The 72,089-nt window shown below is 37.3% G+C and overlaps 1 long non-coding RNA gene across 1 annotated transcript; it reads left to right on the forward strand.

The window, feature by feature from the left end:
• The first annotated feature begins 15,440 nt into the window (after nt 1–15,440).
• On the forward strand, nt 15,441–54,199 carry LOC308658131. Its single transcript, XR_014024145.1, has 8 exons — nt 15,441–15,601; nt 19,008–19,076; nt 19,406–19,478; nt 20,670–20,873; nt 25,443–25,591; nt 43,656–43,813; nt 45,168–45,891; nt 53,215–54,199. It is a non-coding gene; the product is annotated as an uncharacterized lncRNA (long non-coding RNA).
• The last annotated feature ends 17,890 nt before the right edge of the window (nt 54,200–72,089 follow it).

The raw sequence follows: 72,089 nt of genomic DNA on the forward strand, positions 1-72,089 counted from the left end.
ATGAAATAGTAATATGAAGAATACTGTATTTTACTTGTGGACAGGGCATTCCCAGGTATCTATTTTGGCCATTAATTCTTTGTGGCTGGTGACACTGAGTTGCCTGGGCTGACTCCAGAGAATGAGTTCATGTTTGTCCTTTACTGATTGGGGAATATTTAATTTTTTACTCTCATGTAAAGAAACTACAAAGTAAAAAACCTTACATGTCTTGTTTTATGGTTCTTAATGACTGCCAGTCAAAGTGCCCACCAACTTTTGGACTTTGGTTGTCTGAGTGTGGGATATAGTATCTCCAATTTTAATAAAGAAATTGTACCACAGAATGGGAATAGGTGCTCTTGGTTTGTCTTTTGTAATCATTGAAGTGTGATTATTTTGTAATCATGTGAAGTGAGTAAAATCTGGAATTGGCTATTTCCTGGTATTGCCAGAATAAAAAATGAGAATTGTATCAAAGAGGCAGGTCTTGTTGGAAATTGTACTAAATAAAACATTTGTCTTGATATAGTTTTTGTGATGCTTTTCACCAAGTTAAGCTTCAAATAAGGGTACTTCCTCTCTGTTTAAAATTAACTTCATGAGCTCTGACATGGGATATTCAGGGGAAATTTTCTCATGAGGGACTGGCCCTCTTGTCAAATATGATTTTAATTTCTTCTGGGGATAGGAAATATTAAAATCAAATCTGTTTCCAAAACCAGAGATCATTCTTGTTCTGTAGGATGTTTGTACATCCATACAGAGGCAGGAGAGTTTGTAGTAGTTTTCTTGGCTTTTTGTACTCCTCTGCTTCATCTGGTTGGGCAGATCTGTGTCTTTGTTCAAGGATATTCCTGGAGTTTTCAAGGTCTAATGGATGAACTTTTGTGGATATTTTACCAAAATCTCAAAACTCTGTCCCTTTAGAGATTTAGAAAAAGAAGGGACCAGGATTCTCCTCCAATTACTCCCTATAGTGATGCTCAGAATTCCTGCTAGTTTAGCTGCTGCTTCTGTGGTAGCCAGGATAATGCTCCCAAATCCTAGTAGTTGTCTACTCCCTAATCTCTGGAACCTGTGAATAAATTACGTGGCCAATGGGCTTTACAGACGAAGGTATACAAAAGATCCTGAAATAGGTAGATTATCCCAGATTATTCTGGTAAACTCAATATCATCACAAAGGTCCTTATAAGTTAAAAAGGGAGACAAGAAAGTGGGAGAAGTTGGGCCAGAGCCCTGGCACACGCCTGTAATCTCAGCAGCTCGGGAGGCTGAGGCAGGAGGATCGCGAGTTCAAAGCCAGCCTCAGCAACAGCAAGGTGCTAAGCAACTCAGTGAGACTCTGTCTCTAAATAAAATACAAAATAGAGCTGGGGATGTGGATCAGTGGTCAAGTGTCCCTGAGTTCAGTCCTCAGTACTAAAAAAAAAAAAAAAAAGTGGGAGCAGTTGGGATAACAGAAGCTGAGGTTGTACTGATGAGAGAGCTTTAGGGAGTCATGAGCCAAGGAATGCAGGCCTCCTTGACAAGCTGGAAAGGCAAAGGAAAGAATCTCCCTGGAGCCCCAGAAGCAATCACTTTGATTTCAGCCCAGTGAGACCCATTTTTCACTTCTGGCTCATAAACATAATAAATTTGTCTTCCTTTTTTTTGCCACCAAGTTTGTGTGATTTGTTATAATAGCAATAGGAAAGTAATAGAGCTATAAAAACCCTCCCTGTTTCACCTGCACTGGTGTGGAACTCGGAAGTTCTGGAATACTTTAACGTTTTCCTGTTTCAGGCACAGTTCTCAAGGCAGTTAAGTATGGTCATGTTGGTTCGGTAGTGAGGCTGGAGTTATATCTCAGTGGTAGAGTGACTGCCTCACACATGTGAGGCACTGGGTTCGAGTCTCAGCACTGCATATAAATAAGTAAATAAAATAAAGGTCCATGAACAACTAAAAAATATTTTTAAAAAGTATGGTTGGCGGGCTGGGGATATGGCTCAAGCGGTAGCGCGCTTGCCTGGCATGTGCAGGGCTCTGGGTTCAATCCTCAGCACTGCATAAAAATAAAATACAGATGTTGTGTCCACCAAAAACTAAAAAGAAAAAAAAATTAAAAAAATTCTCTCTCTCTTTTAAAAAAAAAGTATGGTTGGGTAGCAAAGTAGCAAGAAAATAAAGTGCATCTGAAAACCTGTAACTGATTTCTGTTTCTTTAGCCCTGTGATTTCCATTCCTTTGCAAGTAGAAAAACCAAAGTTCACGGTGATTAGAGAAGAATGTTTCCCCTAATCCTGGGCAGACAAGGGTTCAACTGTCCTTACTAACAGAAGCACCATATCTCCCCTTTGCTCACCATCCCACTTCAGTTGTCCAGGAATCCCAGAGGCCGGTCAGTGCAGAGAAGGGGAGGCCATGGTCCACGAGTCTGATGGTAGCAAAGACATAGAAATGGAGACTGGGATCAGCTGGCTCCCTGTTGATTTGCTACTGCCCGCTCCTCGCTGGCTGGCTAAAGACTGGTCTGCACAGGTGAGCTGAGCTTTCCCACATCTTGACTGTGCCTCTGTTGGCCTGTGTTTTGCACAGGTCATTTGGGTGTGTCACACTTGGATGTCCAGGTGGTTGCAAATCTGTTTACTAATTATTGTTCAAACATAACCGTCCGATAAACTGGAATGATTATTCTACAGACTGAGGGGATTTCAGACTCAGCTGTACATTGGGCCACCACGAGTCCTTTCCCACCGACACTTGTTCCCATGTACTCAGCCTACAGCAATGAACAGCTCTCTCTTGTTCTGACGAGTTCTCCTTTTGACATTCAGGTCACCCTCATCCTCACTTACAAGGCTTCCCTGATTTCAAAATCCTGGGATCCACAAGCTTTCTTTCCTAGAGAACCTTGGACTTCTTGTGAAATCCCAGTAGAATCGATCTATTTCCTTCCACAGATATGGTTCAGTGGTTGTGTTGAGAGAACAGTTAGGGCAGCAGGTGCCCACTTTGCTGACATTCACTTTTGGGAGCCCACTCAGTTGATTCCTGTCAGGACCAAGGTGACTCTGACTTCCTTTATGGCAGGGAAGCATCATCTTACTCAAGCATTAATCACTACCTTTAATCTCTGCATTAACAGGAACCTCTTATATTTATATTCTTTTGAATTCTGACTCACAGTAACTTCTTTTCACTAATTTCCATTTTGCATTTTAAAGCTCCCTGGACGATAGGAGGAATGATAGTGAATTTTCATCACCCACTCACCGTGGAAGTCTTCACTTCTCAAACACAGTGTTCATCATTCTTTAATCTGTGCTATGACAAGATCTGACTTTTTCCTCCCTGAGGTCAGCACCCCCCCTGGGCAAGTGCCTGAGTGACTTAGTCCACACAGAGTTAAACATGATCACGCTCTTCCTTCTCCCAAACTTCATGTGCTGCTTCTGTTCATGCAGCTCAGGGATGAGTTCATTCTTTTAGCAGCAACTTCTCATTGTTAATTTCTTGAGCTCATAGCTAAGAAGTAATTCTCCTTAAGGTAACTGTGTTGTTGTGTGGCCTGTGTCTGAGAGCTCATTTTATCCCTATTACCTTTCTTTATATTACATTCAGCTTAAATTCCAGTTTCTTCAACAATATATTAGCTATTTTAAAATTTATTTTCAGACTTAATTGTAATGCTTCTTTATTGTCATTCATTTTTTTTTAAGTTCAAGAGGCCAAAGGCATATCAATTACTTCTTCAGCTTGCCATCCTTCTTTTAGCTAGCATCTTGTGGAAGACTGTACAAAGATACCCTTTGTTGACAGGAATATTAGTTTAAGGATCAGAAAATCTTAGGGAAAAATCCTTACTTTGCTGTTAACTTTCATGCTATTAGTTTTTGTTCAAATTGTCTTGCCCCATTTTTTCCCCCTGTGTCATGGGGAATAGATTATTGTTCATATTATTTTCTGACATGTTGTGTGCATAGAAGTAAATATGTAAATGTGTGTACATGTGTTTAGGCATTACATGTATGTATGGTTTTTTATGTGTATGTCTGTTTATATTACATGTGTAGGCATGTGCACAATGCTCATATGTATCACACTTATGTATGTATTTGCATGTGTGCACATATGTATAGATATATGTTTTGGGGGGCATATTAGTATATGATAGGTGTGTGTTTGTATGATCGTATATATATGGTTGTGGACATTTATGTATGTGTTCGTATATGTATTCTTGAACATAATAGATTGGAAATGCACAAATTCATTATAATTAACTAATCAAATCATTTATGACTACTGCCATCACACATGATATTCTACTGTATCAGAATAATGCTTCAAACATTTCCTGGTATGATGAATATTTCCTTTATCTCCTCTGTTAAATGTAGGTGAAAAAGAAATGATATAATCCTGGCATGATTTGAACTTTATGAACATGTATTGATACCCAGCGATCAATTCTTTACTTCCCCAATGTTTACTAGCCTTTTATACTCTAAAGTTTTGTTAGGGATATATCCAGTCTCTTTGGCATACAGTTTAAAGGATTGAACTGCTTTCACCTTTTTGAAAATGGAAACATTTATTTGCCCTTTCCCCACCTGCCAGCAAGACTTCTGTTCTCCATAGTTCTACAAAGATGACTATTTATGGTTCACTGATGTCATTTGAGCCTTCTTTTGGTCTTATGGAACAGAGCCTTCTTTGGTCTTCAAAGTTCTTTGAAATTTTTTTCAACTTCCTTACCTAGCTTGGACTTTAATATATTCTTCCTGATATTTCCTTTCTCCTTTCTAATCCAACAATTAACCTTCTTAACTAATGAATTAATCAAGCTTTGTCAATCAAAAATGCTCAGAATCTAATCAGAATCTAATTTAAGGTATTGAGGTAAAAAAGGAATGCTTTGGTTAAGGGGTAAGATTTGTTTCAATCAAGGCTGAATTTAGGGACTCAGAGGATGTCGTTGGTAACCCAGTTATATATATATATTTTTTTTCCTAATGCCAAATTTGAACTCTGGTTCCTTCTGTAGGCGGCTTTCCACATGGAAGGGAAAATAACTACTGGATTTGATTTAAATCCAAAATGAAGGGAGGTTTTTTCTCTCTCTGCACTGATTTATCAAATCTCATGTTGGGCATGGGTTAGGCTCTGAGAGTGTCTTCTAGCCATGGCCAGGGAAGCCTCGCCATGTGTGCAACACTACCTCCTGAGAAGTGGGCAGGGTGGTGAAACAGGAAGTTCCATGAAACACTCATCTGCAACAGAAAAAAGAAGACCTGAGAAGTTTGCTTCCTGCCTGTCTTCTGCAGAATTTATACCGTTGTCCCCAAATCTTTCTGTTGTTCCTTGTATACTTTAGAAAACCTATTTTCATCTTTCTTGACAGTTTTCATAAACTATATTTTATTTCCTTAGTATTAATTTATATTTGTTGTGGTTGCATTTTGTCCCTTTAATTCTTTAGAAATGACATCTTTACAATGTTTCTGTTTATGTAAGAACTGGCTGAGCACTAAGCTGGTTTCTTAGCTGCCCCTCCTTCATCCATGATTAGACTATCAGGATTCTGTGTTTGAAAACCTAAAGTTCTTTGCTTCTCCAGTGTCTGGCCAATAGATCATGCCCATCTTCTCCTTGAGTTTCTGAAAAGCTGTCTGTTGTCTGGGGCATTTTACATCTAGCTTTATTTAGGGTTCAGAGCTTTGGTTATCACTGACTGTAAGACGCTACGACACATCCCCTCTCTGCCCTAAGGATTCTGTCATTTCAACTTGGTCAATAAATATGCTTTGCTGGTCAAAATTAGATCCTAAGCAGTAACTCCCTTCATTATTTTTTCTTCCTTCTGAAAGAATATAGAAAACATGCTTCCAATGCTATGCTCTTAGCTGACTGTAGCTTCCTGGAGATGTCTAGATAAGCACAACCCTTTATCACTTTTGTATCTTGCTTCTGCTCTGAGCCAGATTTGTGATCGATGTCAGGATGTAATAGTCTACTTTCTTTTTGCCTGGAATGGCTGTTTTACCAATTGTCCCCACCCTTTCCTGCTGCCAACAGCAATATTATTTTGAGGCTCTTTTTTTTTTTTATCTCTGCCTACAGCTCTTTATCATTCTGCCATTTTTGATTTTGGAGTTTTCACAAAGATATACATCTTCTTGACAGAGAGTACTGTTACCTTTGCACAATATGGTATCATTCAATGTGAATCCTATTTTACCAAGATGCATAAATAGCTATGAGTGGTGTTGATTTTTTTTGTGTGTGTGTATGTGTGTGTGTACCTATCAAATTTGTGTGTACATCAAATTATATGTTTGTTATGTTGGTATTCAAGTAACTAAGAACCCAAGTGCTATATTCTACTGCATCCTGATTAATTTACTGCTATGAATTACTAGGTACGCTCTACACTGGTTTTGGACTTACAGTTTTACCTGGGCATTCTCCCATCTATTTTTACCTTCAATTCGTTCAACTTACAATCTTCTGGAACAAACTGATAAATACCCTAATGAACAAATTCTTCTCTTTAGCAAAATAAGCTCATTCTTGTGACAATAAACACTAAAGAAAAAATTCTCATTTTTCTCATGTTGTACCCATGCTATCAAATAATACTTAAACTTAGTAGGCTCATAGATTGGGTTTGCAAATTTCCTTTTCTAAAAATAGTGATCCTCATAATGGAGAACCAGTTTGAGTCATGAGTGGTAGTTTTTGACTTGATTCAAAACAGTATGTGCAGAGCTGCCCATCTACAGAACGTAACGCATGTGGCGTTTTTAGAGACCCTCCTATCTGCTAGGGCTGAAACAATACAACTTGAGATGTGAAAAATGGCACAGAGTACTAAGAACAGTACAGCACAGGCAGGACCTGCAATACCTTCAGGCTCATAGATAGGGAAGTGAAGGAACCCTGGAGGGAAGGCCTCCAATTCTGCCTTCTCTTGCTTCTGTCCCTTATTTGCTTCTTCCTCTAATCTGCCTCACCTCTACTTCTACATCAATACTTTGTTACCCTTGTCCTATTTCTACCCTTTGCTCTGAATCTTGGTCCTACTTTGGTTTAGGCCTGTGTTGGCTCTGCCCCAGCCTCTTCCTATCTGAGTGTCTTCCTTCTCCCTGAAGTCACGGGTCCTGGGGACATTGACTCCAAGCATGTAGGAGTTTTGCTTCAGGACAGTCAGTCTTTATTCTCAGTTCCTGAGGTGGAGATAAGAAAGGACAGAGGGATAGCAATGCCACCATGGATTGTTAAAATGATTAGGGACCTCAAGCTCTTTTATTTGACCTTATCTCCTGAAGGACAGATAAAATCAATTTCAAGGATCTGACAAGCCATCAAGATGAAAGTTCCATAAGAGAGGAACTAGGATTTGCAATGATTAGGACTTAGCCCAAGACTTGGGCAAGTTGCCTAACCTTGGGTCTGATCTTTATCTTTTTGAGTCTTTGTTTCCTTACCTGTTAGATGAGATGAGAATGGTTATTGTGCCACCTGGAGTCTCTGGCAAGTAGACCTTTAGAGGAAGTTAGTGTGCAGGATTATTACAGAAGGGTCTTGGGATCCGCGCCTATGCAAATTAGGGTTACAAAGTCCAAACTGGGTAAAGGGAAAAGTAAAGCTAAGTTTTGTTCTGCATTCATTCGAAATGCCCAGGACTTTTCTTACCTATTAAACAGTGTTCCATTAGAGAAATTATTTTTCAGCTACAAAATTAATTATAAGTATTAATTAATTTTATAATCAATAGTGTGATCATTCAACATTTATTAAGGTCAACTCTAAGATGGTTCCTTGATATGAATAAAAACATTGAACTTGAATTATCTTCTGCTGAATAAGTTATTTCTTCTTTCGAAGCTGCTCTCCTTCTTGACCCATGACAGAGGTCTTCCATCAACCATTCAGGTTACATAAGAGTATACTCTGGATGTTAATTATTGTGCAGGACTGTTATGGTTTTGATGTGAGGTCCCCCGAAAGCTCATGTGTAAAGCACTGCAAGAAAGTGTAGAGGTAAAATGATTGAGCTATGAGGTTTTTAACCTAATGAATGTGTTAATCCCCTGGTAGGGATTAACTGAGTGGTAACTGTAAACAGGTAGGGTGTGGCTGGAGGAGGTGGGTCACTGGGGACATGCCTTTGGGATATATATTTTGTGAGCTGAGCTTGGTGCCTCTGCTTCCCTGTGCCATGTGCCCAGGTACTTTCCTCTGCCACACTCTTCTGCCATGATGTTCCGCCACCTCTCAGGTCCTAAGGAATGGAATCACCCATCAATGGATTCAGACTGAAACTCTGACCTCTAAAATAAACTTTTCCTCCTTTAATTGTTCTTGTCAGCTCTTTTGGTTGCAGCAGTGAAAAAGCTGACTAAATCAAGGACTTTGAATCTTTTCTGCCATAAGGTTATTCCTTGGCATTTTTAATACCATAAGTGCAGAGTACTTCTGGACATTGTTGAGCAAGGTAATTGCTAATGTATCATTTTTAATATACTATGACATAAGTATAATAATAGAATGTACATAATTTTAGTACTTGTTGAAGAATGAAATTAAAAATATTTAAGCAAAATCCCTCTCTTAAAAAATACATAAATAGTATGAGGAAAAAAAATAAAGGGAATGCCATTTGAATGCCATTTTTATTATCAGCTGGGGAGCCAAAAGCAAGTCATACGCAATGGAATTTCATTGTATGGCAGTGGAATTTCTCCCAGAGTTTTATTAAAAGCTATAGCATAGTTTGAACTCTTTAGTGAAGTAAATGGCTTGTCCAAGATCTGAGTCAGCATTTTAAGTAAATATGTTAATTTCTGAGCTCAATAAAGAAAAATACTACTTTGAGTGCTTTTTTGATTTAAAACGATTTTTTTTACTGTTACTTAGAAACCCTTTGATAGAACAGAAATGAACATTTTGATTAGCTATATTTAAATTTGCATTTCCTCTACAGTCTCAGAGGAGTCTACTTGTTGCCTGATCAGAGTAAGATTAAATTATTGGTACATGAATTAATAAATGATGCCGTAGATGTTGATGCAAAGGTTAGTATGAATTATAATAGTGATCATTTTGCATTTGTATTATGTTTTACATTTTCAAAAAGTTAGAGCACATACCTCCTGGTTGTTTTATGAAAAATTCTACACATATCCATACATACAAATAAAAATGGAGAATGAAGACATAAATTCAGAAAATCTATTTTTATACTTCCCTGACTTTTATCACCTCTATAGAAACCCTGCAGGTATAAGATAAAATTCTATCATCTTACCTCTGAAAGTGTGACTCTTAAACCAGGATTGGCATGCCTTCTTGCTTATTAGAAATACCAGGTTTCAGGCCAGGTGAAACCTCAAATCTGTTGAATAGAAATCTGCATTTTTAGCAAAATCCCCATGTGATTGGTTGCATATTAAAGTTTGAGAAACATTATTGAACAAATCTTTTGGCCTCCAATAAAGTTAAAAATCCCATTTTCTTTCTCAAAGTTTCCAAACGACTGATTTCTACCTTCAGTTTTAGGAATAAAAAATATAAAGTATTCTTAGATATAAAACTCATCTCAGAAATGAGTTGCTGAATTTAATTTCTGCTTTACATGACAAGTTTATGAAGGAATAGGGTGGAGTTAGGAAGCTTCATTTGCTGGGGAGGTAGGGTTGAAAGATATTTATTTTTCTTCATCATTTAATTAAATTTATTTCAACAGATAATACATTCACATTGTTTGAACTATAAAAGGAACAAAATGATGAAATATGAAGCCAAACTGTCCTTTCCCACCTGCCTTACTCATCTAGTCTCAGAAGCATGCAGTTAGGTTTTAGATATTAGTCCAGAGACATTGTATAAAAGTGTAAACATACACATGAAAAGGAGCTTCTTTTTGAATATAAATGATCAAATTAACCAGTTGCCAAATGTGAAATAAGCCTAGTCTTATTTTTTTTGCATATGTTTGGCCCTTCCATTAGAATGGTTTCTTGGAATACAAGCAGAGAACACAGTTCCCATCAAATAACATTATTTGACCATTACTTACACAGAACAATCACCTTATGAACTATTTTCTTGTCTCTTCACATTGGTGAAATTTTGGAACAATGCTTTCTGTACTCACTCGATACCCAGCAGGTAGCATAAGAGGATTTGCAATCCTGCTCGGTTTATGATTCTCATATTATTGACTTTATTCTGCAGAGAGATGAAATAGGGCCTCAAATGCAGAGGATGTTAAGGTTAAAGCCCTTCTTATGTCATTTAGAGATTGTTTTAGATTAAGGATCATTTGACCTTGAGTTACAGTGGTTGCTTTATTATCAGATCCCAGAGCCTCCGGTAAGAGATTGTCCAATGCTTTCAGCACATTACCCGCCTATGTCATTCTAAAGCTTCTTGCTTCAGAAGATCTCTCAGCAGGGTTAGAGCAAGGTAAAGAGCTTAAATAAGCATGCTATATTTATCAGCAATAAACAGCAGTCCCTGGAAATGCTCTATGCAGCAAATTAATCTATAAAGCAATGCCCTAAAATATATAAGAATAGAACTGAGTTATAGTTAAAAATTATTTATTAGTATTATTATGAGCAGATAATCCTCTACTGCTGACAAGAATAGGGGCTTCTATGGCAGTAGCATTGCGGTCTATATAAATAGGCCAGAAAAGATGATGGTATTTTACACTAAAATGATTTAACCAGACAACAACTCCACATGGTATATTCTGAAGTGGGAATATCACAGAAGAAGGAATGCGTCTAACAGCTTGAATAAGATTTTATGGATATTGTTACATATAACTTAAAGCTAAAATAAAGAAAGTTGTGCCAGGCAGGGTGCATGCCTATAATCTCTGGGGCTCAGGAGGCTGAGGCAGGAGGATCACGAATTCAAAGCCAGCCTCAGAAAATGTGAGGCCCTAAGCAACTCAATGAGACCATGTCTCTAAATGAAGTCCAGAATAGGACTGGGGACGTGGCTCAGTGGTCAATTCCCCTTGAGTTAAATCCTGGTATCAGAAAAAAGAAAAGAAGTAATTTTGTTCAGGCTGAGAGGTCCTCAAGAATTTAGGTGGCTCAATTTCAGCCCCAAGTAATGCAATATGCAATCTAGGAGATCAAGATTGGTGGCTGGTGATATGGAGGGAAAAATGGACTGGAGAAGTTTCTTTGTAGATCTAATTATTTGAAGGGTGGGCTGGCATTTACATTACACAGTAGCAATTAACCTTAAAATCTGGGTTGCAAATGGAGGTTTTGCTTTATTTTTCCTGAGGATTCTCGGTACCTCATTGCTGCTCTTCCCAACAGTGTGTTATATGCCATAGATGATTATTACACATGTGTTAATGAGAATAAAATTTGGAGAACATATTAGGAAGTGACAACCATAACATGACCTCAGATGGGGGCATATTAATGGAGGCAACAAGGCTGTGTTAAGTAAGTTCTGAGATAAATAAAGCAATATCACATCTTTGATTGTACCACTCAATAATGTTTACAGATCACAGATTCTGTCTCTCTGTCTTTTTTTCTCTCTCAGACACAACTAAGAAATGCTTACAGCTGTGGCAAATAGACATAAGCCAAATGTAGACTGAAGAAACATCTAGGTATTGTATTTTTTTAGACTCTGATATGAAGTAGGTGCTCATAACAGAGAGCAATTGTCTTAGAGAAAATTATCATATATATATTATAAAATATGCATATTTGATAGTATTTATATTATATCTATGAATGTATCAAATATATATATATTTGGCCATCATTTAAAAACAATAGTTTTAGATATTTTCCATACCACTCAAGGACTTCTATTCTCAACAACAGTGGGTGGTAATGGACTTAGACAATGGGATTCAAATTATTATAAGAGAGTTATACCAGATTCATCTGGGCTATGAAAGTAAAGATGTAAAAATAGACTGGTTGTAATGTATGACTCACCCTCAGGAGGGCATGTGCTTTTCCAGTACCAGTAATGGGTCAGACGGGATCCATTTCTACTCTCATGCCCAGCAGTATTCTCTGATAGCCTTCATGTTCATTGGGGTTTGCCACAGGCAGTGAATGACTGATTTACAGGCTGTACTTAGGGAGGCAAGAAGGACATGGCTTATTTTTACAGGTATGGAATGACCGAATAGATTACGATGATAGAGGAAAATCTGAAATGCACATGTTATGTTTATTAAAACAGAGGGGATGTGAGTGGACATCAGTAGGGTAACCATTCTGTAAATCATTATGCCATTGCAGAATTATGGAAACCAAGCCAATGGCTTGTCTGTTAGCCATATATTATAGGCTATTCAAAAATTTAGTTAAGTATGGCAACTAACCTAGGTGACATGTGAATCTGCCATGAAAGAGGCAGAAAATAGCCGAGTCTTCCGTGCAAACAATGGTGAGGAGGAGGAGCAATACATAAAAGGAACAAATGTTTTGCTGATTAAAATATAAAGATGAGAGGAAGAGGATAAGATGTAAATGGGCAATGGAAAGAATCTAATTTAAACTTGATATTTACCTAACATAAAACTAGGTCAACTAATTACTTAGAAGTCATTTGTTTATTTTCCAAGTAAAAACACTCTGACAGTTCATTCAGAGTTTATGGCAAAAGAAGAGATAAAACAGAAGTCGTGCTATGTTTCTCAGATGAGGTTCTGAGTGGAAATCAAGACATTTTGTCCTGTTCAACATTAATTGAACACCTTCTTTGTTGTATTGTAACTCTGGCTAGGGGAGGAATTTTATAAAAATCTGAGAAATTGTTCCTGCTATGACAATCAAAGTGGGGCCTGAAAGCACCTATAAAAATTCTGTGTACAAAACATTGTTATCTATAGAATATTCCCCTTGGATTTATTCATTTTTTTTTTGAAATCAAATAACCAGAAGGTTAAGCTTACCTTGGAGAATAGATTAAGGTGATCAACTTTCTTGAGTAAACATGGCAGGACATATGTCAGAATGGACCTGTTTGATTCCAGAAAAGTCCACTTAACTTTTTATATTTATATAATATTCCTTTCTCCAACAACATTGTTTGTCTGCTTATGTTTTTCTCACCAAGCCTCATATTTAGCCTTAGTAACTTACAAAGCTTTCCAAACCTCTGCTACTGACTGTTGGGTTTGACTTCTTGTCTAATTTTATCAACTCTTGATTTTCAGGTTTTAAGTAAATTCACAAACATGAAAATTCTCGAAATCAAGGATCTTTGATATGTTATGCCAACAAGCTTCTCTCCAGTTTGTCTTGGCCCATCATCTCCAATTCCCCCATTTGAATTTATTGCTGTACCCTCCTCATTTCTCTCTCTTAGCTCATAAGGATTGCTTCCCATTTTTTTTTCCTTGTTACATGGTTGCACTAAGATTCTCACTTCTCTTTTGGGGCAGGTGCTTATCTGTGTGATGATTTTCTTCATGTAAAGATTCTTGAAGCTTCAACTGTGGGAATATTTAGACTGTCTAAAATGTTCCAATGCCTTTTTACCTTGAACTTTTTCTCCTTTTTTAATCTGCCAACTATATAGGTTAACAGTTTTAGCAAAGACACCGTTAAAATAGGCAAAAGATAAAATGATAATGGAATCAGAAAGATCCGAATTGTGTTTTGTAAAGTGCTTTTAAACTCCTTAGTGGAAAAAAAAAATGACTGAGAACCAAATATTTTTCCTGGACTGGCTATTGGGGCAGGATCCCATTTGCAGTGTGAATTAATTTGTTTAAAACCGGGGATCTGTTTACCCAATGATCAATTTTTAGGGTTGACATTTTTTATTTCTCAGATTATAAAATAACAGAACCTATGTAAAAAATGGAAAAACAGGAAAAGAACAATAAAGAATATACAGAAAAACACATGTATGGTCCAATAGACCAAAGATCCATTTACATTTCAATGAGACTTTTTCCTCTATTATGTGTGAGTGAATACTTTTGTGGTTTGTTTTAATTTTATTTTAAATTAGTGACCTATAGAGTGACACTGTAAAATGAAAATAATAATTAAAAAAAACATGCAAAACAGAAAGTCTACCTGACTTTGCACAGCCATGGAACACTGCCCAGATCAAACACTATTCCAAATTTTAAGTGTAGACTTTCAGATCTGTCTTTTTGCATTTAGGTATTAAGATAATTTGTCTGTGTATATATAAATTTTCAAATATTTTATATCCTTAGGATATATATTTTACATGTGTCCATAATATGGTATATACATACATATGTTTCTTACTTAATTTTATATTGAGAAAATATTCCTTGAAATGAAGAAACACTCAATAAAACACATATTTCATCATATAATTATTTGATAAATCACTAAATCATGACATATGGACAGTGCAATTTGTTTAGCTATTTTAAAATTTAATTAACTTAACTATGAATATCTTTGTACATGTCTCTTCACACTTTTGATTATCTCTTTAAAACATATTTGTAAATTAAAATAGAAAGATCAAAGTGTATAAACCATTAATGTAAATATTTCCATCTATTTTAATAAATGCATTTCCCAAATAAATAATATTTATTATTTATCACATTTATTTTTTAATATTTTTTGATTTTACAAATCTGAGAGTCTGAGTAGAGAAATCAATTCACTTTTATTCTCTATTCCAAGAGTTTATTGCCCAGAAACAACTTGAATCAAAAATGTCACAGAATAGTGGTTTCCAGGCTTTGCCGCACATTGCAGTCATCTGGGGATTACTAAAAAATACTGATGCTTGGCTCCCACTCCTCATATGTTCTGATTTAATTGGGATGGGTGCAAACTGAACATTGGGATTTTACAAAGGTCCCCAGGTGGTTCTAATGTGCAGCAAAGTTTGGAAACTGCCGTCATAGAACATTCAGTCACTGGAAGACACGCAGGCACATGTGGCCAAGAGGTCAAATGAAGGTCACTGGACAGATTTCTCTGTTTGTTATATGGTAGAATGTATTTCTTCTGATGATGAAAGTATTGCTAATAGTATTCAATACTATTAATCACCTTGACTCTCAAATAAAATAAATCCAACTAGAAAAATAGGATCAACCTAACCTAATACTGTAATACTCTCAAGCATTAGATTTTGTAAAAACATCTTTCCCCAGTGACTGTTGGAGTGTTTGGAAAAAAGCCTCCCTTTTTTGCAAATTGATTTTTGTCTTGGCTGCAGTGTTTGCTTGTTTAAGCATTAATGACTTGATTTGGAAAGAAATAGCTTCCTGTATGGCCTGGATTAAGAAGAGTCATCTTTACTACTGCCAGAAATTGTGTACAAATGCTGGCATGTAAACAGTGTAACCCATGACATTTTTTTTTTTTTTCAAACACCCAAACAGGCAAGGTGACACACATGGCTTAAGAGCTAAAAGAAACATGAGAGCTGTAATGCAGAGTTACAGTTGGAAGTGCTAAATTTCCCTTGAGACCAAGGGGAAAGCTTCCTGTTCTTTGTAGATTGGTCTATTATTGGAATACATTTGCCCACATTAATCCTCAAAGTAATTAAATGGAAGGAAATGATTAAATAACCAAGAAAAAAGTGACTGCTGCATCTGAAGATTTCGGGCATAGTAAGAATTTTAAAAATATTTTCATGTTTATTTTTTATGTGGTGATGGGGTCCTCATGAATGCTAGGCAAGTGCTTTACCACGGAATACTCTCCCCAGCCCTCCATAGTAAGATTTTTATTATTGTTGATTAGTTAAACTTGAACATTATTTATGGAAACATCTTCTAGCTAACGTAGGGTACTGAATATGTGTGTGTGTATGTGTGTGTGTGTTTGTGCATGCACACAAATACTGCTGAAATGAAATAAAGTGCTAGTCTAAATAAAAATGGATTTTTTAAAATCATGGATACTTTTATAAAATTATGGAAGGCATAAAGTTTATACAACGCTCTGCCAGTTTAGAAAAGAAATATTATATTTTCTCTCCAATTTCTTACAAATGGAAAAATTATTTAATTGAACTTAACTGTGAGGTAGAACACAGATCCTAACACTGCTTTAGTAAATGTTAATTTTACCATGCCACTTCCATTTGTAGTGGTTTCTGTAATCCTGGTTCTAGACTTCATTCTTCTTACTTAATCTTGGATAAGTCACTTTATATTTCAGAATTTCATAAAAATTAAAGGGATGGGTTTGTAACTTTTAGGTTTCTTCTGGCTCTCAAATGCTATACATCTACAAAAATATTATAAACCACAAACGAGAGCACATGTGGAATTATTAAAATTCAAGTTACCATCAAAAGAAATAGGAGTAGAACATAAAAGATGCATCACAAAATATGGCACAAACATATCTGTGACCTTCATAAAATGAGATTATATGTTCTTCAAGAACTTTGTGCTATGAGAAGAAACCAAATCAATGTGAACTAGCCTTCTAAAGATATCCATTTTATGCCTCTTTGCATTCTTCAATGATTTTTGAGCATTGAAAATGCATTACATTTTCAGGTTTTAATGCATTTAAATGAAGTAGTTCTAAACAGTTACCAAAAACATTCCTTTTAAAGTAACAGTCTATATTTATAAATAACTTTAAGACACAAAATTAGATAATGAGTCTTGTCTTGGTGACAAGAGGAAAATAAAGTGCCTGCTCTGGAGATTGAGTGCATTAACTCTTTTAGTCCATATGTGAATTCTTAGGAACTTGTCTCTTTTAATGCTCTGGAAAAAAATTATAATAGTTCTCTCAGTGCAAAATGATCAGATTGTTCCATGCTGGCTCGGTTATTTTGCCTGAATTAACTAACAGGGGTAGACTGTTGCATATTTGATTTGGACAGGAAATTTTGTGAGATATTGGTGAATACTTTTAGTCTTGTATGCATTTATCTATATTTATCTATATCCATATCTCTATATCATTTTAGCAAGTATTAACTGAACTCCCAGTACATTCCAATCATATAACAATGACACAAAGATCTGTACTACCAAATGCTTGTTTGGGGGTAGCTATTCATGAAAAAGTGAATTAAGGAATGAGGAGAAATATACAATGTGTAACTTTTAACATAAAGTTATATTGTACTAGAATTAAAACCAAATTGCTTTAAGACAACAGAGGAAAAAGAAACTCATTTTGACTGATATTTCTGGAGGGATCACATTATGGACAATTTCACAGAAGATACATTTAGAATGTTGAAGTTATATCATGATTTTTAATCATCAGGGGTGAGAAAAGTGAAAGCATGGTGTGATAGTACATGGTACATCTTGAAACTGGGGTGTGGGCCACAGGTTTGAACCACAAATGAGATTGATGGACATGATAGATAATGGTATAGTGTGAGTATTGAAACCTGACTTGGAGGACCTTGACTTTGTTGCTTAAGGAACCTGTTGAAGAGTGTGTTTGTCACTATGAACAACCCTAAATATTATATGAAACATCAGGGAAGAATGGGTGACTTGCTGGGTTGTCTTCTCTGGGAAGAGAGTTAATGTTTTTTTTTTTTTTTTTTTTTTTTTTAAAGTAAAACATCCACTTGGTGACAATTGGTGACTACTCTGTGTTTACCAAAACCCATTTTCTTTTCTTCCTGGATATATAAACAATTTTGCACACACCCTTGCATTTAGATGTGGTCAACTGACTGAATTCAAGATAACAGAATGTGGGTAACAGTATTGAATCCCACATCTGATTCTTAACAACTTTTCAGGGCATCTTCTTCCTCCTCCAGCCCATCTCTCATTTGCTGGCTGACTGAAAGGAACTGGAAGACTCAGAGACGATAGTCACAAAATGCAAGAAATCTACATCCCTCAATGATGGGACTTCAACAGTTGTAAGAAGCCAATCATCAGCAGATTAGATTCAAAAGAGAAAAAATGAAGTGCTGTGTAAAGCTACTAGGATTTTAGCTTTTCTGCTATGGCAGAAGGTACATCCACTAGTGTATAAATTCAGGAATTCTTGTTCAATGAATTAGGAGAACAGTTTACAGGCAAGTGCCAAGTGCTACATAATAAAGCACCAATAGTTTGTTCTGTGATTGGCTTAAGGTTTCACCTGGGCTTCCTCAGGTGGCTGTGTTCAGGTGGCGAGTTGGCTGGTGGTTGAACTCAGCTGTGATGGCCAAGTTGATCCTTAAGGAGATCATATCAGGGGTTTCAGAACAGTGTTCCAATAGAGTGAGAGGGAGCCATGGAGTTTTTGAGATATTTTTTCAAAGTAGTGCAACACTATTTTTCCTGCATTCTATTGGTCAAAGGAAATCAGAGAGCCAGACCAGATTCAGGGGCTAGGAGAAGAGCTTTCACCTTTTTTGATAAGAGGTAATTTCATTTTGCTCAAGCCCCATGAAAGTGATTGGAACACACTAAGTGCTTAGTAAATGGTTGTTGAATACATGCACAAATGGAGAGAATGGGTTGGGGTCCTGAAAAATAAGGATACAATATTGGCACAGCTGCTATTGGGAAGGATAAAGGGAACCAATCGTGGGTAAGTAAAAGAATTGCTGAGCAGCACTGACAGTCCAGCTGAGCTTGAAAATCATAACTTTGTTTTAGAGCCAATTTTCTCCAACTGCATTTGATAGCTTGGGAGCAAGCCCACAGAAACAGATGGTTGGGTTGATCCAGGTTACGAATTGGACTCTCTAAACTAGCAGTAGTGGGAGGTCTGTGCCTCCCTTAGCTCACTGCTTGCTCAGGAGCTGACCACTAGCTCTTCGTGGAATGTGCTGCATCCTCAATGCCCTTACTTAGTTTGGTCCAATGTCCGATATGAAAATTCCATGTTGAATTCCAAAGTAATTCAATTGAGGCTATAACCTTCATGATCCAGGCCCAATGTAAGGGATGGATGCACACACGGACACATACTCCCCACCTCCCCCCAGAGAGAGAGAGAGGGCGGCAGTGGGGAGAAATCCACTTGGATTTTTTTTGGAAGGCATCAAGAGGACTGAAATTTTTGAATTTCTTTTTCTTTTCTTTGCAGTTGTTTTATATACCACTTGAGTCTCCTATTTCAGCCTCATCACTCTTGCCTGTCACTCTAGTCTTCAAGGTGAGCGATCTTATGATTATTTCTTCTATTAATCTCCCTTGCCTCTGACCTGAGTCAATAAATTCCCTTTTTTTTCTTCTGGCCCATTAGAACTTTCTTTCTATCTGTATCACAAAAGAGAAGGGAGGATCTGAAGGATTCGGGCTTGTCTTCAAAGACAAGGATGAGGGTGAAAAAGGAATGTGAGGGGAGGTTGAGTGGTATTTTCACTACAAGGACTTTTAGGTAGCTCAGGGGGTGCTAAAGATGGTGACTATTTCTATCTTAGTATTTTTTAGATTTTCATTTATTTATTTATTTATTTATTTATTTATTTTTTTACCTGTCAGACTAATTTTACCTTCCTTCAACTTTCTGGATGCTTTGGACCCATCTTTACTTCCTTGGTCTTCTTTGCCCAAGGTGAGTTACCACTTTTCCTATGTCACAGGGCTCACAGCCAAGTTCCCTTTTGCCTCCAGTTCCTAGCCTCAGACAAACCCCTACCTTTGTCCATCTGCATCCCCACCCAGGGGAAATCAGCAAGGAGCAGGTAAGTAAGCCAGAGAATCAGGACTCTTGTATTTGGATAAAAGATACTGAAGCAGAGGAGGTCAAAGACTTGGGGATGCCTTGTGGGTAGTGTGGTTCTGTCTGAAGATGGACACGGGAAGAGAACAACTGTAAACCAAGTGTCAATGTCCTCAAAGAATGTAGGGGTCACATTGGTCAATGGTGAATGAAGAGGGTGACAACAGTCTCAGTGGGTGGAAGGTTCCCAGGGTGCAGCAATATGGTGGGTCAGGAATCAGCTTGGGGGAAGTTGGAGGCCTGCTCTGCCTCTTTGCTATGAGAAGCTGAGTGAAGAGTGGGGGAACAGCACCCCGTGTAGGAATATTGCAGAGAGGAGAATCTGCAAAGTTATGTTGAAGCGGGGCACCAATCTAGATAAAGGATTTCCCCTTTAATGTTTGAGTTACCAGTCCTGATAGACAACTATGAGCTTCTGAGAAACGTGATGCTTCCAGGGCAGTCCTGGAAATCTCAGTGGATGCTTTCAGGCTGCAGATTCCAGGATAACAGTAAGAGGATGCATTATCCACAGTTTGAAGAAAGTTACTTTCTCAGCTGTTTTGATAATCCAAGGCCAATCTTTTAGTAAAATTCCTTAATTCATTCTTTTATCAAGTAGTTATTGGTCAGAAAAAAAAATAAAACAAAATAAAACAAACAAAACTAGGTACTGGGGTGATCTAAGGATAAATAAAATGACTCCTCTCTTTAAGCAGTTTGGGGTCTTTTTAAGGCAACAGCAAATAAATAGATAATTTAAAATAAAGTATAAGTCCTAGAGATAAGTATGGGTTCCATGGAACACAGATAGGGGGCCAGAAGGGATGTATGAAATGAGATCAGAAAAGACTACAATGAGAGGGAGAGGGCTGAGCTGTGTTTTTAATGAGTTAATAAGGTCACAGTGCGTGTGTGTGTGTGTGTGTGTGTGTGTGTGTGTGTGTATGTGTGTGTGTGTGTGTGTAAGGGGGGGATTGAGGTCCAGGAATAAGAGGGTGGACATTAATCAAATCACTGTATTTCAACTCTATTTCATCCTAGGTAGACAGAGCCTCAATTGTTGAATCAAGTTTGACTCAACATCCAATGTGTCAGCATGTTCCACATTCTTTCCTTTCTCAAGGGAGAGGAAGTCAAGCCTATACTCACTTTGGTAACTGATCCTGTGTGAACCATGCTGGTCCCTAACCAGCCCTGTCTGAGGCCAGAAGGACACTTGTCCTATTGACTCCACTTGATCACCAGGTATCTTGAAGGAAACCAGTGTCAACACACTGGTCTTCAAGCTGTTAGGAACAGTGTTTCCATTCTATATATTCAAAAGGGTCTGGTGCCTTAAACTCCGGGCAGCCCAGTTTGAGAGTTACCTTAATGTGAAAGTTATTTTAAAAGAACTGCACAAGAAAGGACCCGTTCACTTTTCTATTTTAGTGCTAACCACCCATGGATAACAAATAATAGCCATATTGAAGAGTAGACGTTTTGGTGGGAAAATGCTGTGCACAAGAGGAGGCTTGGCTGGTCGTGATGTTCTGGTCAACATGGACCGTTAAGAACATAATTTATGTGACTTCCTCTTCTATTACTGAAGCTGCAAGACTGTTCTCCCTATTCAGACTTCCAGGATACATTGTGTTGCTTGCAGTGGGGAGCTCTGCTTGTGCTCAGTTATTTATGGCTTCTGAAAATAGAGAACAAGAGATAGCAAACCTTTTATCTGATGTTCACTATAATTTGGACAATTGCAGAGTACTTTCAGCTCTAGGTCTCGAGCATTTGGTGGGACACTAGAGTTGAATCTGTGATATCGTAACTACCTAAAAAGAATGAAAGAGGGGAAAAAAAGGATTAGAATTTGATAGGGAACCAGTTTTTCAGTTGTTAGTTTTTTCCTTTTAAAGGGTATATAAAGATCCAACTTTGAACCTTGGAAAGAAAATATTTTATCTTCTATAGTCTTAGTTAGATGGGGTGGGTAGGATTCTAGTTGAAATTGACAGGCAGAGAGGTGGGGAATTTTAATAAAAAGATGAGATACTTTCATGATAGGCAGATCTGAGTTAAGGCAGTTCTGCCCACTAGACACTGTTACAGTAATCATTTCCTTTGGGTCTTGAAAAATGACTATTGACATTAACTTCTCTCTCTGGGTACCTGTAAATGAATTCCAGCTTTATGGAAGAACTATAATACTTTTAGTTAAAACTAAAAGAAAAATCAGTAGGATGATAATTTTATAGATTTCACTAAAATCCCCAGTACTTATTTTATCAGCCAATAAATTTTTAGTGAGCACCTACTGTGCACTTTCCTATTAGGAAAATGGACAAAGAATGAGAAAGGTAAAATATCTAGTTTCATTAAAATCTGAGTCCAGCAGGAAGGAAGATCACTGAAATAATGAATCAGTTATGGTTAGAACATGTATTGTAATGGATAAGAACAGGGTTCTAGGAGACTGTGCATTAGGACAAAGGAAAAGTTGGGGGGATGGGGCAGGATGAGAAGCAAGAACATCAAAGCAAAGATGTCTGTGTATTCAAAGGGCCTGGGTAGGAAGGGAATTAGTACTTCAGTAAAATCAAATGAAGGGCTGGGGATGTGGCTCAAGTGGTAGCGCGCTCGCCTGGCATGTGTGCGGCCCGGGTTCGATCCTCAGCACCACATACCAACAAAGATGTTGTGTCCGCCGAGAACTAAAAAATAAATATTAAAAAAAAAATTCTCTCTCTCTCTCTCCCCTCTCTCACTCTCTCTAAAAAAAAAAAATCAAATGAAGGCTTATGTGACTGGATAAAAGAAAACAGGGGGAGAGTAGCAGAAGATAAGTCTGGAGAGATGGAGGCAGCTAAGCCATGCTGGGTGTAGTGGACTTGACAGAAGAGAAAGGGGAGTTACTGAGTAACATGTTAAACAGAATAGTTCAATGAAAGTGAAATAATGCATTCTATTATTGCTTACAAAAGTAGCATTTCTTCAGATTTTTTAAAGTGAAGACACACTTCTTCAATTTAATTGTTATTCTAACTTCTTGCACACATGGTAAAGAAGATAGTTTGAATATCATTCTTTTTATTTTGAAGTCATTTTGATGCATAAACACTTATAAATAGCAAATCTGCTGAATTGAGTTATCTGTTGTATTGGGACTTGGAATGGGTGAATCACTTATCAGCAATCAAATACCAAATACCAGAAATATATCCAGATACATTTTTAATATTTATTTTTTAGGGTTTTTTTTTTTTTTAGGTAGACACAATAGCTTTATTTTTATGTGGTGCTGAGGATTGAACCCAGTACCTCACGCATGCCAGGCAAGCGCGCTACCACATGAGCCATATCCCCAACCCCAGATACATTTTTAATTAAAGAAAAAACCTCAAGCCCTAGGACCTCTATCTATGAATTAAATGTCCCATATCTAACCAAAGTGAATTTCAAAACTTGGTGGCAAATATAAAAACTAGAAAAAAACATGTAGAGACATTCTTTACAGTTCTCAAGGAGAAGTCAAATTTTCAAAGGCTAATAGTATTACCGAAACACCTGGCTCCATCCAATACTGGTGAGGACCTAGGGCGGCAGGATAGGGAGGTCCCGTAAGATGAGGCTTCATGCTAGATTAAAACACAAAACTTCCCAACTCTAATATTTATGAAGCGCTCTCCAGGATTTATTGTCCTTGATGGTACTAACCCCAAATTCCAAATTTTCTAGGACAGTCTTGTTATAAAATATTCTCTTACATTGTGTTAGTTTTTTGGACAACAATGTGACTCCCTCGGTTTTAGGAATAGACATTAATTATATCTAGCAATATCAAGATTCTCTTCCTCTGCTTTTCTCATCTAGGATATCCTTTTCCACCTCCTCTCTGTCCTCTTTCTTCCCTTCCTCTTTCTTTTTCTGACTCATTCTAAAAACCCAATCTTGAATCCCTGACCTTGGGTATTTTTTTTTTGGGGGGGGGCAGTGCTGGCCATTGAAATCAGGGCCTCACATAAGATAAACACCTGCTCTATACTTTGAGCCCTAGGTCCTCAATCTATGAATTAAATGTCCCTTATCGATTGCTTTGCCTTTCCTGTCTTTGAAGAGTATTCTTTCTGAATTCTCAGTCCTTCTAAGCTTGGCTTTTCAAATTCATAAGTGACTATATGTTTAAAGGACCAGAAACATCAAAAACATGAAGACCAGCTCATAAGTTGAAGGAATTTCATTCTTAGTGTTCTTCATATTATTATTGGCCAAATGTCAATTCTGCGATGAACATAATTTGGAGTTACTATGCTAAAAGATAATTTCTTAAGACCAAAAGAAAGAGGAAAGCTATTTTGTTTTGTTTTGTTTTGTTTTGCAATGTTTCAGGGAAGAAATGTCACTCATAGGGAGCAATCAACTGGACAATCCTTAAGGCACTAGGAAGAAAGTGATGATGAGAGTGATCTAATAGCTCCTGCTCTAGAAAGCTGATTATGCACCAACCATATGCAAAGTGCTTTCTAGACATTATCACATTTAATCTTCTTAACAACTGTGTATGAAAGATTCATTTATTCTGATATTAAGAATAAGAAAATTGAGGCTTAGAGATTTTTAAAAAATTTTAAAGTCATTGCACTAATTAATGGAAGAACCAGAATTCCTAGTCTGTCTAATCTGACTTCAGAGTCTATACTGACAATCAGTATCAAGGACACAGCAACTGAACTGCTTTGTGGTCAAGAGATGTCACTGCAGGTAGAGTATCCTTACTCCTTCCTACTTGGAGTATCTTATTCCCTCCTCTGTTTCTTATAGCATCACTTTCTGTCCCCTTTCAGTGATGCAGGGTCTAGGTTTTAGAGCTTCAGTGAACTGTGTATGCAAATAAAACAGGGAACATCCTACTGAGATACAAGTGTAAGCAATGCTGCTGCAAAGAGCCAACAAAACAATATGGTCCTGGCTCATGTAGGAAATAGCAGGGACATATAGATAAGCAGGTTTCCAATGGATTTACAAGACCATAAGATGGGGGAGCTACGTGCCAGCATTGAGTTCTCTTAACACTATTAGTCATCCTTTAGGTAAAGAGTGTAAGGGGCTCATGTGCAATAGAAGTAACAGCCAGGGAACAATACATATTCAACGTGAACAGCACTGATCTTAAATTTTCATATTCATGAGGACTACAAACTTTAAGTGATATGGTTTGGATACAGGGTGTCCCACAAACGCTCCTGTGCTAATGCAGAAGGTGAAATGGTTAGATTATGAAAATTATCACCTAATCAGTATATCCTAATTTGAATGGACTAACTGGGTGGTAATTACAGGTAGAGGGGGCCTGGACGGAAGAGTGGGTCGCAGAAGGTGTGTTCTGAAAGGACTCACCTTCCCTGTGGCTCCTTCCCTTCTCTCTCCCTGCTTCCTGGCTGCTTTGCTCTGCCACATTCTTCTACCACAATGTTCTGCCCCATCTTTGGCTCAGAGCAATGAAGTTAGCCCACCATGGACTAAACCTCTGAAACGGTGAGCCAAGATAAACTTTTCCTCCTCTATGTTGTTCTTGTCAGGTATTTTGGTCATAGCAATGCAAATCAAACTAACACAGGAAGATTCTGTTTCAGGATCTTTTGTTAAATGAACAGATGTCTGTGAGGCACATTTCAGTGCACTTTCTATCAATGGTTCTTCTCCATGCTGATTTCTGATGCTAAAAGATAATTTCTTAAGACCAAAAGCTCCTGGTTTCAAATTAGGACTATGTCTGTGTGTGCATGCAGTAGAATAAGAAACAACTAAAATGTGAATTCCCTTCCCTTTCAGCTGCTCCTGGAACTTATTGATCACGCCATAAACAGCAATTTTAGGGTTTTGAGAGAGCTTCTTGCTGACCTTTTTGTTCACTTGGCTTCTTCCTTTCCTCCTCCTACCCGAAAACTTAAACAGAACCTGCTTTTGCCTGAATGACCCAGGTAACAACCTACTTTAGCTTGAGCTGCTTAGATATTTCAGCTAAAAATGGCTTATTTCCATGAGTCACTTGGATAATTGCTTTAGTCTGCTGGCCCACTTAGCGGGGTGGGCCCCAGGTGTGAAGTGCAAGTGTCAGAGAGGACTTCATTGCTCCCACTCCATGAGAGCCCTACTTTAGTTTCCAGATGCCTGAAGCAGCACAACTTAGATTTGCTTTCAGCCTTTGAACCTCTTTCTGTTTGATGGATCATCTTTGTCATATGACAAGAAAGTCTATCTTTGTAGGGCAATTTTCTATCACATGTGTGTAGTTTTGTGGTTTCAAAAAAGCAATACTTCAGCAAGTGCTTCTTAAGTACTTACTAGATGAGTGTTGGGGAGGATTCAAAAAGAAGGAAGGACAACATTTCTTGCTCAAGATGAGCGTGCACAGGGAGACTGGTCAATAGGAACATTAGAAAGTACCTATGTGTCTATTACCTGTTTGGAAGTGTAATTGATGTTAGAGAAGGACAAACCAGAGTTGGAGAAAGATAAAATAGGTGGAGAGATCCACAGGAGAATTTACCCTCGACTACTAAAGGTATAGGTGCATTTGCCATGTTTTTTTTTTCTGCAAATTTCTTATATAGTTTTACAAAATGTAGCCTATTTTAATTTCAGCATGCAACCACTGACAAGAAAGAGTTTCTTATTTAGAAGGTGAACTCATGGTTCATGGTTCTACAAAGGAAAGACAGCAGACAGCTTTGGCTCTAAAAACACTTGAGGTATTTAGGGAAAAAAATCACTATATAGTTTACTTTTATGACTGAGTTTTTTATGTGCTTTTAAGAGTAAAAAATAATAATAATAAAGAAAAAGCACAGAGAATGAAAATAAAACAAAACAAACAAACAAAAAAAAACCCCAAACCTGCCTCTTTGAATGGTCAACATTGAAAAACTAAACCTTATATGACTTTTCTTGAAGGTCTATTTATAGTAACGAAGGATATGTAGTGTCCCAGCTTCAATTTAAAATTTCAGTTGCTATAATTTCATAATACAACGAAGCAAGCTTTTCTCTTGATATTTTTTCTTCTCTATTCCCTCAACTATAAAAATGGCAGGATTTTAAAATTAAGTGATGGGACAAAAATGTTTTTTTTAAATAGAGACTTGAACTTTGATGTAAGAGCTTGCCATTTCTATGCTTACACAGTTTAAATTCTCTGGCAAGAAACTTTTAGGCTTGAGATAAATGTCATGAACATGATTTTGAAGGTCAGGCTGGTGAACCACCAAAAAATGTCTGACAGCTCCAAAAGGGAATATTTACATCTGGCTTGTGGCATCGTGATCTCTGCCATGATGTAGTCAGGTTGAATAAGTGGAGCAGTGTGAACCATACCTCGATAGAACTTGGCATTTGACCCCAGAGGCCTTTATGCCTCTTTTTATCCTCTTTTCTCTCCTGCCTCCCGCCATGTGAGCAGAGCAACCATAAAAATCTACCAGCTTTCTGCATGAGCACTTGGCCTGGTTTCCCCTGTAATACCTGTAATACATGAATCAATCCCAAATTAACTTCACTGACAGCAGAACATTCCTGACTTTGTGAATTCAAGTATAAAATACACTAGAATATATGATCAACCAGATTTTCTTGCTAAGTAGGTTGTTCTATTTAGCTGAATTTCTGGCTATTTAAGAATGCATTCTATGCTTATTTTTGTTTTATTTTTTGTTTTTGGATACATTTTTTAAAAGAGTTGATTTTTTTTGACATTGGAAGTATGGCTTTAAAATATTAGTTGATTTTTCTTGACATTTCTGGTATTATGACATCCTCAGATCATCATTTTCAACACCAATAGTCAAAAGATAATAGTGTAAATGTAGAAGGAAGACAAAGTTAGTTACTAAGGACCAAGATTAAGGCAAAGGGGATGCACTGACATGGGCAAGAGACAGTTTAATTAACTAGGACTATACTGCAAGGAAAGTTCCTCATCACTGATTTGAATTTGATAATGAACCCTGTTTTATTTAAGCTGGATTTTAACAGAAAATCATAAGGAATCTGTATATTTTTATATATTTATGATATCACATCTTCAAAACAGCAGAATAAGTTTCTTCCTCTGTTTCTCAGTTCATTTTGATAGGGAAAAAAAAACCCAGACACATACAAACTAGGTGAAAGAGTATGGAAAATGATTACAACATTTTCTCCACATTACATCAGGGGCATTTAGGACACTTTCCTAAAAGTAGAATGTATCACCATTTTTTGAAACCATATTTTGTTGGGCACAAGCAGAAAAGATTAAGGAATATGCATTCTTGACACCAACCTTTGGTTTGTAGGTTGAAAGAAGTATTAAAATGAACATAGCTAGTTACCGGGAAGATGCAGGGTATGGCAAAATGGATGGAGAGCACTCTTAGAATACAGATATATGTCAGACTATTAGGAAAATTATCTTTCAGTGAATCAGGGAGAGAAAAGAAAAGGCTCTTGACACATGGTATATAATTTCATGCAGAGTTTTAAATGCCGTTCTGCAAGTAACCCCAAAGTGTCTAACATGAATAAAAATGAAGAATGAGTGTGTGTGTGTGTGAATGTGTGTATATATATATATATATATATATATATATATATTTCAAGTATATATGTATATATATTAAAGTATATATATATATATATTTAAATTTATATATATTTAAATTCAGATACTTATCTGTGTTCCTCATAACCTGAACATTGCTTTAGTCTGTTAATTATAGAAAACAGTCTCTACCTCTTCTGAGTCTGCATGCTTTTCTTTAAAAAAGACACTAAAAACCATTTGAAACCACTAAGATTTAATACATGCTTTTACCTAAACCAAGCACAAACTGACACTGTTGAATTCATACAGAGATAAAACTAGAATGATGATGAGAAACAGTGTGAGAGAGAGTTCAGAGTATTGATCTTGCACAGACAGACATAGGCTTGAAAATCCATCCTGACACTTTCTTACTATATTACTTTGGGCCGTTTACACTGGAGAATTTCAGTTTTACTCCAGTGTGATAAGGGGTTAATGGTGATTATTGTATGACCAAATTATATCCATATCATTCTCTTCAATTTACAGGTTGATCTATTATATATTTAAATACCTGGCATGGTGTAAGTACCTGATATTTCTCTTAATTTTAAGATGACAGAAGGCAACATAAAAAAAATTGTTATACAAATGACAACCAAGTTTCCAAAATAAACTGATGTATTCAAAGTATAGTAAATTGTGACACTGATTCATTTGATTACTGATTCACCTACTAGACCATGAATATGGCACATGCTTATTGAGATTGCTACAGTATCCAGGATAAATAGAAGCAAAACTTACCTGTCATCTTTTCAGTCCTGGTCCAATGCTCTTCCATGGCATTTGTTTTTTTTTTTTTTTTTTGCATGGTACTTTTTTTTATTTTTTTTATTTTTATTTTTTAATTTTTTTTATTGGTTGTTCACAACATTACAAAGCTCTTGACAAATCATATTTCATACATTAGAATCAAGTGGGTTATGAACTCCCATTTTTACCCCAAATACAGATTGCAGAATCACATCGGTTACACATCACATTTTTACATACTGCCATATTAGTGACTGTTGTATTCTGCTACATTTCCTCTCATCTACTATCTCCCCTCCCCTCCCCTCCCATCTTCTCTCTCTACCCCATCTACTGTAATTCATTTCCTTCCATGTTTGTTATCCCATTCCCCTCATAACCTCTTACATATAATTTTGTATAACAATGAGGGTCTCCCTCCATTTCCATGTGATTTCCCTTTTTTTCTCCCTTTCCCTCCTGCCTCATGTCTCTGTTTAATGTTAAACTTTTCTTCCTGCTCTTCCTCCCTGTTCTGTTCTTAGTTGCTCTCATTATATCAAAGAAGACATTTGGTATTTATTTTTTAGGGATTGGCTAGCTTCACTAAGCATAATCTGCTCTAGTGCCATCCATTTCCCTGCAAATTCCATGATTTTGTCATTTTTTAGTGCTGCGTAATACTCCATGGTGTATAAATGCCACATTTTTTTTATCCATTCATCTATTGAAGGGCATCTGGGTTGATTCCACAGTCTAGCAATTGTGAATTGTGCTGCTATGAACATCGATGTGGTAGTATCCCTGTAGTGTGCTCTTTTAAGGTTTTCAGGAAATAGTCCGAGAAGGGCAATAGCTGGGTCAAATGGTGGTTCCATTCCCAGCTTTCCCAGGAATCTCCATACTGCTTTCCAAATTGGCCGCACCCGTTTGCAGTCCCACCAGCAGTGTACAAGAGTACCCTTTTCCCCCACATCCTTGCCAGCACTCGTTGTTGTTTGACTTCGTCATGGCTGCCAATCTTACTGGGGTGAGGTGGTATCTTAGGGTGGTTTTGATTTGCATTTCCTTGACTGCTAGAGATGGTGAGCATTTTTTCATGTACTTGTTTGATTGTATGTCCTCCTCTGTGAAGTGTTTGTTCATGTCCTTGGCCCATTTGTTGATTGGGTTGTTTGTTTTCTTATTGTCTAATTTTTTGAGTTCTTTGTATACTCTGGATATTAGGGCTCTATCTGAAGTGTGAGGAGTAAAAATTTGTTCCCATGATGTGGGCTCCCTATTTACCTCTCTTATTGTCTCTCTTGCTGAGAAAAAACTTTTCAGTTTAAGAAAGTCCCATTTGTTGATTCTTGTTATTAACTCTTGTGCTATGGGTGTCCTGTTAAGGAATTTTGAGCCCGTCCCCACAATCTGTAGATCAGAGCCAACTTTTTCTTCTATCAGATGGAGAGTCTCTGATTTGATATCTAGCTCCTTTATCCACTTTGAGTTGACTTTTTTGCATGGCGAGAGGAGGGGATTCAGTTTCATTTTGTTAACATCATCAAAATGGCGATATTACCAAAAGTTCTCTATAGGTTTAATGCGATGCCAATCAAAATCCCAATGGCATTTCTTGTAGAAATATATAAAGCAATCATGAAATTCATATGGAAAAATAAAAGACCCAGAATAGCAAAAACAATTCTAAGCAGGAAGTGTGAATCAGGTGGTATAGCGATATCAGATTTCAAACTATATTACAGAGCAATAGTAATAAAAACAGCATGGTACTTGTACCAGAACAGGTGGGTGGACCAATGGTACAGAATAGAGGACACAGAGACTAATCCACAAAGCTAGAACTATCTTATATTTGATAAAGGAGCTAAAAATATGCAATGGAGAAAGGATAGCATCTTCAACAAATGGTGTTGGGAAAACTGGAAATCCATGGCATTTGTAATAATAAAAATTTTCTAAGGTTGAGGGAAAGGGGAGAAGGAAAAAATTTGAGAATTGTAGAATATTTCAGAATTTCATTAGGAATGAGAGGTAAAGTGTTTTCTCATCTCATATTGTGATAAACAAGAGTGAATCAGAACAGTTATTTGTTGAGAAAGCATAATTTGCATTAAAAGCTTGAAGACATCAGACAAAGTTAAGAAAATATGAATATAAAAATAAGAGAAAGTTGTGATCACAAAAATTTAGGAAGTATATATATATATATATATATACACACACACACACACATCATATATATATATACACACACATCATATATATACACACATATATACACACACACACACATATACATACATACATACATACATACTGCTTTAGAAAGGTGCTATGACTTGGGTTAAGGTCCTGCATATTTCCTGTGTTTGCCCATAGTTCTATGAGAGGTATGTGGAGGGGCAAAAGGGACAAAGTGGCAATATGTATGGAAGTACAGCAAAACAGTGCAGATATTCTCTGACTTGAAGGAGCTTATTGTCATGTTGAAATAATAGAATATTTGTCAATATAAATCAACAGCATGTCTAAAGGCATCAGTTAAATAGAATTTGGTAAAGCATTAGGTATAAAGGCGTTGATGATCATCTTGGAGGCAATGAACACTAACTATCCTCAGTCCATTTTGTACCAGAAAATCCACTGAAATTTCTAGACTTCATTCAACCCATTTATAAAGACACATGGATAGACTCTGTCACTTTTTTGTAAATCATTTTAATAGTATGAGACCTAACCTTCAAGGTACTGCTTCGAAGTTTCATCATTACCACTTATTTATTGACTATTTTCTTCCCTTCATCTTTAGTTCCCCTCTCTCCCTCTCCCCCCCACATAGACACACACACACACATACACACACTCACATACAGGCACCTCATATTTGAATATCCCTTGATGGAAGAAATGAACAACCATGTTAACCAGTAGGTAAATTATTGTGACCTTTGCATAAGCAATATGTTAAATCCCAGTGGGAATTACAGGTTCCTCTACTACCCTTAATTTTCCCTTCTGCCACTACACAGAGCATGCAAGAGAGAGAGAAAAGGAAGTGGGGTATGGAGTCCAACTGTCCCTCTCTCTTTCTGGTAAGAAGTTGCTAATATGTGGCAAAACAGGAAGGAGGGGCACTGATGGAATTTCCAGTATTAGTTTTGCTGGAGAGCTGGTGGGAAAGAGGAACAATTAGACTAAACTCTTACAGATAAACGATAGCATCATAAACTGTAATTAGCAATTCTTTGATATTGTTAACAAGTATATATTGATATACTCATATCACATTATATGGTTGCTAGAGTTTGGATCTTAACTGCCCTCCAAAGGCCTATGGGGCTTGGTCCCCAGGGAACTAATATTGGAGGGTGATGAAGCCTTCATGAGATGGAGCCTTTGGAAAGGTCTTTAGGTTATTGTGGGTATGTCCTTGGGGGTAAAATGGGGCCCAAGCAACTGTCTCTTTCTCTCTTTTGACTCCTGGACATGAGGTGAATGACTTTGGTCTGCCATGTACTCCTGCCATGAGGTGCTGCCTAACCATAGACCCAAAGGTAATGGGGACCAGTTGATCAGTTGATCATGGGCTGGAACCTACACAACTGTGAGCCAAAATGAACATGTTCTCTTTACAAGGTTGATTGTCTCTGGTATTTGTTGCTGTGATGGAAAGCTGGCTGATGTGATGGCGGTGGTTCCGATAAGCAAAACACTCATGGAGAGGTGTCTGCTGCAGTAGGAGGAGATACGAATTGCTCAGAACAATTTCCTCTCGAGCTTGCCAGTTCTACTTTGAGACTAGACTTATTAACACAAACATCCAAGCTGTACCTTGAGGGCCTCTTGAGATTTACTTGTCTGCAGCTATTAGTTTTTTTAGTCATAAACTGGTAATATTTCAGGCATAAAGAAGAAATTGGGTTGCTTTCCTGTTAAGGCAGAAGTGTCGACTCTCTGTTAAATGCAAAGGCATAAGTATGGGAGTTATTTCTCTTGGATTCAATATTTCCTTTAAATATTCAAGGAGCAGGTGGGCTAAGGATGTTGAAAACCGATTGTGTGTGTGTGTGTGTGTGTGTGTGTGTGTGTACTTTGTTCTTCCATCACCTTCCAATTTTGTTCTCAGAGACCCCTTCCCCTTCCCACTCACCATCTTCCTGGCACAGGAGCAGAGGCAGATGCATAGAGCATCATCATGTTTTTTTTTTTTTTTTACCCTGTCAACTCATTTCCTGAGTTGAGAAACCATCTATATTAGCTACTTTATTAACCCCTTCTCTGACATGGGAATATGATTCAACTTCCTCTCTGCTCAGTATGAAGGAAAGAGTTAGAGCAGATAATATTTAAACAGTTTTAGTTCTCTATGCCTGTACAAAATGTTGAGTTGTAAATTCTCTCACTTTCAATGTACCATAAACAGTGAGGTAGTAGGATGACCATGGGCACAGCTGTCTAGGTACAGAGTCTGATTTGATCACATTTGTTGGCTCACCTGCACTGTACCTGATGGGTAGAAAGTAGGTATTTGATTTCTTTTACTTGTTTCTTTGTTCTCAAGCCAAGTTTGTCTAGAAATGTGATCAGCATAGAGTAGTTGCTTCATTGCGTCTGTCTTAAATTTGGAAAATCTGATCCTTGTGGGTAGTAGAGTAAGAAGGATTATTCCTTCAATGGCTTTAATCTGTGAATTTGTATTGTCATGGGATAAAAAAAATAATCCCTGTGTTTTCTAACAATATTGCAGTGGGTGATGGTGATTTTGAAACTCACACAGCTGATAAGTGTGAAATTCAGCACTGGTACCCAGACCTCTGATACTAATACTTGCTGGAGTCTCCCATGACCTCTCACTCTCTTCCTTGTGCTTCCGTGATGGTATTTTATTGCTCTTGCTTGCCTGGCACTGAGGGTGTTACGTATGCTAAGCCTTATTAAGGACGATATCTGGTAATAGCCTTTACTGAAATAATGGTTTGTCAATTGAATATTTAAATACACATGTGTCTACTTATCCCAAGGGGCTATGATCTCCTTAAATAATAAACCATGCCTTATATGTTGTTATGTGCCCAGTTCTTCTGACAGAGCTTCACATTTGGTTGGTACTCAACAAGTACTTGTTGAATTAAATTAGACTCTTACTCACTGTAGTTCAAGGCTGTTTAGTCTCACCAGAATCACTTCAGTCCCATCCTTCTTTTTACTTCCAGTTCTTTCTAGTTTTCTTTTTCTTTCCTGTTCTCCTTTCCTTATCTTACAATTCCCTCTCCTGTCCTTTTCCTTTAATGATTCTTCTATCATTTCTTTCCAATGCCTCTTCTTTTTGCTTAGTATCTTGCAGGGCTGGTGAAATGTCTGTAGACAGATCTCCTTGTGAGAAGTTGTAAAGTTGACACAAAATGAGACAAGCTAAGCATTATGCTAGAACTCACCCATTTTGTACATGTATAATATTGTTTGGAAGAAAGACTGTCGTGACCTACAAACTTGGGCTGAGGTGCTGAGGAAGAGTCCACTCCTTCATGACTTTCAATGTTTAATTCCTGTCTCAGATGCAATATTCACAGGAAATATTCAAAGCACTAAATGTTGTTTATTGGGGATCCTGCACTAATGCTCATAACTAAGGGAGAGAGCATTCCAAATCCCAGGTCACCTTCTGACCCATTCTGTATGAATAATCCTCACGGATAGTTGTTGTCACTTTTTAATTGGAAAGATTGCATCTGATTATGCCTAAAACCCGATTATTGTTTTGTCAGGACCAAAAGTCTGAATTTCTTTATGAATGGTTCTTCCTCCGTCATATTGCAATTGAAAATGGCTCTCAAGGTGGCAGTAAATTTGGAAGCTTAAAAATTGAAAAAGCAAAATTACTCTCGTCTTATCTCTTCTTCAGTTTCTAGAACTAGCAATGATTTTTTTTCCCTTTCTGTTTTCTATGGGTTCAATCAATTTGGTTAGCAGCATTAATATATTATTTGATTATTTTTCAAATTGTTAAATATACATGGATTTCTGACTCTTATAATCATTAATTTATCTGTTCCTTTTCCATTCTCTTTTTATTTGGACTGATCTAGTACATATGGAAAATGTTCTGTAGGTCTTAGCAGACTCCTTCTCATTACAAGATCCCAGCATCTATTTCCATCTCGAAATTCAAACATCCAACTCCATTTCATAGCTGCATCAATTTAGCAGTTTTCTGAAATTCTATGTTATCAGGATCTTCTGGGAAGAAAAAGCATATGGGTTACATAGTAATTCTAAAAATAACAAGCTTCATAATTTTCCATAATTTTGACTGCAGTGGCTTATATATCATCTGAGATCCCTAACTGGAATTGACTTTCAGCTCTCCCTGTCTTCTCTAATACATCACATTAGATAGCACTGAAGTGATTATCTCACTCAGTTACTGGATTCCAATGGTGGCCTTATAATGATATTGGAAGACATGAGTTTTGATGATTCATAAATATACAGGAATATTCTAACTATTGACAAGATGAACACTATGTATTTAATAACTTATTGAGGCCACACATTCTGTTACTGAATGTCACATATTTTGGAAGAACTATTTTAATAGAATTTTTTTTTTATATAGAATCATCGAAGTTTTGAACTGGAAGGGACCTTGAAAATCGTGTAGTTTCAGTTCTTTGGTTTATTGATAAGGACCTGAGTGGAAAAATTCTCTCTCTGTATATATTTAAAGTTATCTAGTGATTTTGTCACAGGAGCCAGAGTAACTATTGATGTTGCAAATTATAGTTACCTGGAAAGCTTTTTAAAATGGTTACATATAAGCCCTACTCCAGAGGATTTAATTGGTTTGGCTGGCACTGGATATTTAAAAAAAATCTTGTTATACGATTCTAGTAGACGATTCTAATAGGTGACAGGTTAGTGGTTTGTAGCTCAGAATTGGAAGGCAGTAAAAACTAGCTTATTTAACCTTCCTTAGCCTTTACATTATTCACTAGGATGAAGTAATATGATGTCTGCTATACAGCTTTGTAGTGACAGTTAAAAGAGAAAAGTTAGCTAGAGGACTGGTCCTAGGGACTGGCACCTTGGCCAAATCACCTGACTCTGGCTGGCATCCTTTTGTGTTGCCTCCACAAATTTTTTGTATCCTTTTTGTTCCTGACCTGATGGTCTTTTGCTTGCTTCTTTTCATTCCTTGGCTTCATTTCTGGTACTTTTAGAACTATAGATAATAATTGTGATAGGATTTTGCAGTGGTGCACAACGGAAGCCCCGTTTAATTTTTTAAAAGATTCTTGTAAGAATTTTATGCTCAGAGGTACTTTCTCTAGATTTTGACAGCCTGACGTATATTTACACATTTTGCATGGTGGATTTCATTTCTAGTGGTGATAGGTTAGAAGTCTTGCCTCCCCCTCTCTCATTCCTGGACCCGGGAGGAGGAGCTGCTTATGCTCCACGTTCTTGTCACCCAGGAACATCTCCATTTCCATACTCTCTGTTGTTGCTGGTTTGATGATCTGCCTGTTTCACCGCAATGCCTGCTCTCCCAAAATAGGACTAATGTAGACACTGCTCACCTGCATTCTTGAAGACCTCTCCAATGAAGATTGCTATAGTGCTTACTATTTAGGTAGCATATGTGAAATATTTATAAATGTAAAAGGAAATTTTACAATGTGAATAACAGTAATTACATCATTTTTTTATGGCAATCACTGCTGGAAAAACATGAGTGAAAGTCTTGCTAGTTTCCTTCAGACCCACCAAGAGAAAAGTCCCCATTATAAGTGATGTGTGAAAGACATGTTGACTCCAATTTTGTCTTTACTATTACAAAATAGCTGGCTGGAGTATGAGTCACTCATGGCTTTCCAGTCTTTATCTTTGTCAGTTTTTGAAAGAATCTATACCCTAAGCAATAAGTAGAAAGCTTTGGTATGCTGAACGTACTATGTATCACACATGCTCTATTGCTAAGGAGACCTTGAAGAAGTGAAGAGTAGTTATTCTTAACTTACTAAAGTGAATGAGGTTCACATGTTGCAAAGTTAAGTCATGCAACTTTTCAGGAGGATTTTGGAGCTAATCTTTGGTTTCTGGAGAAACAAGTACATTTACCACTCCCACATTCTAATTCATATGTGAAAAATGAACAGATAAAATTTTGTTTTACTCTATTAAAACCTTGAGAAGGAGACTATAATCCCATGGATTTTAAAATAAAATAGAGCAAGGAGAAAAATTGCAAAGGGTGAAAATGTTTTCATTAATGACAGGGGAAATGATTAGAGTACTAATCCCACTGGGATTATGAGAAGAGATGTTGGCTGTTAATAAAATGCTCTCACTATATGCCTTGGAGTGCTGAATTATTTGTTTCAGTAAGACGGAGCTGAAACTCTCTATTTACCTTTTCTGTTTTCAAATACATTTGTGTTTGTCTGTTTTACAGTATTCTTTAGGATACAGTTGGTGACCTAAGAATAAACATTCTTTTCTAATAGTTGGTAGGTAATAAATTTGCTTAGTTAGTCTATAAAACATTTTTTCTATGGAGATTTTATACAATAGAAGCAAGAAGACAGCAGGACTTTTCCTATTTTTATTCTTCCAGGATTTCATTAGCTTTAACTTAACTATTTCTATTAGTGCTTTTAAGATATGTAAAATTGCTTTGAAGAACCAGTGAAAGTAAATCTCAGATGAATTTAGATGTGTAAGATCATGATATTCATCAACTTAAGTGTACTCAAGAAGTATTTTATGATATGTATTAGTTGGCATAGACAAGGCTGTGCTGCAGTAACAAGCAGCCCTCAATTTTACCACTCATTTCAAACAACAAAGACTTATTGCTATCCACTGAGAGTTGACTATCACCCATGTTCCCATGCCGTCATTGTCCTGACTTGGTGATTTAGTCACTATTGAAGACACTGTCATTTACTCTAGGAAAAGCAAGAGACCACTTGGAAATTTTCAGTGTTTCTCAAAGCTTCTTCTTGGAAATAACACTTTCGATATCCATTCATAAGTCAAAGAAAATTACATGGATACACCTGGGTTCCTCAGGATGAGGCAATGACATCCTAATGTAACTGAGATGAGTATGGAAATAAATATTCATTTTTATTCCTATGACCCCAGGCACTTACAGGGTCTTATTCATAATGGATTCTAAATCTAGTAATTATTACAATTATTAGCCTTTATTCTGTACTAACCTAGAAGACTTTGATTTATAAAAGTTTAAACATGTAAAACAGTTCAATTTATAATTTTTCAAATCTATTGTGGTATGAAAGAAATTTGCTTTTAGTAGAAACCATACTTAAAAGTTTTGAGTTTGAGCTTTTTCTGAGCTAGTAATATGCAGTGCTTTACTTTATTGCAATGCTAGGCAGTGGTAGGGAGATGTAGTTCTGTGATTCAATGGAAAATCACTGTATTGCTGAGCTAGAATGTATTTTAGTTTAAGTGTATTAAGTGATCTTTCAGTTTATAATACTCTCAACTTGCAGTAAGTTTGTCAGGAGGTACCCTCATTGTAAGTCAGTGGGCATCTGCATGAGACTTGGCTATTGAACCAACAGGTCTGCCTAAAACCTGTCCAGGAAATGGCACTTTGCTGGATCCTGTCTCCAGGGCAATGATTACCCTTATCTGTGGTGCAATCACAGAAGTGAGGACAGAGCAGGGCTGTCAACCAGAAAACCCAGGCTTGAAATGAGCGAGCAGAATTGGTGGATGGACATTTTTAAGCAGCTTTGGCAGCAATGCAGAGATTATAGCAAAAATGAATTTCAGTTGGTGGAAGAGAACAGGACATCTTATAGAGACTCAAATTGACTGGATGTTATTTCTAATTGTGAACATTTCCAAAATCCTTGCATGTCAGGAAGAGAGAAGTCAGGTTTATCTAAATACGGGGCCAAGTTTGACTTTGCTATTTCTCTCAAAAATTGACTTTCCCTCCTCCTCATTCTTCCCTTCACATGCCAGCATACAGCCTTTCCTGCTCTTTCCAGGAAGCATTTAAAGTTTTTCAGCAGTCTGCAACCAGTAATCCTGCTTCCATTTTTAGGGTTTTAAATCCCGGCTTCAAAGGTATTCAGGCGGTAGACTGAGAAGATTGTAGGAGTGTGGAGGATTAGCCTCAGGCAGCTGAGGGACAGAGCAGGCCATTCATTTCAGATAAGAGTGGAGGAGCCTGAGATGTATAATTCATTACTCTTGCATCTGCCCTCTAGACCTCTCCTATGTCATATGAGGCAGAAAGTTAGTCCCTCCCCACTTCACCCAGTCGGACTATAGCACTCTACCATTATAATTTCTGCCCCTGTGAGGTCAACAGAAGCACACTGCACTCTGTGATCCTGCAGTGAGGTTGAATTTGGTTCACTCCAAGCCACTGCGTTGCTGGGACTTTATTTGTGCTGTGTCATAGCCCAGCCACACCCAGTGATGCCTCAGCCATGGCACCCCACCTAGTGGGTGGGAGCATAACTTGCACATCCTTCCACACCTTGGGGAAAGTCCTCAATTGCTTTGCCCCCACACAGAGAAATGACTCACATGGGATATTTCCATTTTATCTGCAGCCTTCAATGGGTGGCTCTCTAAAACTTTCTGAATTCATGTCAAAATGCAAAACCCCGTGTTTTGATTTGAAACGTAAGCCCTATCTTGGGTACTGGATTAGCTCTAAATCTGAATTTACACTAATCTTCTTCTGGGCTTTCTTTTTTTTTTTCCTGATTTGGTAAGCAGGAGAAGTGGCTTAGTTATTTCCTTTCTAAGAGACCGGGTTATTTGCTTGTTGCATAATGGTGAATGGTTCGGTATTATATTTCCTTGAGGAACAAATGAAACATTAGAATTAACATTTTTTTTTTTTTTTACACCAAAATGTCCTCAAGGGAATAGAACAAAACACATTTTCATAGCCTCAGGTAGTGATGGTAAAAAGATAAATTCATTGATACAAAAAAGTCTAAAATAAAGATAATAAAACAAATGGTAAAACTTCAATATAGCTAATATGGTCTTTACAGTGTGGTTTATTTAAAATTAAATCTGTATATTCATCTATGGTACACTTTTCACAGTGTTACAAAGGCGCATTTAGTTGTGTTTCTTACCAGAGTGTAAGCTAATGGGGGTTTAGATTTCCATTAATATTTTTATTGTAATCATATCACTGTGGTATCCTCAATAAATATTTGATGAATGAATTACTCCTAAAAATACTTTTCTTTAGCAAGACACAGAGTCCTGAAACTACTCTTTAGTCTTGGAAGTTTCTGTCTTCTATTCTACCTGCAAATGCATGTTTTAAAAACAATTTATCAGGAATTCTGTTCCTTTAGTAATATTACTACCATTTGGAAACCAAGATCATAAGATTCCTTCATATAACTTTTTATATCAGGAGCAAATTTTAGCTAAGTTTATGGTGAAGGTAAAATTTTAAATGAAATATAATCACACCAAAACCCACACAAATTTTTAGTATGATTAGTATTATTTCTATTCTCCCACAACTAGCCTGTTTATTTGAAGAAATATTTAGTAATAAAAATAGTATTATTGATTGAGTATTGCTTGTGAGTTTTTCCACATTTTTACTTTTCCAAATTTTAACTAAGCCTCAAAACCACCCCAATATGTAGATACTGTTTAATCTCCACTGTACAGATGAGGAAGCTGAAGCTAGGAGAGACTGGTTAATTGAACTGTGGTCTCATCTCTGGTGATTCATAGATCTGGGATTAAAGTTCAGCCTACTCCTCATTATCACATTTTTTTTTTTCTAGAACAACAAAACCAAACCAAAAAACTAAGGCAGTTCTTTGAAACTAATTAAAAATAAACTGCCTTTAGTTTCACTCATTAACATTTGAAATTAGAATTTCCAGGGTTAGGATACTGAAATATTAGGTTTTGGCCTAAGACAGAAACCTAGGGGGGAAAAAAAAACACAATAATACTGGTGGGAGTTTTCAAATTTTCTGAGGCAAATCTCTTAGTGACAGGAGACACTGGGTGTGTCTTTGTGATTAGATAGGCTCTTAAAGTAATTTCACTGGATACAGCTTCACTGACCATCATAATGGGAAGGACAAGTTCTGACATAAAACAGGGAAGCTGGAAATTGATGGTCTGCATTTCAAAATAACTTCTTGGTTTGTGGTTTGATTTAGCTGGTAACTCCAATGCAAAGTTTGCTGAACTATTGAGTACTTGCACTCTTTTTTTTTTTCGTAATCAAAATACTCACATGAGAATAACTGAATTTTTTGATAATCAGTAGATTATATACTCATGCCGGATGCAGTGGTACACACCTGTAATCCCAGAGGCTTGGGAAGCTGAGGTAGGAGGATCAAAGTGATGATAAGATCAAAGTACTGATCCTTTAGGAATTCTAGAGAAAACTGGACAAAGTAGAAGGTGATATCAGAGCTGAATTTGTTTGACTGCTACTAATTTCCAGAGTAGCCTGGGGCGAATGTGGCTGAGGTATATATAGAAAATCAATGGGAAGGAGCAGATATAGATTTATATTTTGGGGGTCTGAAGTTTACACCATTGGGGGAAAAAACAGAATTCAGCTGAGTACAGTGGCGTACACCTGTAATCCCAGCTTCTTGGGAGGCTGAGGCAGGAGGATCACAAGTTCAAAGCCAGCCTCAGCAACAACGAGGTGCTAAGCCACTCTGTGAGACCCTGTCTCTAAATAAAACACAAAATATTGCTGGGGATGTGGCTCAGTGGTTGAGCGCCCTTGAGTTCAATCCCCGGTACCAAAATACAAATAAAACAAAAACAGAATTCAAATTTTGAATGCAAATGAGAGCTATCACTTAAAGCCTTGGACAGTGTGGGGGGGCAGGCAGTGTTAGGACACTTAAGCTTTATTAGTTTCAAAGTAAATTTAACTCTGGAGATCTAGAACTTGGAAATGAACCATCACTGAGTGTGCCAAAATCATCTATCAATGTTCCAGCCCTTGAAGTGGAAGGGAAGCCTGTCAACTGCATTCCGATACCTTCAGCAAGTGAGAAAGAATGAACCAATGATAGCTCTCCATATGCAAAGAACAAAGGAGGCTAAAAAAAATATGAATGGCCACTGTCAATTGCACATACAGTTTGTGTGAGGCACTAGTCCAAATATTATATTGATTCATTTAATCTCGATAGTGACAAAAAAGAGAGAGATTTATTTTACAAACCAGAAACAAGTACAGAGAGGAGATATAGTTACTTGCTTATGGCTAAACAACTAGAAAAAGCCTGTGTATAGCTTTAAACCCCAGCCTTCTGGGGCCTGCGGCCACATTATTAACAGCCAGACATGCCAACAATGGTGTAGACTGAATGGACAAGCTGTGAAGGAGGAGAATATTGACCATGAAGTTAGAGGAATAAGCTTCTGTAAATTTGTGGTGGAAAACCAGAGGAATACTACTTTGAAATATCTCAGTGAAAGGAAGGGCAATCTCCTTACCTGGTTTTCACAACCCCTCACAACACAGATTGGGACTTATTTGTTCATTTGTTTTGGGTTTGCCTAGCATTTCCTTTGACTTGCTTTGCTTTGGTGAGAGAGAAGTTAGATTGTCACCTTGGATGTCCTTAGATGAGTTAATTTTTGAAGCACTGGAATATCTTCCCATTTTCCCAAGACAGAGGTGTAGGAGGATGTAGATTTTCCCTGGGATTTAAATACTGTGTCTGCAATTAGTATAACAGGAAGGTAGGTTTGTTGTTGGGAAAGTAAGAATTTTAAGCTCTTGGTTATCTGAGGCTTTCTAAAGGCAATAACTGTATTAAGCATGCTACATGGTAGCTTTTTTATTTCCAGAGAGAAAATGATATGATTTTATGATATGGTAAAGCATATTATAACAAACATTTTAAAAACACGCTGTTATTTGTTTGCTTCTGATCATGTGTTGATTGTTAGGAGAGGGAATGGGACAATGTTTTTGGTCTTCAAGAGGAAAGTGCCCAATCTTCAAGGGTAAAGCTGAAAAGAAACTCCCCCACTGCTCCAAGAGATATCTACATCTGAATCTCTCTGGAACCTGGGGATGTTAATTTATATGAGGGAGGGTGAAGGGTCTTTATATATGTGACTGAGGATCTTGAGATGAGGGATTATTCTGTATCATCAAGGTAGGCCTTAAATGCCACTGTAGGTATCCTTCTAGGAAGGAGTCATGAGATTTGACATATACACTGATGAGGAGGAGTTGACACGACAACATAAACAGATCCTGGCATAAAGCAAACACAAACCCAAGTGCTTCCATATAGCAGGAACTGGAAAAAGCAAGAAATGGGACTTTCCTCTAGAGCCCCTGGGGGGGGGGGGAGCACTGAGTTACCAACACCTTGATTTCAGTCCAATGAAACTGATTTCAAACTTTCAGCCTCCGGAATTATATGAAAATAAATTTCTATTGTTTTAAGAGAGCATGTTTATAGAAATTTGTTATAGCAGCCACAGGAAACTAATACTATCAAAGGGGCAAACTTGGTGGTAAGGGAGTCGTTTTCTTGGAGTATTCAGGGTGGGCTGTTTGAGCATTTGAATCTGTGGAGACTTGCTTTACCTGTCAGACTGAAAGGAGAACTATTTGTGAAGAGCATTATCTGTCCAATTCCTAGGGATACATGTGCATAGCCATATTATTGGCAAGGAAAGGGGATCAGAAGTGAATTATTCAGACCCTGTGCTCTGGATGCTTGGACTATCCATCCCATCTTCCCTGACATAGAATGACCTCGGGAAAGTTACTTCATTTTCCAGATCCCATAATTAACTGGTAAGTGAGGAAGACATGGAACCCTTTGGTCCTATTGTCTGTGTACCCTCCTGCTATACTCTGCTGACATTTTAGTGAACTTCCGGTTAATGAGACAGGTGAGGGCTTAGATGGGTGAATAAGAAACCAAATTTATATAACTGACCTCTCTATACCCTCAAGTTTGTAAAGATATTCACAAGTATTCTATTTATAATTCTAATTTTGAAACAAATGGCACAAATAATTTCTTCAGAAAGATCATTTACGTTGTTTGCGTTTGGGGCTGGATGAAGCTATGAATGTTTTGTTTAGCGCCTTACTTTGCTTTTAAACATTTTCCATTCCACAAATGAATTTTTAGAGATAATTCTGTTTTCCTTCTTAAATGTCTCTGCAAATTAGTCAACTTGTCTTGAAAGAGCTCCCCTCCCTAGCAAGTAGCAACTAATGTCAATGGTGATTCAAAGTAGTTCTTAAATCCAGTCACTTTCAGTTCTCAATGGCCTTACTTGCCACTCAAAACCAAATATTTTTTCTAGAGGTCACTTAACCTCCATTTATTCTTTCAATTTCTATGCACATAGCAGAAGAGAAACTTCCTGATCTATCTGGGGGGCATTTCAGTTTGTGTCGATGGAGTTTAGGAATTCATTTGGATGAAATAAGATGCTGGCTAAAACCAAGGCAAACACTTTGCTGATGCTTGAAACAACCTTAGTACCAAAAAGAAAGAAAGAAAGAAAAAAAAAAAAAAAAACCCGTGTACACTCCCTGGTTTCCCTAGGGAGTAGGGATTGAGAAAACCACAGAAAATAACTATTCTTGGAAATCCTGCTACCAGGCAAATGACATAGGGCAAGGGCCCAGAAAAGCTTCTCCTCTTTAGCTAAAGTCAGAGGTAATTCTGACTGGAAGTGCTTAGTTAGGTTTTAGAATTTTTCCTGCAGATTGAGAGAGAGAGGAGGAGGAGGAGGAGGCAGCTGGGAAAAAGGGAAGAAGACTGGTATGACTCGGCATTGAATCCCAGAATAGCCCACCCTGTTTATGTTTTCTCTGGGACACGGCTGGCTTCCTGGAAGACTTATTATATTTGATACCAGGTCATCCTGTGTGCTTTTCTTCTACAAGGAAATATGGAGACCACTGAAGGATAATATCTACCTCAAAATTTGTACTTGTAATAAACTCTGATGATATGGGATTTTTTAAAAAATCCTGGTATCCTTAGGATCTGGCATAAAAATTGAAGTGTTATAACTTCCTGATTATTCTGTGACTATTAAAGAAATATAGTATAGTTCTCAATAATTGACACCTTTTCTTGAGAGCCCAGGTTGATTGCATGACCATTTCTCTTTGTTTTTGTCCTTAGACTGATGGGATACAGCAAGCTCATGTTCTGATTAGAAAAAACTGCAGCTCACTAAGATGCTATATATTTGCTATTCAATGAGTCATGCCCAAAGCCTCAGGTTCTTAAATGGTGTGCAAAAAGGAGGATCAAGGCAAAAATCTTGATCACAAACTGCCATTTCCAAAAGCCTAAAGTGGGATAAAAAGATGGAGCCTCTAAGTTCAAGCCTTCTTTGAACTGGAACTGCTATTACCAGGGCAGCAGATTGCTTGAGAATGGACATTGATTTCCCAGCCAGAAGAGTAAGTTGTATATAGTGTATTTGTCTGCTATTGAAAAACGTCCCCCACACATTAGGTATAGATGGGTTAATGGGTTATCCTTTCATATCCAATATGTAGCATAGTATTTGCACATACCCCACGAATGCACATTAGCCCGAGTCATTTGTCTCCGACATCCATTCCCCAACTCTAAAAGCAAATGTTTTAAGAGTTGCTTGGATGACATCCTATGTCCTCACTCTTCTCTCAATATATGTTGTAAGATTTTTAAAATGTACTCTATGGGTTTGGAATTTCCCTTGAGTCCTTTCCAAACTGGGCAAGTTTTCAAAAGACTTTGTGTGGTCCTGCAATGGTATGGGAAACTGCTGAAGTGCTCTCAGATGCTCAGATATTGGCCTGAGGATGGCAGAAGAGAAAGAGAAGCAACCGTTGGAGCCATCAGTTAATCAAGGAAGGTAGGAGTATGTGTTTGTGTGCGTGTGTGGGAGGTAAAAACAAGACCAGGGAAATTGGAAAAAATAATAAAAAAGCCATACTGAACAGCATCTTGTAGGAAAGGGAGGCTGTACCTGTGTGTCTCAAGGTAGTAATCCAAGTTGGGAGGAAACCAAGAATAGTTGAATAAGCTTATTTTAGACAATAAGGATATAACTACATAGTAATGATACAATGGGTCAGAGCAGAAAAATGAATGAGGGAATATGTCATACATATCAGTGTGCTGTGGAAGAGCATCATTGAAGATTGAAATTATGTGAACTTTATGGGATATTATGGTAAAGGCATGTGGTTATTGCACCCTATCAGACATAAAAAGAAAAACTCTCATAAGGGAGTAATGATTAGTGTAGATAGGTTTCTATTTCAAGTGGAAATACTATGATCAGGTTTATGAAAAGAGAGAAGAAATCTGTCCTGGCCTTACCAGCATCTTGTGACTCCACATGGTTTAACTGGAAAGTTACAAACAACAACAAAACCCAGCAACACTAGCTCCTCATTCTCCATTCCAGGAAATCCCTGAAAAACCAGATGGCACAAGTTGCTCAGAAGGGAAAAAAGGGTTTTCCAAAATCCATATAGAAGGAAGAAGAGGAAGTGTGGGAGTAATTACTGAATTAAGATTACTGAAAGATGCGGCTGTTCTTCAGGGTGGGACCCTTGGTTGGAAAACTACTTGTAGGGAAAATTCTTAAGTGGTTGCCAATAGCTAACCTTCAGGAAGTGAAGTGCAACCACAAACTTGCAGGCAGGCAGGATCTGGAGAAACATTACTGTCAGGTTCATCTCAAACTCCCCATATTATTTGAAGTTCTTCTTTGCTATAAATCAGTGAGGAGTCACTGATGATCTTGAATCCATAAATCTGGGTCCTAAGGGTCAGGGAGTGAGAGAGAGGAATTCTGGTACCTGAGAGTGTTAATTCTGGAGTTGGACAATATTAATACTGAAAGGGAGATGCATATAAGGAAGAACATTGAAAAGGGACATACCCGTAGCTAGGAATACACTTGACCCTTCTGCCACCAAACCCTATAGCTGCCATTTTTAATCACTTCTTGACTAAATGGTAGAAAGCAATTACAGTAAGTGCTGAACTTAATCACTTTGCATCCATACACAGACCCGTGGGGCTTCTGCTATATATTTCATCCCACAGTATCCACAATTCAGCCTTCCAGAAACATATGTTTCCTGTAAGGATTTGTATATAGCTTTCCTGCTTCATTTCAGGACTGCTAACCTCATTGTTCTTTATTTCTTCTGTCCACTTTTAAAAAGGTTGAGGGCAGCTCAGTTTTTGTATACTCTAGGAAGTTTGTTTTATCCATTTGGGAAATTGAGATTACATCTTTATGAGACTAGAGGTTGTGCAGAACTCATTCCCTCCAAACCCAATCCCTGATGATCTCATTCTAGTGAGTAAAACCTAAGGTCAGTTGATTGTAAATAGATTAAAAAAAAAAAAAACTTTAGTCCAGGCTTTTATTGTTCTTGTGTTAGTGGCTTCATTTTGTGACTGGTTCCAGACTGTGCCCTTCTTCCATTATGCATAAAGCTGATTTGTACATCCACACAACTGGCCCGGAGGAGAGAACAATTGATGATTCAGTGTAAACCCATCACCAGTCCCGGAAAGTATAATTCATGAATGCATTCTTTATTCAAAAATATTTAGTAGCATTTTATAGTAAGAAGATCCGCATACTATTTGAGAAAAGATTCATACCATATTTTGCTTAAAAATCTGTTTCATTATTTCACAGTCACACTTCAGTAGGCTGGGCTATAATAGCTTCTTCTTGGCCCTTGAAATGACTCCTTTGCTTCTGCTTTATAGGGAATCAAAATGAATTATTTAAAGAGACCCGTGAACATTAAGGAAAAAATGGCACAGCTCTTGAATAATGCCAATATCACCTTCTTAGTCATTCCTGCAGGAAGAGTCTATGCTCATTTCTCTGCCAGAGACACTTTTCCAACCTCTGCTCTTCGATTCATCCATTCAAACTTTCTCAGCCTCTTGTTTCCACTGAGAGATAACCATCTGGAAGGTTTCTCCTCTTTTTCACACACTCAAATACTGTTAGTTGATCCTGTTTCATCCTACAGAATTCTGTGCTTTTCCATCTCTTAAAACTTAGCATGCTGCTTTGTACTTACCTGGCTACTTCTCTGTATCCTTACTTTATAATTTACACAGGGAAAGTTCTCTTTTCATCTTCCTTCCCCAATCTAGTGCTTGAAATAATGGGTACTCTTGTGATATTTTGGGCAAATAAGAGCTAACATTGAGAACTTACTATATACCAGATTTTGTTCTCACTGTTTTATCATATCAACTCATTTAAACTTTACAGTAATCTCATGAGGTGTGTGCCATTAATAGTCCAATTTTACAAGTGGGGAAACTTAGGCACAACAAGGTTGCCTGATGTGTTGGGGAAAAGTCACATTGATAATGATTATACTATGTTATTAAATGATAATACAGAGACAGTTCCCAAAAAACTAAGGTTCAGGGTAGGCAAAGAGGGGCAGGTATGCACTCCATATTCTACAAGAGACACTAGGGATTGCCTGCATGCACAATCTATAATTAACATTTGGAAGTCTCAAAAGGCTTGTTTTTTGGAAATACTCATTAATAAATTCTACTTAATAGGATGTTTGTACAAATGTTTTAATTTAATTCATCAGCACATTTATATATAAAGTCCTTTATATGTAAATAATTTTTTTTTCATTAAAAAAATAAAATAAAAATCAAACCTACCAAACTGTTTTCTCTCTAGATCAGGCTAAAAACAACAGTCATAAATTCTGAAGTGTTAAGTTATGTTATTTTCGAGAACTGATATGACATGTCCTAGATTTCAAATGTAGACGCTGCAGACAATCAAATGAATTTCTGAAGAAAATTCCCTATATAGGACAGATGCATTAAGGAAGAAGGGGGAGGGGCACAGCTATCTGTTGGAACCAGATCTGGAACACCGCCACCTAGCGATCTGAGTCAGCTGTCCGCCCCCGGCGGCACACTCACAGACGCATGCTCATCCTGATAAAGGATTTTTTTTTTTTTTTTTTGCTATGGCTTCACCTCCTCTCTCAAATATCCTAGTAACAAATTGTTCCTGAAACATTTTAGGGCCACCCACTCGTTCTTTGAAAAATAATAAAGAAGGAGGACAGACGGATAGGACTGGGAAAGAGGGAGGTGAACAGCCGAAGAGGCATCCATCCGTATGCAGCAGAAACATCCCAACAGCCATGTGGATGAGATGAAGAAGTAAGGAGAAGATCAAAAGCAGTGGAAATTAAAAATGATCGGTAATAGGAGAAAATGAAAAAAATTGGAGCAAAAAGACGACAGAATGAAAAAAAAATGTGGATATTTTGGTTTGGTTTAGTTATTAAGCCAGAAATAGAAAAATGATAAAACTTTGAACTATTTGTGGAATTGTGAACACACTAAACATTAAAAGACAGAGAGAAAACACCAGGAGAAATAAAGAATGAATGACAGATGAAAGAAAGTGGATGAACTAAGAGATTAGTCTTGGAGGATAGGATTTTTTAAAAATAATAAAACCAGAATGCCTTCTGATTTTTCTATTTAATATAATCGGAAATATGCAATATCCTAGATGTGCAAATCATTCCTTTACCATATTTTCCCTTCTATGCAATACCAATGATCTTTAAAACTTTTTTTTCCTTGATTAAAGTAGTTTTAATTATCTTTTACTCCTTTGTTTCTGAGCTTGTACCAGGAATCATGTGAATATAGTGAAACCCAAACTGAAAATTTATGTAGGGAATCTTATTATGACATCCTTCTTTGTAATTAAATTAAAGAGTCACATCTTAGGAATATGCATTCAAGGTCTTTATAATTCAAACCAGGATCACCACTATATAAAATAACAGCAGCAGCAATAATGAAAACAATGAAATGAATAATAATGAAATAAGATACTTAATGTACATCTCATTTCATGTTTTTAAAAGCACATTAATGTATATGATCTTCTTTTTTTCCTTGACCAAATGCTATTTGGAAGACAAGAATGTTATTTTCAGCCTCTTTAATAGACATTGTATTTGAGCTCTGAAATGTATAGGAACTTCCCCAAAGTATGCAGCTAGTAAATACTTGTCATCTATCTGCAAGTCTGGCTAAGATCCTTTTATTAATAATTTTCCCATTTTTATACATTTATTTATTTATTTATTTATTTATTTATTTTTACGTGGTGCTGAGGATCCAAGCCAGTGCTTCATGCTTGCTAGGCAAGTGCTCTACCACTGAGCCACAACCCCAGCCTTTCCCATTCTTTTTGAGAGAAGGCAAAGCTACTTTATTCCAAAGAATAGTAATGGAGTCTGAGATGGTATGCACAATGTTGGGAGGAAGGCTTTGGAGAATTATAGGAATTCCTTTGGAGAGGAATCATCGCTTCTCCCCTTAGTAACCTCAGACATTGTAAGATTTTCTGGTCAGATTGTGAAAGAATTTATGGAGAAGCAACTTCTTCCCTGGCCAGATCTGTTGTGAATTACCCTGCTGAGAGTATTGCTTCCTCTGGTGTTACACATGAATGTGCTGTAAATTCTAAGAGTTCAATCATTTAAATCAATTTGAATGACTCATTGTACAGAGCCCTATGGGGGTATACAAAGGTAAGCAAGATACTGTCCCTGACTTCATGGAGCTTCCAATTATAACTTATCAAGAGTATTGGAAACTGGGTGCGGTGGCGCATGCCTGTAATCCCAGCAGCTTGGGAGGCTGAGGTAGGAGGATTATGAATTCAAAGCCATCCTCAGCAAAAGCGAAGGGCTAAGCAACTCAGTGAGACCCTGTCTCTAAATAAAATACAAAATTGGGCTGGGGATGTGACTCAAAGGCCGAGTGCCCTTGAGTTCAATCCCTGGTACCCTCAACCCATAAAAAAAAAGAACATTGGAACTATATTTTAGAAAGTAATCCATTTATTCATCCATTTGATAAATAATGATTTGATATCAACTATGGACCAGATCCAGTGTGTGAAGTGCTGAGGACACAAGGTGGACACTATCCTGTTGTCATGGGGCCTCATAGTGTCAAGGAGGACACCATGAATGTTACTTTTGCTCCTACCTTATAGCAGCTACTCAAAATAGCCTCTGAGGAAATCCAACAGTTTCTTAAAATTACTTAGTTAAGATAAAAGAAGCCCCATGTCACTGCCTTTAATGGATGTACATCTCTGCAACTTCTACATTTGAAATCTAGGATATTTACATTTGGTTTTCAAAAGAGTACAGTTTGGATTTTAACAACTAGTTTTCAACCTGAACCAAAAAATTAATAACCTAGTTGATCAGATTCACCCAAAATGTACAGAAACAGTGATGTAATTTGTAGGAAAATACCTGGTCTGTTCAACTTGATCTTCATAAATTGGGTGGCTTTAAGAGTTCAAAGATCTAGTCAAGCGTCCAAATAGCATAAATCAGAAAACTGTTGTATAGATGGATGGAAGGGGAATAAGACAGAGAAAAATTAGAAGAACTTTTCAGCAATCTAGGAGAAAGTGGTTAATGACTCACCTCAGTTGACAGCTAAGAAAATTGAGAAAAGAGAAAGGTACAAGAGAGATTATAGAGGTAAAATGTGTAGTAACTGGAATTGATCGTGATAAACAGAGAAGACACAAAGAACACGTGACATGAGATTTTTGATCCTGGTACTATTAACCAAAATATAGTACACAGAGAAGAGGAATTTGGTAAGAAATTATAAGTAAATAAGAGCCACAATGCTCTATGATCCAACTACTTAAAAATAATGTAAGTCAGCAGGATGTCCTGGCTGAATCTGAACAGGGATTTGGATTGTGGGGCCCAGAACCCTATTCTCTGCCCACCTGAAGTCAATGGGTATGTGTTGATATACATATGGGATTTTGGGGGTTTGGCTGAAGAGAGAAGAGAAGCTGATGAAAATGCACGTGGAGAAGAGAAATGGGGGACAAGGTTTTTTTTTTTTTTCATTTAGTCTTGATTCTGGGACTAAGTTGATCTTTTTGGCAGAGAGAAGGCAAGAGAAGTCCATCAATAAAGGGGAAGCAGAACAGAAACAAGGTAGAAAGAGAGGAAGAACCTTCACTGCAGCTGTAATACTGAGCCAGCCCCTGTGAGACTGACCCTGTGCACCCTCAGTAATATGCAGGTGGTTCAGGGGGCTCTTGGTAGCTGGACTTCTTCCCCTTGAGAATGGGAATAGGAATTCAGAAAATGTAAATTATTACTGTGACTTTTATCTTTTTTTGTACAAGAGACTGATGAGACCTGGAGACTTCTGAGCTATAGATGACAAGACCCTCTGAGGGTTACACTATTAAATCAACACAATTGTAGCAGAATAGAGATATTAAAAATGGATTCCCTGACCAATAGGACTGGGGTATAACTAGACATACCTAAAAAAAAATGTTAATTGAAAAAGAGGTTAATCGTCCTTGGAAACCTTATATAATTATCTTATCCATCCTCACAACAGTCCCCAAAGGTAGTTATTAATGTTCCTTTTCTAATTTCTCATATGAGGAAACAGAAGGCAAAGAAGGAAAGAAACTTGCTCAAGGTCACCCACCCAAAGCTGAAACTCAAACCTACCTCTGTTACACTCTTAAGGACTGTGTAAGGGAAAGGAAGTACCAATCAGCATACTAAGTCTTGTGACCTCATGATCACAATTATTCCAAATATTTCTTATCCTGTTAGCCAGTCTGGTATCTAGATAAACTCAATATTGATTCATCAGGTGATGCATCTTTGCTGTGATTCTGTGATCATCAAGCGACTTTCTGAATACAGTCTGGCTTCTCCTCTGTGTCTCCCACCATTAGATAGACACAATTAATTCTTCTATATGTTATTGTGCTTGTATCTCTTTGAAAATTATTTGATATAGGAACAATGATCTCACAAAAACAGGAGTCAATAGCACCAGTGAGCACAATTCCATTCTTAATCTGTTGAAAAAAATCAGGTAATACATGGAGAAATAAAGCATTTTCACCCCATGAGAACTTTGGGAAGACAACCACATGATATCATGATTTACACATGTGCTTGCCCATTGTCATCTTTCATGACTGCTACTTGCCCAGCTCTGTGTTAATCCGTGGAGACACACGAACAGCAAGAGACATATTTTTCTTGTTCTTGAGACCTAGTATTGAATAAATCCTTATTCATGCAGTTATCTTTTACCATTGAAGGCCTATGAAGAACTGCAGTGGATGACCCTGGCATGGAGTGAGTGGAATGACCTGAGATGGAGAATCGGAGAGTGTTTCCCTGTGAACATTTTTCTGCATTATGCTTTGAAGATGAATTCTTGCCCTTAAGCGCAAACAGAAATTTTGGGGAGAGATGTTGGGGTTTTAATTGGTGCAATGGTTCATTAAAAATGAAATGGTCTTGAATAAGTCCTGGGAACTTGGAATTGAGAGAGAGGGAGCTAGGAAATAATGCTGATAGCTTAAATGATGGTAGTGGCTGAAAACAGATACAAGGAAAAAAAGACAAAGCCTTTCAGGCATGTGTCCTTAGAGGGCAGGAGGGAACTGAGAAATGGAGGAAAGTAAAGACAGTAATCAGAAAGGAAGAGTTAGCCTAGTTCAGTACAATATTCAAGGGAGAATAAGATTTAAAAGAGGCGGGAAAGACTGTCAGTAGGATCAAAACTATGGTCAAGTGAAATACACTAAGGACAAGAACTGAAGATGATAGCAGGGAAGTAGTAATGACCTCTAAAATGTCTATTCTGCTCTTCTTTTTATAGGCAAGTGTATTTTTGATTCTTAACTGAACACAATGTCATCCAGCTAAGAGAGTACATATTCCAACTCTTTTGTGTATTTATATGGCCCAAAGAGTTGGAGTTCTGAGCAATTAAATAAAGACTTATTTTTTATTGGAATCTCTGGCAAGTACCCTTCAGAAGGAGAGAGAATTTCTTTTTCACTCCCTTCATTCACTGGTTGATTGCCATGTAATGCTTGGGGGTCCAGCAACCATGTTGGATCCTAGAAGCTGGGAATAGAATCCTAGCCTTATAAGGAGGTTATAAAAGTCTGACATTTTTTCCCCTATTTTCTCCATTCTATGTAAAGGGATTATCATTGGATAGAAAAAGAGAGAGCATCAATAATTTTTTTTTGAGATGTGTGTAATGGTAAAATATTGAGGAACTATTATAGTTTTTTCATTATTTTGAACAAATAATGATGATACTTCCTAAGTCTTCCTGGATTGTAGGAAAGTTAATGCAGATTGTTAAAAAAATATGAATGATCTCAAACTGACAATGATTTGACTCATGATTTTTTGGAATGGTGTGAAAGCAATATGCATTCAGTAGAAATTACACTTCACATTTTGAATTTTGAAATTTTGTGGACTAGTAATGTGTGAATAATACTCTCTTGCTGTGCTGGGTTAACTATGAGATCAGAGGGCAAACAACTGATGCTCTACAGTGTTCTGTGTTGCTAAGCTCTGATGTTTGCCAGGCTGGGTGTATTAAATACATTCTCAACCTATGATATTTTCAACTTACCGTGGGTTTATGGGGATGTAACACCATCATTAGTCGAGGAGCATCTATACAGTTTTGTTCTGTCTCTTCAACCTGTTATTAAGTTTTTGAAGGCAATGCTTTCACTTTTCTTTGCATTTTCCCATGGTGTCTAGTAGAAGTTATAGCAAATGGTACAAATTCATCTCTGTTCTATGTGACAGTAACTCCTAGACAACCAATGACTGGACCATGGGAAGACACCTACCCAAAATGATGCAATTATATTGACTTTTTCAGATTCTTGGAATTAGGATTTGAAGATATCTGTTACATGAATGAGAATACTTGGGAACTATGAGGCAATGACTATCCTGTAAAAACATAGACTAAAGACAACAGATCTGAAGACAGAATTAGAAAGCATCCATGTAGGAGAAAGATCATGTGTTGAGAGAGAGGATGACAAAGAGAGAGTCACAGGCAGAGTGACTGTCTTGCTGTACTGTGACTGCCTTCCTGGTCCGGTTGCAAGTTTCTGCTGCCTGCCTACACATACAGACTCCCCCCCCCCCCAGCCACACACACACACAATATCATGAGGGGTCTTTGTAATTCACAAAACAGCAACAACAAAAAACATATACCGTTATCTAGGATGTTTATCCCTACATTTCCACAGAGACCTTCTAAGGTAAAAGAATAAGTCCTCTCAGCCCAATCTCAGAATTGTCTGATTTTAGTTTTGTGATAGTTCCTAGTCATCCAGAGGCATGTCCTGAAGATCCCCAGGTGACAGAGACATGAGACTGCAAAAACAACTAGGAATCAAAAAAGCCTGTCTCTTGAGGTCATGCTTGGGACTGTAGTTGGAAGTGATGATGGAAGTGGTAAAAATGGATAAGACAATCAATTCTTGATTTTCCCAAGCTCAAACACTTAAGCAATCAAAGCATTGTGAACAGAACAGAAAAAAAAATAAAGTGCATTTCTAACTTTAAAATAATTATAATCAAAGCAGAGAAAAGTAAAATATATACATATGCACCTAGAGCTAAATGAGCATTGTGGATTATGAGCATAAAATTCAGAAAAGACAGCTTTTAGTGCTGGGCTATCATTTTCGGAGACGGAGAAGGTTGGCTTTGATTTAGGCTATGCAGTGTAATAGCACTCATGTTGGAAAGAGTAGCCTACTTGAGGTCAGCTTTTCTGTTCAGTAGTTCTGTGATTGTGTGAAGTGAGTTGTCACTACTACCTCCACTGCCATTTCTTCCTCTATAAAATGATTACTTTGTATTAGATTCTGAATTAGATTCTGTATTAGATTTTGAATATACATTTTAAATACCCACTATAATGTACAGAACTAGGAATATTAAGTAAATGAAAGATTCGATCTTTGTTCCCCAGGAATTTATGGCTTGGGAGGAGAGATCTCAATAGAATTAAACATCAGTCTTCTAAAAAAAGGTATTCGCTATGGCCCCGTGGTGAACAGACTATGGGATGTCACTGAGCTGCCTATAGGTGAGGAAAATCATCACTGGGACTGTGTTTGGATGAATAGGAGTTGCTAAGTGAATCAGGCAATGATGGAAATTTCCAGAGAGGGAGGAATTGCATAGATCTTTGCAAATGTCTTCTGTAGCATTAGTATTTTTCTTTGCTTCTGCTTTGTTTGGAGGAGGAAACAGTGAACAAATGTAGGGTAGGAGTGTGGGTATGAATTGATAAAGAGAAGATAGAAGAAAGTAACTTTCTGGGCTTCTTTAAACTCCTTAAATGTATTCAAAGTCAATTTCATGAAGGAGAACACATGAAAAAGTTAGATAATTAAAGCCTCCTTTGCCTCCTCTATATTTCTGTCTTGCACAAGGTCTTAGAGAGGCTGCAGAAATGGTCTAATCGGATTCATGTCCCTTGTAGACTTTTATTACTCCCATCCAGAGGCTTAAGAACTTGGGCTTTGAAGACAGATCACTTGCCAACACCCCCTTACTAGACCTTAAAAAGTTGTTAAGCTCTTTTTGTCTTTGTCCCCTCATCCATAAAATGGAAATGATGACAATAACTACTTCCTCTTCTGAGCTTTAAATGTGTTAAATACACAAAGTGCTTAGAGTCAGCTTGGCACATATAGGCATTAGAGTATTAGCTACTGGTACTGGTTATTCATAGTGTCCACCACCCTGGTGAGGTGAGTAAGGGTGATGTGCCTCTGTGCATTGGTGAGTAACCTGAGGTTTCTTCCCTGTCTATGACTTTCAATGGGTTGGTTTAGAATCCATTCATTTAATTATGATACAAAGGTACAATCAGGTAAAGCCCCATTCTAGGTACTATGAAGCATATTAAGAGAAATAAGCCATATACTGCAGTAATTCCAACACAAGGCCATGCGTTGTAAATATCACATGAAGGATTAGGAATTCAGAGGAGGCAGCTGTAACTGCTGCCTGGAACATGAAGAGGATGTTCCTGGGTGGCATCGGAAGTGTGCAATAACAGACATCACTTCAGGAATTAGAGTCAGGATTTGCCTCAGCTGGTTCATGCAACCCTTTTGCAATTCACAAGCTTTCTTTCCTTCCACTTTGTGCTTTGAAAAGAAAATATGAGGCAGCAACACAGGCCACTGGAGCAGAATCAAGCCCGGAAAGGTACAATTCACTAATAGCCACCAACATAAAAGATGTTTTTAAACAAAAACAATTTTCTAAGCATCCATGAAACAAAAGGCTTTTCTAAACAAATCCTGGTTAAAAAGGGTTCTTCTTGTTCTGTGACTTTGATGTCATTTGGACGACAAGTTGGTGCTTAGAAATGGTTATTCTCCTGTTGACATCACCACATGGCTTCAGCTCCTTAGAATGGCTTAAAGGTATTAGCGCTCAATCCCAGGCAGTGTTCACCGGCAAAAACAATAGAGATATCTATGCTTCGTGTCTCTTCCTTGATTATACTGCAGGCACAACCTGTGTGGGGAAACAATATCCTGGATCACACTGAAGGTTCGCACAGATGGAACATTAGTGGGAGGAGCTGCCAGCTCCTTCCCTGCCAGCTCGTTAGTGCTGGAGACAGCATCCCCTTGTTTTGCCAGTTTAATAGAGGATCAGTTGTAAAGATCCTCTGTAGGCTCAGCAACATAATTATTATCTATGGTCTCTGCATTAACTGTGAGAAAACATCATGGTCTGAATCTGCCTCATTTTAAATGCCAAGCTGTGCCCACATTCAGCCCACAACTGAACCTGAAAACTCAATATACCCCCAGCATTGCCACTGCTGTCATCATGGCAATGTCAAGTGCATGTTTGCCCCAGTCATGAGGCTGAACAATTGCTGCACTGTTTCTGTATTTTTCCCTTCCCCTGACCCTTTCCAGCACCCGTGGCCTCACCATTGAAAATTATTAAAAAGGTAAAGATCTGTGTCACATTTAGTTCTGGTACTCGGTCCAGAAGTGCCAAGCCCCTGCAAATTTGGAAAACCAACTCCTTAACAGATGGGCCACATAAAGTTTACAACATGTGCAGTGTGGGAGGTAGCATGGCTCTGGGCGAGAAACAGAAGACTGGAAATTTGGGAGCTCAGAGTTTTTGAATTTGCTCTTATTTTTTTTTTTTTTTTTTTTTGCTTGTAGGCAGATCACATAAGCGTATATTCTCCATTCCTATTACATGACCAGATATCTTTTTTTTTTTTTTTTGCCAGTTTAATAGGGGATCAGTTGTAAAGATTCTCTGTAGACTCAGCAACCTTAGAAATGTGTAAATAATAGGAAAACCAGGCAAATTTCTTTCCTTCACAGTAAAACAGGATCAAAAGGCTTTTTGCTACTCATGGGATTATGTACGATATGGTAATAAAATGTGGCTGCAGGATCTAGAAACTTCCACCATATAATTTTAAATCTAAAAAGCAGTTTTCTTTCACTTAGGACAGGTATATAAACAGTGGGTTATAGAGACTACTGGAAAAGGTGTTGCTAGCCTTGGAAAACTCATTGAAAAAGTATTGGATTGTGATTTCTAAATCTGCTCTGGCAACATTCCCCACAATTGACCTCTGGAAATCTAAGAGATGTTAGAAAACTGAATAGTTGTGACATGAATTTGCTAATCATCTAATACAAAAGGATCTCAAACATCGGTTTTATCTAGGGAATTTATTTAAAAATGTAAATGTCTAAAACCTACCACAGACCTTCTGATAGGGAATCTCTGAAGTAGAGCTAAAAAAAAGTTCTGTATTTTGTAAAGGTTCTTACATGATTCCAATTATCACTGGTCCTTGGACTCCATCACAGTTTCTAAGACTGTATGAATCAATAATAAAGCTTTTGGTCAAATTGGGTTTGTCTGAAATTTCAAAACCCAAGAGAAAAATGCAGGTGCTGTCATTTAAGAAGACAGGAAATTAGCTTAGGAGAAGAAGGGATAAAGAGGAATCCATGATTCAGCCACAAGGGGAAGCAGAAAGGAAGCCATTGAAAGTAGCAGCAGTCCTGAAGGAGAGGGTAGAGAGGGAACACATTTTGAGGGGACAGGAGTCTCTGCAGAGTTAGCATGTGTGTGCCACTTCCCTTAAATCATTTCCCAGATTTTGCTTCCATTGTTACACTGTCTTCAATTTCCAATCCATTTTCTAATCTGAATTCAGAGTATACCTTGAACATTCAAATTCCAATCTTGACTCTGCTCTGTTTGAAGCACCTAGTGGTACATCTATAACTTGCTGGATCAAATCACCAAGTGTTGTCCTGTATAAGCTAAATTTGTTTTGTCATACCTATCCAGCAAAACTTTGTTCCCCTCATCTGGTCACTCATTATTTTGTAGGCAGACTGATCTTTGGTCATTCTTGGGACACACCAGATTCCTTTCCACTTGGCATCTTCACAGGTTCCTAAAATCTCCCTGCAGGCTTCTTCTACTGCCCACCTCACAGATTTCTGTCCATTTCTTACATTACAGATGATTTGCCACTTCTTGGGGAGGACTTCTCAGACCATTAAATCTGAGTTAAGTCTCCTTATTTTACTGACACAGTAGCCAACATTTTCTTGAGACCATTATTCATAACTTTACATTTACTTGATTGATTATTTGAATTCTACAGTAGGGAAAAAACTTCATATGGTCGCCTCTTTTGTCCAATACTACACATAGGATGTCTGCCACAGTGCCTTGCTGAAGTGGTAAATGAGTTCATCATAGGTGTTCAGAGACTCAAGAAATTTTAAAAAAGGGTGAAAGATGATATTTCCTTACTAGATCTTCCAGTGTGCCATGGATAATATGAAACACATACTATGCAATGGTATTGTCCTAAGTACTTTGAGAGACCCAAAGATGAATCATGTGGTTATCTATATAAGCAAATATGTACAACTGGCAGAATGAGTTGAGTTGTGAGACACCTAATAATAAAAGGATCTCAGGAGTGATTACTTTTGATTCCAAGATCCAGGAAAATGGGTCTATGGAGCAAACTGGGATTTCAATAGCAGAGCACAGCAAAAATTAACATTTCTGACTTGGAGTACCATCTCCTTCTGTGAAAATGATTTCTTCTCTGTTCTGTCTGACCAGACACATTTTGGGGAGGAGGCAAGATAAAACAAAGCAGCTGTGTTTTAGCCCACTAGCCTTAGTTGATTAGATTGAAATTGACATCTTAATCCAAGATGGCCTAATCAACTTTTATCTCCCAAAGATTTATAGTTGTGACATTAGACTTCCAAGTAGTTGATGGCAGGGGGTGGACCTGCTGGAACATGGAAAAGTTAACTTAAAGTTTAGGATGACTGTATTACCATTTTGTCATATGCCTAGAGGGGCAAGGAAGGCTGGGTAGTGTTCAAGACAATAATGAAGAATATGAAGGTAATATAGATGGAAAGAAAAGACAAAGGAAGTAAAATAGATAACACAGAGGCAAAGGGAAAGGGAGAGAGAGACTGCTGTGGTTCTTTATGATTTTCCAGATTTCATATTCAGTACCTTGGGAGACCCACATTATCTCTTTAATTAAGTGAGAGTTAATGTGTGTCTATTATTTCAAATGTAGGGAGGCTTAATGAAGACAGATGAAAAGGTGGGGAAGGAAATTACAAAGAGGAAAAAATCATGAGTCAAACTAGAAGGGAGTACAGAGTATGTAATGATGTAATCTTCATGTTTTCCAATTTCACAATCCCACTTTTGAATGCTAAAAAGATGAAAAATTTCATAGAAATCTGATGACTTAAACTACCAATTATGGAGAAAGGAAATTTTAAGAAAAAAAATAGTGTGCAAATTACATTTAGAGGAAGTAGTATGAAAGCATGGAAACAGGGCTGGAATTGAAGTCATACCTGTCAATCAGGTTGCAGCCTTTGCTTTGCCATTGACTTTATAATATATGGTTCTTTATAACTGCCCTGACCTCTCTAGGACGTGGCTGCTAAAGGACAATAGTACATAAGATCAGTGGATTCATTTAACTCCAAGACAATAATAATAACAGTAGTAGTCATAATAACAACAATAACAGATAGCAACAAAAACCAGTATAATTCTCTGGCAATTTCTAGTTTCTCTGTTTTTCTCTTGTATTCTGAAATTATTTATTGCTTGCTTTTCCTTATATCAAGTCTTGTGGAGAGCTCTGACACCTAGATGCATAAGTCTACCATGAGATACACATTAACTCTCCTTGAATATATCACAGAAAGACATAAATAGTGTAAGAGTGTCACAGAGATAAGTCATGATAAAATTGCTTGCAATAATGATACAGACAACATTCTAAAAAATTGTGTCTTTCTTGGAGTTAGGGTGAGATGTTGGCAAAGTTTTATAGAGGAGGCAACATTTGAAGTGAATCACAAGAGAAGGGCATTCTGTGCTAAGAAAAATGTATGGGCATGTGACAATGATTGATTATTGCCTTTCAGGTCCATGTTCCCCCCTTCATTGTCTGTATGCTCTTTGTTGCCTGCAACATTGGAATCAGACCCTTTAATACTTTCCTTTGGCCAGTTAGAATGGTATTAAGCTTTGTCAGCAGTGGGTGCTGGAGCAGCATTACAAGAGGGAAAGGTTTTTTGCTTCTTACTTCTGGTGCAATTGGTACACACATGCTCTCGGGGCTTCTCCCCTCTTGGCTCCTGCAGTGCACATCAACCAGCCCAGCACCAAAAGCCAGCAGCTGCCCCAGGAACCCGTTGGGTCACAGCAGAGTGCCTCTGGCAAGAGGCCTTCCCAAGAACAAGTTCCAGAGTGTGAATTTCTGGCAGATTCTCCAGTATGGTGCAACAGAGACTTCTCAGCCATCACCAAGCCATGGCCATGCCCTTTCCAACAAAGCCCAGTTCTACGCCTTGGCAGCAAGTGGGTCTTCCTTGCATATTTCCTCTCAGCTATAGAGGTGGTATCTTCAACTTGGAGCTGCTATTCCTATATTCTTTTTAAGTTCGCTTTACTTCCTTTTAGGCAGTCCCTAAGTCATTTAAATCTTCCATGTAGTTAATAATCCTTTACATTAGACTTTCATTATTCAAAACAATTTTTTTTTTGCAAGAGACTCTTAACTGTTATAAGGCAAAAATAGAGAGGCGTCAGAACATGTAGTGTGTCAGGAAAGGGGGGGAGTGCAGCCTAGTGGTGCAGTTGGTGGGTGAAGAGGTGGGATGTGATACAGGACAGGTAGCTGGGGCTGAATAGTGAAGGGATCTGAGTGCCGTGGTGTGGCTTTCAAGCTGGGAATGACAGGTTGCTTCTGTGTTTCAGAAAAAGTCACTCTGAAAGCAATGTGGAGGACGAGTTGGTGTGGATGGGAGAGACTGGAGGGAAGGTGATACTTTTGGGAACAGGAACGTACTATCATAATCCAGGAAATATGTGCAAGGGACCTGAATAAAAGTACTAAAGTGACCAATGGAGAAAGAGGCAAGAACTCAAAGGGAGTCGAATTGACAAACTTTGGTGAATTTTTTGATACGGAGATGGAGGATGAATTTTTTTTCTTGATAGCTTTATAGATTTAAAGTTTGAATAATGAGAGATGGTGAGTTTATAACTGAGATAAAAAGTTAACAGCACAAATAGGTTTGGGAGAACATCAAAGAAATACTCGTGTGTCTTGAATATGTTGATTTTGAAAAGACAAGAACAAAAATGGTGGGCATAACTCTGCTTCAGGTATGCTGTACAATAGATTCTCTGTTCAGGTAAGCTAAACACTTATTCAGGTAATCTCCAAAAGCTTAAAAATTGAAGTGAGGCTTTTGTTCTTAAGGTAAACATGTCCCTTGGACTTGCTTCCCCTAAGTATTCTCCAGATAACTTTATAGGCCTTTTGGAATTTCTTCTTGTAACATCTTCCAGCTGATAAATCCCTAAAATATAGAAGACAGGGAATATTTTGTTTTCTAAAAATATTTGTATTTTAGTACTGCAGAATAAAAATGAGCGTCCCCGTAAGGAAAGGACCTGAAATAATATTCCCTTTAGGCTAAATATTCAGACTTTGGCTGTTGTATTTCATCACTTCAAAAAGCATTTCTCTGGGGGTATACTAATTCTGCTAGCTATCTGCATTTCCAGAAGGCATGTTCATTCCCTGAGTATTTTGTCTGCTAATGATCAGAACTCTGGTAGCCTTCAAGTGATCCAAGACCCAGACCAAAGCTCTCAGAGAGAACAATGTGCGTGTGCAGACTGTAGCAGAGAACAGCAAACACGGCACCTGCTGGACTGAGAAATCCACCTGTGCTGCCAGGGTGCTGCTGGACGCTGCCTGCTCCCCTGAGATGGGCAACTGATGGGCAAGAAAGAAACCATCAAAGACTGGCTTAGGACAGTAACATCAGGCCGATAAGAAATTGCAAGTAGGCAGCTGCCTCTGGAACGTGCCAGTGTGCATTGTGTGGAGCCTCATCAGAATGCCATTTTCTGTGATGCAGCAGGAATTTATAAGCATGTGACTTGTGGCACATTAATGATTTAGCTTCAGAGAAGCCAACCAGTAATACATCTTAGGAGATAACAATGCATTCCTCTTTTTCTTTCTATTATTTTTTTAGCAGCTTAATTGCTTAGCATTTACTTAGCATTTTACACACACACACACACACACACACACACACACACACACACACCCTGAATTGAAAAAAAAATACCTGGCAAAACTTGAAATAGTAATTATCAAAGACAGGAAGAGATTCACTCCCCTGTAATGAGGTGAGCATAAATCTGATGTAGGCTATCGTCTCTCTGCAAAATAGAATGAAAACAAATGATTTATAATGTGCTTGAGTTCACTGTTTACTTTATTAAGATGGAAGTGATGTGGTATCAGTCTGATTACATTTTTGCTCAGTGCTGTATGTGCAGTAAATTCTCTTGTGTGTATGCGGGGCTCTGTGTGATTGAAAGTAGAGCTCAATAAAATTTTCTAGTAGCCAAAGCAAAACATTTTAATATTGTTAAGAAAAAACAAAGCTGAGGGTGGTTTGATTGAAGCTTTGCTTTTGCCTGTTCCTCTTCGGTTAGACTTGAATTGTTGAACACCACACCTATAATTCCAATGAAAGGAATTTGAGGAAGAATTCAAAGCAGGCTATCTTATGTATGCTCTTACTTCATGGGGAGACACTTTCATATTTTATTTTGATAGTGTTGATTTCTTGTCCCATATTAATAGGAAAGCTATCTTTATTATTTTTTCAAATGCTTTCTTTTAACAGACATTTGCATGTTAAATTGAGGGCCCCCAGCATCTTCATCCCATCTTAATATACCTCAGTCACCATCAGAGAACTGATCCTGGTTTTATAGAAGGTTAGGTCTACATGTAATCCACTCAAACTTTTTGGAAGTCTAAAAGCTAAGATTATTTTTCTGACTCCCTGACACAGTTAAGCATGTGAGAATGACCCAACTTGCAAGTAAAAAATTTCTTCTAGAATTGTGTATGCAGAGTGATTAATATAAAGCCACAAAGAGTTTTTGACATATACTTATCTCAGTGGCCATGCATCGGCCAGACTATTCTTTATGTGCAATGGCATATGTGTTTCCTGCTGCCTGTGTTCCCAAAAACTATGTATGTCTTATGCACTTTCATGTATAGTCTTCTCCTCACTCACTAACTCTATGAAACGTCCATCAGTACATTTCTTCGAATTGACCAGTGGCTTTGCAACTGAGTAGCCCTTGGTTACATGTTTTATCCTTCTGTGCTAACTGCACAGAATGTGATGGTGACGACTGAGGACTAGAGGTCAAAAGATGGAGATTATGCCCAGGTCTGAGAAATTGCCTATATAACTTTGGGCAAATCATTTAACCTGTGTGGGTTTCTGTCCTATTATCTGTAATAGAAGAGATTGGACTCAAATAAGTTCCATTCCAATGCCTCAATTCTAAGAGTATGGGCTGCAGACCAACTTTGTACTGACTGCTATCTGGAAAAGGAATGCCAGTCTCAACAAGACTGCAAAATAAGGAAATCAGAGATAAAGACAGTACTTCAAACATGGGAAGGACTTGTGGAGAATGTCTAGTGTCATTGGTGCCCTATTTCTGGTAAAAACAGCAGGATTTCCTTTGTCAAACCACCAACCCCCAATCTTGGTACATTCTTCTTTAAGAAGGACTGAAGCCATTCTGTGCTCAAGGGATGGCAGGCCTGGTCAACAAGAGTATCTATCACATACTTTTGGTCACAGCAATTATTTTGGCATCTCATAGACCTGTAGTTGTAGTTGTAGAAATTGTCATAAAAAGTTACTTCTGAGAGTACTGCTAAACTTTTAGTCAGATATCAGGGGCCAAGTTATCTTCAAATGGAGAGCCTGCTATGAGGAAATTGGAGCTATCAAAGAAGGGGTTCCTTATTTGAAGTTATTGATCTATTAGTGACTCAGTCTAGTCAGTCAAATCTTTAACTGTCCAGGTATAAGATTCAGTAAGTGCCTTCTACCCACCCCTACCTTATCCAGAGTGAGTTGACTCAGTCATTTGCCATCAAAATGATCATAGTTAAATAATACAGCATGCACGTATCTTTTCTCCACACCACTTAGTTGAAAGCCTGTATGACAAAGCCAAGACTGGACATTTGGTGTAGGTGGAGAGGAGAGGTTGGCTAAATAGAGTGCTGATTTGTGGATTGAGCAGATGTGAGAAAAGCAGAAAAGAATTTCCTGTGGATTGCAGTCATGAATTTCCATCCATGAGTTTCCACATTGTGTGCCCCCTACAAAAGGAAAACGTAACCTCTGTGGGAAATTTGTTTTAGCATTTTGAATGTATGTGAGAGGACTGGGACATCCTGATATCACAGAAGGGGAAGAAAGAATGGCTAAACAAAGAGATTATTCTTAAAGCCACTTTTCAAAGACACATGTCATGTCTACTCATGTTTCCCTGGCAAAAGCCAATAATACAGTTCAAACTTGATGACATTAGAGATGACTTATAATCCTTTTAATTAGAACAAATATTTAAGGAGGGACTCTGTAAAAGAGGAACAATGTGTGTGTGTGTGGTTTTTTTTTTTGTTTGTTTTGTTTTTTTAGTAGCACAGTTTACTACATTCTTTTTGATGCTGGTTGCCATGACAGAGAAAAGAGAGCTTTTACAATGACAAATAAATACTTATCCTGAAGTGGCACTTTATTTCCACTTTGTACTTACTGGCTGGAAGTCCAATGCTCTGACCCAAGTATCAGGAGGCCAGAAGGTACACTATTCCGGCCTGGAAGTGGCAGAGAATGTGAAGTATTTGGCAACTAGCACTAATTAAATAGAATGTTCTTGATTTGGCAAGCCGCCCTTCTGTTGCCCATTTGGATGTTCAAGTGATAGAGCTGAAATTCATGTGTACAGGCAAAAAGTTCTCAAATCAGAAGTTGGAATGCAGCCTGTTGTATTAGAATCTCGTATCCTCTCTGTGACAGTATGGAGTCTCCTTTAGTACTAGAACATTTTATCAGACTCACAGAATCTTACATGTAAAACAAAAATGCAAGGTCCTCTGTTTAAAAAGAAGAGCTTTTTCCTTCTTTTATGGTCTCTTTCTTGGTTGATTATAATTGTTTTTGATCTGATATAATGTCACACTCCCTAGAGTACAGAGATTCTTGCATGTCACATACATCCTAAACTATAATTTGTTGTCTGGGGAATGAAAATCTGATCTTACTCCTGTCATAAGAGCAAAAAATGGCAGTGTTGCTAGAATATTGGGTGGATCTAGAAGAATACCCATTATCGATATAGGGATTGTGAGTCAGGGTTCTAAACCCCTCATGCATGTTCCATTATCCTATCGGACTTTATTACAAAGCACAAATTCAAAGGAAAATTATGATTGAGAATTTCAAAATGGTAACTACAAAGTATTAAATATCAATTACAGTGACCCCTTTGAGTCCTTGGGCCTATGGGACTGCATTGGTTGCATGCCCATAAAGATGGCCTTGGTTGAAAGAGTCTAAGTCAAATACCTTTAATATCTACTTCAAATCAGGAGCCCCCCTCACACGTTTGCTCTGCAGTTTCATAACGTGATATCTCAGGATTCCATACCCAAGGAAATATCTACAGTAAAGGGTAAGGTGGAAATGTAATTCTTCTTCACTACTGAATCTGACTGTTAGTTCTGGTGTGGGGCCCGTGCAGACTTTCAGCTTTGATGACAAGCAAGCTGAGCTAGAATCCTAGTGATGACAGGGAAGATATGGTTTTGACCAAATTTAAGCTCTGATAATCAGTGTCTTCATCTATAATGTATGAGTTAAGGATTGCTGTCCTAATCAGTTTGGGCCATCACAGCAAAATCCCCAGAAGACTGGCTTGAACATCAGAAATTTATTTCTCATAGTTGTGGAGCCTGCAAGTCCAAGATCAAGGTACCAGGGAGGTAGGTTTCATCCTGAGGAAGATCTCTTCTCTTGGCTTTTGGTAACCTTCATCTCACTATGTGATATTCTCACATGGTAGAGAGAGAAAGATAACTTTCTGGTGTCTCTTCTTATAAGAACATTGATCCCATCATAGGGCTACACCTTTGTGACCTCATCTAATCCTGGTTACTTTCCAAAGTTCAATATCTAAATATAATCACATTGGGGGGGGGGGTTAAGTCTTCAACAGATGAATTTGGGGGGAACCCAAATATTCAGTCCATAACAATAACTGTTGGTGTTTTTTTTCCTAGATATTATATTTAAAGTATTTGAAATTCAACCTCTGAAAGCAAGTGAAACAAGGTCAGCTTTTTATTGCTGTGATCAAATACCCAAGAAAATCAACCTATAGGAGTAAAGGTTTATTTTGACTCACAGTTTTAGAGGATTTTGTGCATGGTCATTTGTCCCTATGGCTTTGGGCCTTTGGTGAGACAGAATATCATGGCAGGGAGCCTGTTCTGCCATTCAGAGAGTATAATTGCATACCTCATGGTGGCTGGTAAGCAGAGAGCAAGAGGCCAGGGTTCCAGTATATACATTAAGAGAATAGTCTCAGTGACCTACTTACTCCAAATAGACCCAACCTCCTAAAATTTCTACCAACTCCCAGTAGCACCCCAGGCCCCCAGCTGGGGACCAAGACTATGAGCATTTTGGGGGGACATTTCAAATACAAACTATAATAGCACCCATGACAGAAGCCATTCTTAATACAACCTAACCACAGGAGTGAAATCCCATTAGTTTGTGACATTGTATTCACTAGAAGCAGGTCAGTAGGTCTATCCTGCATTAAGCACAAAGGCTTATAGGGTCAGAATAACAGGAGGTGAAGATCATGGGAGTTCATCTCCAACTGCCTTCCTCATATTGCTTGGCTTTTATTGTTTTAAGTTATAAAAAAAGGAATTATTTGCATGTGTCTTTTGGGACTTGGGTTTTAATTCACTTGCCATTATATGCCTATGAGTCATCTGTATTTTATATATGATTATTGATTTTCATGAATGTGAAAATTATACTAAAAAATCTTAAATGGAAATATCTTATTTTTCTAACAATATTCTTAACATTAGTAAAATTCCTTATAACTGTATCCTAATACATATACAACTGCATCAACTGTATTAATGAAGTTTAAGGTGTCTTTATAGCTCTATTTTCTTTTCTTTTTTTTTTTTAAAGAGAGAGTGAGAGAGGAGAGAGAGAGAGAGAGAGAGAGAGAGAGAGAGAGAGAGAGAGAGAGAGAGAATTTTTAATATTTATTTTTTAGTTCTCAGCGGACACAACATCTTTGTTGGTATGTGGTGCTGAGGATCGAACCCGGGCCGCACGCATGCCAGGCGAGCGCGCTACCGCTTGAGCCACATCCCCAGCCCCTATAGCTCTATTTTCTATAGCATTTTTAATAAAATACTGTGTTCCCAAATCACACAAAATAATTATTTTCTGTGTAATTTTGAAATCAACTTGATATACAGTTAAAAGTTCATTTGTTTCTGCTCGGTTTCTATTGTAGTTTTCACCTTTCTCTTTTTCTTATATATAATTTTTGGAATGTATTAACACTTTTGTGGTCTAGAATAAAATTATACTTTAGGTCTATTAAGAGAAATCTTTTTCATCTTGTCTCCTCTTCCCCAAGACCTTACAGCTAGCTGCCTTAGATTTGGTTTTCCCTAGTAGGATATACCTTTGCAAATATGAGCACATACACACACACACACACACACACACACACACACACACACAATAGCACACATACATACACACACATTTCTATCCCATCTTTTTCTGAAATGTAATCCCTCGTTTATAGAGTTATGTATGTATCTGACTCTTTGTATTTTTTTCACTTAATAATACACCGAAATAAAAATGTCCTATCAAGGAATAAAAGTTGTCCTCAACACTTTATAGCAGTATAGAATACTATTGTATTGTTCTCTATTGGTGAGTATTTGGATTATTATCAATATTTCTTATTATATATTTAATGCTATAAATTGTGATTATGTGTAAAAAGTTATTCTTTTACAAGGACAATTTGAGTTATAATTTAGAAACTGGAATTATTAGATCAAATTGCATAATCAAATATTACCAACTATGTAAACTAAATATTATCAAATTCTCCTGCACAGGGCTTGTTCAGCAGAAATTTAAGACTGTGACTGTTTTCCCACAACCAATTGACATGTTGTAAAATCTGGATTTTTGCCAGTCTGGTGGTGAGAAAAGAAAACTTAGAAATAATTTAATTTATATTTTCCTGTTACAAATTGACCACCTTTTCAGATGTTTGAGAATTCTTTTAATTTTTTCCTCTTTGAATTTCCTTCCCATATAGTTTTCTTTTATTTATATTGGGTTAATTATTTCTTCTTTATTTTTAGGACCTTTTTCTATATCTCATTAATCTTTTGTTTATGAAAGAAGTTTAACCAATTAACTATTTTGTTTTTGCTTTTTTTGTGATATTTTCCCCAATGGCAATAAAAGCAATGTAGATATTTTTTATTAATCCTATTTTGAGTTGGGTTCTAGCTAGGAGGATTTTTCTCTAATCATAGATTACAACAGAAATTGCCCATCTTTTTCTTCATGATCTTGTAAATTTTCTCTTTTGGAAAATTGTTGGATCTCTAATCCATTTGGAACTTATCTTAGTATTTGGAATGAAATATGGATCTAAATTTATTTCCTCCTACCCAAGTACTATTAAGTGTTTTCATTCTCTTTATGCATTACATTTTTCTCCCTCTAGGTCAGGACACACACACACACACACACACACATCTCACACTTGTGTAACATGTGCACATACACATGTGTGTTTAGTTACATATATATGTATATGTTTTAATAGTTATGTTGAAATTTTATTATACATTTTTAAAATACCCAGTTATAATAAAATCCACATATCAAAAATAGCATAAATCATGATTGTGGGACTGTTCTATATTATCTAAATCCCTTTCAAACATTGGAATTGTTACTTTAAACATTGCCCTAATTTTGTGGAGTATAACAGCTTGCCTTTATGATTTTCACTTTTATTTCCCTAATGCCAAATGAGCTTAGGCAGTTTTTTCTGGGTACTGCTCATTTGGATATCTTCCTTTGGGAAGTGTCATTGTGTCTTTTGGTAAAATCCCTGACTTAAAGATTTTAGAGTTTTCCTGTTTTTTAAAAAAATGTTCTGGGTATTATTTTACTCTTGGTTACATGTATTACAAATTTGTTTTCTCAACCTCACTGTTGTTTGGGGATGTCTTTTGATAAACTTTTGATAAAGTCTGTAATTTTAACAAAATGAAATATGTCACTTGCATCAAAGGAATTTTAAAGAATAAAGTTTTAGGAATAAGAACACAAAATCCCAACATTCAGAATTGAAATCAGAAATGCAAGAATAAAGGCTGAACAAATAAGAATGGTCAATAGGCACAGAACTTTAAAATCATTGCTGTATAAATATGAATAATCTCTAGTTTGTGGAGTAAAAAAGAAAACTAAAATGAAAAAAATAATGTAAATATACAGGCAGTTGATCAGTGATAAACATTCTGTGGGGAATTAAGCAGTATTTAAGTTTATATTTTGTTAAACTAAATACTCATGGTTACAAAGAAATGCTGGTAATAAAATGTAAGTCTCAACAACTTTTGAAATTCTAAAATAAAACCAAATATGTGTTCTAACCACAGTCGAAGATTTGGAAATCAAGCACTACCCTTTAAAATAACCCACTGGACAAAGAAAAAAACAATCATAGTGAAATATTTTGAACTGAGTGAACTGCAAACGTGACATTAAAACACAAGGGAAATATTTTGGAGGAAAAGTTGTAGATTGTAATGCAGATATAAAAATAAATAAATAAATAGAATCAAGTGTCTATGTCAGAAAGTCAGGGAAAGAACACAATAATAACTCGCCTACCCTCAGAAACAGAAGAAAAAAAAGTTTAAGTACTAATTGATGAAATAAAAAGCTATGTACAATAAAGAATATGAAAAGCAAATATTGGATATTGAAAATATTTAAAAATTGTCAAAACTCAAGCAAAACAAAGAAAAATGAAAGAGTAGGCAGAAATAACAAATATCCGTTATTAAGAAAAGGAAAATAACTACAGTTTCTAAGGCATTATAAAAACAGGACAATAATGTTTTTAACATGTACATTGTGGGATAGCAAATCATAGTATATATGGTACTCCTAAAGTACTTTTGGAACAAAATTTATTTCAGAAGATGTTTCATTGAGGGGAAGGAAAGAAAATAAAAATTTTCTTGAAAAAGATTCTGTCTTATAAAAACAACCTTATTTACCTTCTAGTAAAGGAAAATAAATTATTGTTGAGTTTTTTGTGGAGGCAAGGGTCAGTACTGGGGATTGAAATCAGGGGAATCACTGAGCCACATCCCTAGTCCTATTTTGTATTTTATTTAGAGACAGAGTCTCTAAATAAAGTTGCTTAGAGTCTCACTTTTGCTGAGGCTGTCTTTGAACTCACAATCCTCCTGCCTCAGCCTTTAGAACCACTGGGATTATAGACCTGCACCACTCTGCCTGGTCATTGTCGAGTTTTT

The sequence above is a fragment of the Spermophilus citellus genome (assembly GCF_964194105.1).
Source record: "Spermophilus citellus genome assembly, chromosome: 10".
In the NCBI taxonomy this organism is placed as follows: Eukaryota; Metazoa; Chordata; class Mammalia; order Rodentia; family Sciuridae; genus Spermophilus; species Spermophilus citellus.